General features: G+C 38.3%; 1 protein-coding gene across 1 annotated transcript; it reads left to right on the top strand.

The window, feature by feature from the left end:
- The first annotated feature begins 26,258 nt into the window (after nucleotides 1-26,258).
- Nucleotides 26,259-54,549, top strand: LOC110196976 (putative dimethylaniline monooxygenase [N-oxide-forming] 6). The gene is given in 10 exon segments (XM_020970494.2): nucleotides 26,259-26,345; nucleotides 26,516-26,653; nucleotides 29,820-29,929; nucleotides 29,931-30,006; nucleotides 33,859-34,021; nucleotides 40,868-41,010; nucleotides 43,204-43,403; nucleotides 46,868-47,223; nucleotides 49,812-49,884; nucleotides 53,116-54,549. Coding segments are annotated over 9 exon segments (1,596 nt in total). The 5' UTR covers nucleotides 26,259-26,345; nucleotides 26,516-26,521; the 3' UTR covers nucleotides 53,459-54,549.
- The last annotated feature ends 9,655 nt before the right edge of the window (nucleotides 54,550-64,204 follow it).

Below are 64,204 nucleotides of genomic sequence, written 5' to 3'. Positions count from 1 at the left end.
TATTCAGACATCATACAGAGTTTATATTGCTAATCTGCAGCCATCTTACCTGTGACATCTTTTTAAAAGTTTTATCTTTCCTATTTTTTTTATTTCTCTATAACATTAATTTTGAAATTCCTCTCTCCTTCTTCCCCTACCCAGCTGTTGTACCGAGAAATCAGTGAGCAAGACCCAGACGTAATTTAAAATGTGGATTTATTAGCGCTCGGCTGTAAGGGGTATGCACACCCAAATCAAGTAGCCCCGACCAGGGGTCAAGCTAGGGTTTATATGGAAAAGAGCACGAGAAAGAAATGCCAGGAACACTGATGAGGTAATCCAAAGGTGCAAGTGTCTTTGGGGGCTATGGGTGGGAAAGTACAGGGAGTATACTGGACAGGGAGGGAAATGGATCTTTGGAGTCTGGCAGGAGGAAGAGTCCTTGGGCTGGCCAAGGACACCCCTCTTCCTCAGTCTTGATGAGAGAATGCTCTGCAACAAGGGAAAGCTTTCTCACAAGACAGGAACTTACTAAGGAATTTGGAGGCTTCCAGAGACATGATCTGAGGGCTGGGGCCTGAGCAGCCCAGCTCTGTGTAGCTGTACCAGGGAGAGAGATAAGGGTCATGCTGAGGCCCATGCATGAATAACTGCTAGGCACAGTGTCCTTGGTCTGGGGAGTGGTTGTCAGAGACAGTGTTTCTGAGACTAGGGAGAAATTGGGGCACAAGTACAAGCACAAGCACCCGAGCACCCCATCATTACAGGTCAGAGATCACACAAACCAGATCAGGACACCTGGTCTCTGGTATAAACATAATTATCTAAAGCAATTATATTGCAAGCTTTCTTACCCATTTGCATTGGAGGTACGGGCTGTGCAGAGCTATGCAAGAGTACATTTCACTATTGTTTAGATTTAGGAGGAAAGAGGTCTGGGGCAAGATTAAGCAGTAATTTCTGCTTTCCATGGCTTAAAGGGCCTTACTACCTAAATGGTAAAATAATGTTCTGCATTACACAGCCAGCCATCCCTTGTAACAATGATTTGAAAAGAGAGGGAAGAAAAGCACCCAGTAAAACTAGCCAACACATCAACCGTATCCAACCACATAAAGTTTATCTGCAGAGTTTGTTTTAGGTTTGTTTCTTTAGGGGATGTATGAGATTATGACTCTGTTTGACTAAGTTTATTCAACTTTTATGACATTAAAGGAAGTGTGGGACCATGGATCTATCTTCTCTTTAACTTTTATGGCCTAAGCGAAATGTACAAGACTACAATATGTAACGAATTATTTCTCTGTCATTCGGACAATTTTGTCTATAAGAAGCCTTGTCAGAATATTACTAGGGGTTCAGGTTTCCTCTGAAGCCTGAATCTATATTTGAGCATAAAATAATAAAACTTAAATTTTTACCTCTGTAATCTCTGCATTGTGGTAAATGTATTTTGCAAGCAATTATCTACTAGGCGAAATTATCCACCTCCAAATCAGGGAAGAGAGAAGGGTATATTCCCTCAAATCTCCACAGACATATTTAGCCAGCACAATTATACTGCCTTCAAATCTTGTTGTTTTCACTTTTCGATTTACATTATTATAGCGACTGGATGAGAGCTTGGAGCAGATACACCCATGACACAGCTTAACTGTGTGACCCTGGACAAGTCCCCCAACCTATTAGGGCTGCAGTGTTACTCTTTAAATTGCTGACCAGGTGCTGATCTGTATCAGTAAAGAGAATTACATACAGGGAGCTATACACTGATGAAATAATAGGTTTGTTCCAAAATCAATGTTATTGTATAGATTGTTTTTCTGGCTGTGTTCACATTCACACTGCATTAACCTAGGTAAGGCTTATTATGCATCTCTGAATTCTTTATATTTATCATTTCTTTCTGGGCAGCAATATCTCATTACAGTCATGTACCACAATTAGTTTATCCATCCCCCTATTGATGGGCATTTATTTTGTCTCTGGTCCCTTGCTATCACAAATAGTGTTCCTATTAATATGTTTGTATATATTGACTATTCTTTCTATTTTTGACAACCTTGGGGCATATACTTAAGCAGAGATATCCAGGTCAAAAATCTATGACTTTCTTCACTTGATTCCAAATTGCTTTCCAGAATGATTAGATCAATTCAGAATTCCACTAGCAGTATATTAGCTTGTCTTTCTATAACCCATCAAGTATTAACTATTTCCATTTTTTGTCATCTTTGCCAATTTGTTGGGTATAAGGTAAAACCTCAAATTTGCTTTGATTTTGAATTCTCCTATTATTAGTGATTTGGAGTAAACTTTATTTGATTGTTAATAGTTCACAATTATTTTTTCTCTCTCTAGTATGCATTGGCAAAAAAAAATAAGCTTATGGCATACAAGAAAAAAATTATTTTTGAAAATACTGTGAAGGATAAGACCTATTCAGACCTCATGGAGTTTATATTGCTAACCTGTACCCATCTTATCTTTGACATTTTTTAAAAAGTTTTATCTTTACTGATGGGTTGGGTTTTTAGTTTGTTTGTGGGTTTTTTTTTTTTGGTATAACATCAATTTTGAAATTCATCCCTCCTTCCTTTACTCAGCAAGTCATTCCTTGTAATAAAGATTTTAAAAGAGAGGGAAGACAACTTTTGACAATTTTTTGTTTGTATCCTTTGACCACTTACTAGTGGAAAAATAGAAATTGTGCTAATTCCCTATATATCTTGGATATCAAATTCTTAGAGATATTCAATGCAATTTTCCCCCCCAAATCCACTGTTTGTCTTATTTTTGTAACATTGATTTTGTTCCTGGCAAACATTATCTTTAGTGATCTCTATCCCAGGTTTACTAAAGAATTCTCTCCCTAGCTAAAATTGTGAAAGTCATTTATTTTATTGTTTTAATGATGTGATCTTTTATATTCATGTTGGCATTGAACCTTGAAGTGGGTAGCTGCTTTGGGAAGAAACTTCCCCCTTGGGAAGAAAGTATCTTTTCTATTAATGGCCTGGAGCAAAATTTCACTTGATCCTATGGTAGTTAGAACTCAGCACACAATAATGGGTCCATTCTCAAAACCTTCTCAGAGAATCCAAAGTCACCCCTTTACTACCCAGCAGACTTTATTGGAGAATCATTAGTAAACTTTGTTCCCTCAAGTGATTCTCTTCATAGTCTCATTTTTATCCCCAGAAAATCTGCATGAAATTCTGAGGAAATCTATACCCCCATTGTACAGAGTCCCCAAGAGATTAAACAATCTTCCCAAGATTACACAAGCAAGTTTATGGCTAAACCAAAATTAAAGCCAAGGTCCCACAATCCCAGACAAGTGTTCTTCCTGGTCTTATAATTGGTCATAATGCATGTTACAATTGATGCTGTGATGATTAATATAGCTCATGAAATGATAGCGCTAGAGTGGGAAAAGATCTCAGGCTATCCAGCCCAACTCTGCCCCCATTTTAGAGAAGAGGAAACTGATGCCCAAGGGACTTAAGAACCTGCCCACTATCGTGAGTTTGTTGTTATTGTTGAGTCATTTCAGTCAGTTGTTGTTCAGTCGGTTTTTTAGTCATGTTTTACTCTTTGTGACCCCATTTGGGGTTTTCTTGGCAGAGATACTGGACTGATTTGCCATTTCCTTCTTCCCCTCATTTTATAGATAAGGAAACTGAGGCAAACAAGGTTAAGTGACTTGCCAGGATCACATCACACAGGAGTAAATGTCTGAGGCTAGATTTGAACTCTGGTCTTCCCTACTCTAGGCCTGGTGCTCTATCCACTCTGCTACCTAGCTGGCCTGCAAAGTCATTGCATTAAAAGGCAGAATTTGAAGTTGGCTCACTCAATTGTCTTTCTCCATTATGGTACACTACCTCTCATCATATCAAATGATCCAGTTAGTTCCCTGATTGGTAATTATTCCTCAGTTCAAGTATCCTCATTTGACAAAAGAGGTGATAGCTATTCCAGTAATAGGGTAATGATATGCAAATTGCAGAGGCACTAAATACTCTCTATACACCTAGTCTTTGCCGGTGCTCTAGGTATAAGCCTTTCAAGGGATCATTCACCAGATTTAATAGTGGCTGATACCTTGACAATGAAGGTGAATGCCTCAGGTGGACAATATGATTGCATATCTCCTGTCACCAAGAAGACTAAGCTATTACATGATACCCCAGATGAAAATACTTGGGATCTTACTTTTATTGTTCAATTATAAAGTGAGTTTCTGATGACTATGCAGACCTGCATTCTGACTGCTCTGAGATCAGATAACCAGATTGTAGAAAGCTTAAGGCTGATCCTCGATCTAGGCAAATTCAATGAAGTGGGTTTTGGGGGCCCTCAAATTCCCCTTTTTATCCCTTCCTCATTAGGAATCCTCTCCATGGAATGTGGGAAAATTGGGACACTAAAGTACTGTTGATGGAGTTGTGAACTGATCCAACCATTCTGGAGAGCAATTTGATACTATGCCCAAAGGGTTATAAAACTGTGCATACTCTTTGATCCAGCAATACCACTACTAGGTCTGTGTCCCAAAGAGATTTAAAAAAAAAAAGGGGGTGTGGGGGGAGGGCCTATTTGTATAAAAATATTAATAGCAGCTCTTTTTGTGGTGGCAAAGAATTGGAAGTTGTGGTATATGATTCTAATGGAACACTATTGTGCTGTAAGAAATTATAAGCAGGCAGACTGCAGAAAAAAAAAACCCTGGAAAGACTTAAATGTAGTGAATATTGCAGTCTAGGGATGCTAGGAATCCCAAAATTCAAAGGCAAAAGGTGCAGGTCTGTTTCAAAGGAATTCAATCACCCAAGCCTTCTTTCAGTCAGAGACAAGGTTTATTGTATTGCCGATAGAAGGGGATTTTTAAAATCTGTGCATTGTGACACCAATACAAGCAAGCCAGATTTTAAGAATCTGAGCTATTTAAGGGGGACAAGATGGACACTTTTGCACAGAGAGACTGTGGGAAGATCTGGAAGTGATCAAGGAGTGGCCAATAACTTGGGGTGACCCAGAGGTAACCAAGAAGGCATGATTGGGCAGGGTCAGAGATAAGAGAGAATGAAGGGTTGGGTGCCTCCTCCCCAAACACAAAGAAAGGAGAGTTGAAAGGATTATTGACTGGGATGGGTTAGGTGCCTCAGGCAAACACCAGAGATCTGGTTCAAGGGCTGGGTTGTATGGGAAAGTTTCTGGGGCTTTTAGGGATCCAGGTCCCATCCACATCAGTGAACAGAACCACAATGACAGCAATATTGTATGATCATCAACTGTGAATGACTTAGCTCTTCTCAGCAATCCAAGACAATTCCAAAGGCCTCATGATGCAAAATGCTATCCGCATCCAGAAAAAGAACTGATAGGGTCTGAATGCAAATTGAAGCATGCTCTTTTTCACTTCAATTTTTCATGGTTTTTTTTCCCTTTTGGTCTATGTCTTTCACAACATGACTAATATGAAAATGTGGTTTGCATGATTTAACAAGTATAACTTATATCAAATTACTTACTGCCTCAGGGAAAGGGGAGGTAAAGGAGAGAGAAAATTTAGAACTCAAAATTAAAAAAAAAAGAATGCTAAAAATTTGCCCACATTGGAGGTCTTAAAACAGGAGTTTTAAACCTTTTTAATTAAAAAAAAAACCTGTGGCAGTCTGGTGAAGCTAGACTTCTAAGAATCATGTTTTTAAATGCATCAAAAACACAGAAGTACAAAGAAAACAAATTATAATGAAATGAAGCTATCAAGTGTTTAAAAAAAAAAGAAGAATCCTCTCTACCTCAGATATCTATCAAATATCCCTCATACTCTCAGGAAAGAACCTGAAGTTGATTTACAGTAAGGTATAATGGTGACAACTTTAAACTAGAACTTCTTGTAGGGGGTAGGCTTTTTTATTTTTCATAACATTTTATTTTTTCCCCAATTACATGTAAAAACCTTTTTTAACAGTGGGCAAGTATTTTTAAAAGGGAAAAAGTTAAGCTAAAAGCAATGAGGCTGTAACAGTGCAACTTTCAGAAAGAGGTAGGCAATAACCCTTCTTGAATTCCTTGAAAACATAACAATAATAATAGCTGATATTTATATAGTGCCTATTATGTTCTAGGTATCATGCTAAGCACTTTACATATCATTTGGTTTTTACAACAACCATGGATTGTGGTTGTTGTTCAGTTGTTTCAATCATGGCTGATTCTTCATGACCCCATTTGGGATTTTCTTGGCAAAGACACGGGAGTGGTTTGCCATTTCCTTCTACAGCTCATTTTATGGATGAGAACACTGAGGCAAACAGGGTTAAGTGACTTGCCTAGAATCACATAGCTAGTAAGTGTGTGAGATCAGATTTGAATTCAGAAATATGAGTCTTCCTGACTCCAGGCCCAGTAGTTTATCCACTGTGCTAATTATCTCGATTTTAAAATATTGCTGGACTGAAAGAAATTATAAGGGATATTGTTTCAGAGAAACCTAGCAAGGCTAGTAGGAACTGATGCAAAGTGAAGTGAGCAGAAGTAGGAAAACAATTTACAAAATTATGACAATATTATAAAAACAAACTATTCTTAAAAATTCAGAAACTCAGAACATAATAATCAGCCATAATTTCAGAGAACTCATGATGAAACAAGGTGCCCACGGCCAGATAGAGAGGTGATAGACTCAGAATACTGACTGAAACATTTATTTTGGAACATGGCCAATGTGGGAATTTGTTTTGCTTGACTATACATGCTTATAACAGAGGATTTTTTTTTCTTTCTTTCTCAGTGGGATCCAGAGGAGAAAGAAAATTTTCATGGATTGGGGGAAAAAAATAAAATTTAATAAATAAATTGCAACTGACTTGAAACTTTACTAAAATCAAAGTATTTTAAGTGGACATCCTCTGGAACCTGAAGAAACTATACTCCTCCTTCTTCTTGCAACCCTCTTTTATCTTTTGTAATGAGAGTCACAGTTTCAGGAGATCCAAACAAGCTCCCTTAAAGTTAGCCCTTGGAGTTGTCCCACATTTACTTCTCATTTGTCAGCTGTATTGACAGAGGTCCTGCTATGTCGTGGCTTCAATGGAAAATCCATGGGAAAATTTAAAGTCAGATAAATTCCCATCTGATAAAGCCTTTGGCTTGAAAAAGCTTTGTCTGTAATAGTGAGGCAAATTCTCTTCTACTAATTCAGTTTGGCAGTAGCTGGGTTGTGCAAGGCACTGAGGGAATACAAAGATGAAAAAGGCATCGGCCCTGCTCTTAGTAAGCTTGCACAGTCTGGCAAAGAGGATAAGCCAAGGGCACAAATAACAATTACAAGGCAAGACAAAATGTTATAACTTCCATACAAGAGATAAAAAGTCGTGTGCAGCAATGATGCAGCTGGTAAGCAATAGCTAATAAAATAGAAGATATGAGATACTTTGTCCTCCACTAAAGGCCTCCTTGAAGTCTCAGCTTGGCACAAAGGTGATTCTGGATTCTTGCAAAATCTGAGCTGGAAGGGACCTCAGAGGCCATCTAGAAACAAGCTGAACCCAAGGAAGAGTTTCCTCTACAATTTACTCCAAAAGAGCCTGAGGAACCTTTGCTTGAAGGACTCTAACAAGTAACATCTACAAGGTCTACCTTTGGGTAGATCTTGTGGTTTAAAAATTTCATTTCTGTATTTTTTTCCCTTAAATTAAGCAGAAATGGAAGTCATGAATGAAAATTGCAGCGAGAAGGATTTCTGCTTGATTGGTTGAATGAACTAAAAGTGGTAAACCTGAAGAAGAGAAACCTGGGGTACAAGTGTGGGGAGGAGGCTAGAATATGTTGTCTGTCTTTAAGTATTTAAAGGACAGTCATGTGATAGACAAAGTAAATTTGTTCTGCTTGGTACCACTAACCCACCCAGTCTTCCTGTGGCATAACTTCAGGATCATCCACCATCCTGGTCTTTTTTCTCTGGCTGCTCTTCCATTTATCTACATTCCTTTTAAAAATGTAGTGCTGAGATACAAAGAAAATAGGCTAAGTGTGGTCTTACCAAAGCAAAGATTATCACCTCCCTAGTCTTAGACCCTCAAATACTCAAATGGCTTTGGGGTCACACCAATTTGGATATTCTCTTCTGTGATACAGATTGCAACTCATCCATAGTTGCCCATTTTGTGCAGTTCTTGTCCATTGCCTCCACAAATTTGTTACAAGGGGTCCAGCAGACATGCTAGAAGCCTTCCTCACTTTTGGCTGACATCACCAAGATAGCAGCAGATCACTTGGACGGTCTCCTTATTATCCCTTGAAGAGGGATAATAAACAATATTGTCATGTGTTTTGCTAAAATCTGAGAAACTTTTCCTGATCTAAAATTCAGGTTACCCTGTTCAGAAAAAGCAAGAGAAAGAAGAAGAAGAAGAAGAAGAAGAAGAAGAAGAAGAAGAAGAAGAAGAAGAAGAAGAAGAAGAAGAAGAAGAAGAAGAAGAAGAAGAAGAAGAAGAAGAAAGTGGAGGAGGAAGAGGAAGTGGAGAAACTGGCCATGATAAACTCATCACCAGATAAATTCATCAACCAAGAAATTCATCATCACTGAAGGAAGGAAGACAGAAATTCACCTCAGCTAGAGGTTATCTTATCTGATCCTCACCACTCAGCACTATACTTGCCATTTAGGTGCTTAATAAATGTTTGTTGGATCCTATCATATGATTAGACTGTACCTCTCTCCACATATTCTATAATCCAGCCCTTGTCTCCTTTCTGTTCCTCGAACACTTAGCTCTAGTTCCAAATTCTGTGTCTTCTTACTGCCTTCCATACCTACAATGCTCTCCCTCCTCATCTCTCCCTCCTGGCTTCCTTAACTTCCTTCATGACATAGTTCAAATTCCACCTTTGGCAAGAGTCCTTTCCTGTCTCTACCATCAACATCACTACCCAACCCCTACTCCCAGTCCCTTCCTTCTGAAATTAACTCTAATTGACCCTGTCCATCTCTTGTATGTACATAATTGTTTACAAGTTGTTTCCACAGCATGAAGGCAGGCATTGTTTTTTATCTTTTTTTATATCCCCAGCATGCATCTAAGTGGCACAAAGGATAGAGTGCCAGGCCTGGAGTCAGGAAGACTCATTTTCATGAGTTCAAACCTGGACTCAGACCCTTACTAGCTGTGTGACCCTGAGCAAATCACTTAACCTCTGGCTGGTTCTTCCTAAACTCACGGAACCTTCCTTCTTGTTTATGGTTTTGTTCCATGCTATGGTACCAGTGGCTCTGGGCATGTTTTCAACTCAAAAGAGGCCATGATCTTCGTGTCTGCAAAAGATTCCAATTAGAGTGCTACTCCCTAGGCAAGTAATTTAACCCTGTTTGCCTCAGTTCCTCATCTGTAAAATGAACTGGAGAAGGAAATGGCAAACCACTCCAATATCTTTGCCAAGAAAACCCCAAATGGGGTCACAAAGAGTCTGATATGATTGGAACAACTGAACAACGAAGCCTAAGCATGTATAATCAGAATAATAGAGCAATTTGAGTAGAAGGGATCTTAAGAGACCTTTTGGTCCAGCCCTTTACAATCTAGCAGGTTTAGGACTAAACTTTTCAGGGCAGGTGGATGCCTACACCTTTTAACTCCCAATATGTGTTTACCACTGGGACTATACTGTTTCATTAGCCCAAAACTTTTTTGGTTAGTTTCCCAGACCATGTATTAGTAGTCTGAGGTCAGTCATTCTCTGTCCACAAACATAAACTTGATTCTAGCATATAACTATTTGAATTCAGCATAACATGGCCACACCAAATGTTCTCTAGATCTCAGCAACCTTCTTTGTTCAGGCAAATTGAACCTGGCAATAGTTATGTGTGAAAATGACATCAATAATCTCTTAGTAATAAGATATGTTTTTGAGTTACTTTTCCAGTAGTTTGTATAGGTCAATTCAATCAGTATTGCTGAATTCAAAACATTATGTTAGAGGCTGAAAATAGGAAGATATTGGATCATAGGTCCAGACCTTGCTTTCAACGAGTTTGCATTCTAAAGGGGGAAAGGAACTCAAATATTCGATGATCTTTAATCCCACCAATGTGGTTGTTTCCTTTCAGAGATGAAGATAACAACTCATCCATGACTTTCCACCTCTGAGATTCTTGTCTTTGCACTGCAATAAATTCACCACCCAGAGGCCATCCAACATGGTGGGAGCATTGCTCACTTCTTCTTGAAATGGTGGTGGAGTACATAATCTATTCTAGAAGCTACATTACTCACTCTAGCCACACGACTAGCCCATCATGGCCTGGAGGTGATCAACACAAACTCTGGTAGAATCTACAATGTTGGAAAGCCTTTGACTTCAGTCCAGTAACAGAATGAGTCTGCTTTCCCAAGACCAAACTAAGTATTGACTGGCTTATCATCGGCCAGACAGGTCACTTGGTGGTGGATTCTTTGAATATGGAAACTCATGAAACAAAGAAAAATATAGAGCAGCCTTCAGTCCTATGTAGCCATGGGGGCAATGTGGTAGAAAAATTAAAATTGTATTTGACAGGAGCCCTCTTTACATTCAATTAGTAAGAGACAGATACAGGTGGTACACAAAGGGAATGCAAATCCAGCCTTGTTTCACGGAATTTGTGAAGAGGTTTGTGTTTGTATGAATTACAACACAATAAACTATTTACCAAGTAGGAGGTGACAAGGTAAAAGCAATTATTTAGGAAAATTAATCATCTGGAAGACTCTTGAGACCCATGGTCCCAGCATCAGGAGAAGGACACTTGAGGAAAGGTGGCAATTTTAACACCTTTAAAAACATCAATTTATTCTCCCCAGGAAAATCATTACTGAACACAAATTTCTAATAATTATTGTCTGTTATTTTACACTTACTATTTCATTTATTCTTTTGATTTTATTTATCATATACATGTATATATGTGTATTTATGTGTCTATATATGTATGTGTATGTATGTGTCAATGTGTATCTCTGTCTATATGTGTATGTGTATATATACATATACACACACACACACACACACACACACACACACACATGTAATATAAATAATTTTGGCCAAACTGCCTTAGATGCCTTAGAATATGCATTCACTGTCCCTGCTACTCAAAATATTTTAGAAAGCAATATGGTAATATTCAATGAGTCACAAAACTGATTATACCTTTTAATCTACTCATTGTATCCTTTGGACTTTATTCTTAAAATATCATAAAAGGGGAAAAAAGAACCAATCTATACAAAAACATTCATAGGTATTCTAGATGTCATAGCAAAAAATTGAAAACAACCTCATAGGTACAATAATTGGAGAATAGGTAATAGAAATGGAAGGAAGGAAGGAAGGAAGGAAGGAAGGAAGGAAGGAAGGAAGGAAGGAGGAAGGGAAGGAAGGAAGGAAGGAAGGAAGGAAGGAGGAAGGAAGGAAGGAAGGAGGAAGGAAGGAAAGGAAGGAAGGAGGAGGAAGGAAGGAAGGAAGGAAGGAAGGAAGGAGGAAGGAAGGAAGGAAGGGAGGAAGGAAGGAAATTAAGCAAGAGAGAAAAATATCTCAAATAGATCTCAAATCATATTTTTATTTGTTTGTTGTTAGTTAATTCCTTGGGTTCTACCTCAGCATACTTTCAGGCTCAGCTCAAATTCTATTTCCTTCAACAGGCTTTTCCTGATTACCCTATTTGTTAATTCTTTCCCCACCCCCAAAACAAAATCCCAATATACATACAATATAATACACAATAACATGTATCTCCCATATACTTACCTGTAAATATGCCATATTCCCCCAGTTAAAAAGGTAGGAGCACACTACTCACTTTTGTATTTTTATCTCCAGGGCTTAACCCAGTGCCAGGCATATGGTAGGCTTTTAATAAGTGCTTGTTGATTGATTCACTGATTAAATACTAAGGGTTTCATGTAGGACTTTGTTTCTTTTTTGGTATGGCTTTGATTACATGCTTATGGTTAATGAAAAAATTTTAATAATTTATTTGTCAGCTCATGAATCTTAAAATAATTTAGTGATTGCTTGCTCAGATCAAGCCAAAAGCCATTTTGAGGAATGAAGATTTCTAAACGACAGGACCTAGGCCAAGATTGTGAATTTTTAGTTGTACCTAGAATAAACATCATGTATAATTAGTTGCTTAATATCATGAATGCTTTTCATTGCTAGTGGTGATGATGAGACAGACAACATGATGTGGTAGGTTGTGTGCTACACTTGGATTCAAGAAAACCTAAATTCATATCCTCCCAATAGAATTTTCTAGCTGTGTCAATCTGGACAAGGCACTGACTATCTCTATGCCTCAGTCTTCCCATCTATAAAAAAGAGATGATACCCATAGCACCATTTCTTGTTGTGAGGTTCAAATGAAATAATGTATGTAAAATGCTCTAAAAGAGAAATGTCAGTGATGGTCAATTGAAACTTTCTTCTGAGAGAAATCAGATTATATTTTAGACTGAAATTTTCTTACCTCCTTAGCATGACTCAATCTACCCATTTACTCTTATTTCATATTACACTTCAGGCTATGGTTACATCACTAATACCTTACCTACCTGAAGGTACTTTCCCTCCAAGTTGTATGATCCTATCTTCTTTGAAAGGTAATGCTTAGCAAGGGACTAAAGCATTTCTTAAAAAGCTTAGGGTTAAGACCCAAAAAATTTTAGTTATAAGACAAAGAAAATAGGGAATTGTAGGAAATGAGAAAGGAAAAGGAAAGAATACATCCTTCTTGACATCTCAGCTTTCTAGTGTCTCTGCATAACTAGAAGCTGCCCCTCACTGCCCTCAGAGGTTACAAGACTATGGCAGTCTAGAAGCATATCCTGTTTTTGATAGATTCTCCCAAGAAGGAAATTAGGGGGATCCCCCTCCCACAAAGAGGAGTGAGCCAGCTCTGCATTGGCCAAGATATGGAAATAAGCAAATGGTGAGTGGTAGAGTCCAGGAAGGACATGGGGGATTTGAACAAATACCCAGTGCTGGAAGACTGATAAATCAAGGTCTAAAAATGTTAGGAAATGGGTCATCCTAAGCCCTCTTGCCTCCAGCAGAATGATATGAAGCATGTTAGGTATGTTCTCATTTCATCCTCAAGACCTTCAATCGAGATAGTTGCAAAACTGTCCTAGAAAATAACTGGTGGAGAATTCTGCCTCCACATAAGCTCTCCTGACTCTAGGAGAGGGTGAGCAGACTGTTTGATAACAGTGCTCTAGGAGAGGCCCTAGATTTTCTCTCGAATAACCTAAACTTTGTCATGTCAGCTTATTTGCAACTTAGTTTGCTGACCACCAAAGCTACATCATTAGCCACATACTGTACCAAAAAGTTTCCAAGATCATATGATCTATAGCTGGAATAGTGTTCGTCTCTCCTTTTTATAGAAGAGGCAATGGAGTCCCAGAGAAACTGGGCGGCTTTGCATAAAACCACATAGGTCCTCTGACTCTCAATCCAGAGGACGAATCAGTACACATCCTCTTCCCATTCTAACCCAAGCATTGGATTGGGAGTCATAAAGTCCAATTCTTTTCATGGCCCTCTTCTCTCACTGTGTATCTTGACTCTCCCAAATGGAAACCATTTCTCCTTTTTTTTCATTTCATACCACTACATACTCCTCTCATGCATTCCTTAAAAGGATGCCCATTGCCACCTTTTTGATTGGGTTTCAGTCACTAGGGCTGGTTCCTAATATTTGACTAACTGGGATAAAAAAGGCCAGACTCTCCTTGGAAAAATCTCCCCTCTTTCATGATATATAGCAAGCTCAGCTTTTTCATGTGTTCTCTCTTCCTAGGATTTCCAAAGGGCAGAGGGGATTTTTCTCTTTCACCTCTTCCACAAGAGCAGTTAATGGTGGCTTGTGGCACATACACTTGGCTAGCTACCTGTGCTGACCAGGTCATCCGTTAGGATGTCAGGTTCCTGGTCACCTTCGTCTTTCCTCTTTCCTTTTCTGTTCACAGACTGGAGATTAGAGTCGACTTTCCACACTCAAGATGTGTCAGTAACCAGGGCATTTATGGAGTTCATACAAAGTCATATGGCAATAGTGGACACATGTTTATATGTGGTCTAAGAAGAAAGTCTCAGATGGACTTCCTCAGTCTTGGGAGCTGCCTCATGGGTGAACCCTCATTTAAAAGTTCACAGCATCAGAGTTTGGATGCTGGGCTGCTAGAGGTCATATAGACAACAAGAATTTATGACTGTGTTAGGCACTGTGCTAAGTGCTAGGGTTACAAAGAAATGCAAAAATCATGTCACCGACCTCAAGGAATTTGCTTTCTAATGGGGGGAGGAATATCTAGGTACTTACAAAATAGATACAAAGTAGGATGAAGGCATTCTGAGACAGGAAGGCATTGTTGGATTAGAAAAGGCCTCCTGCAATAGAAGGGATTTGCCCTTAGTCTTGAAGAAAGTTAGGGAAACAAAGAGGCAGAAATAAGGAGGTACTGCACTGTTGGCAGGGGCTATAGCCAATGCAAAGGAATGGAGATTGGAAGAGAAGTATTGTGTTCCAGGAAATGCAAGTAGGTCAGTGTAGTCGGACCTTCTGAGAAGAATCAAGCGTAAGATGATTAGAAAGGTTAGGCGAGTAGCAAAGTGCTTGAAATGCCACTCCCATCCCTCCCAAAAAATGAAGGAGTTTATAAAGTTGGAGTTGGAATTTTCTCAGCAGTGTGTTTTTTGGATAAGGAAGAAGATTGTTAAGAGGGGATTACCCTGCAGCTGAAAGCCACACCATAAGGGGATCTGGAACTGGCCAGCCCTACTATTGACGTGATTTATTCATGCAGTAAAGATTCATGAATCAATCAATCAATCAACAATCATTTATTAAGCACTTACTAAGTTCTAGGCACTGAGATGAGCAATGAGACTACAAAGGGAAAAAAAATAACAGTTACTGTTCTCAAGGAGCTCATAATCTAACGTGGCGAAAACATGTGAAAATGTGAAATGAATGTGTCAAAGCCTTAAGACAGAATGGATACCTTACTGGACATCAGAAAATTCATATTGGAAAGAAACTCTATAAATGTAAAGCCTTCAACTCCAATTCAAGCTTTACTGTACATCAATGAAGCCATACTGGATTAAAACCATATATGTGTATTGAATGTGGGAAAACCTTCAGCCAGAAAGAAAACCTTATGAAATATTTTTTAAAAAAATCATACAGGAGAGAAATCCTATAAATGTAATGAATGTGGAAAAGCCTTCAGCCATAGGGGAAATTTAATAAACATCACAAAATTTGTACTGGAGAGAAATCCTATAAATTTTATGAATATAAGTGAGCCTTCAGAAAGACTGGACACCTTGCTGTACATCAGAGAATCCATAGTAGATAAAGTCATTTTAATACAATGAATATTGAGAGACCAGCCAGAACTCATTCTTTATTTGTCATAACAGTTCATGCAAGAGAGAAACTTTCAATGTAGGGTATTGCAGAGTTTTCACCTAAAGTGGAAAAATTACTAAATGCTTAATCATAGAATTAGAAGGTTTAGAGTTGGAAGTGACTTTTGAAATCACCTGTTCTAGTGCCTTGATTGAACAGGAAGCACACTGAATTCCTCAATATTGCACAGGCAGTGTAGTAGGTCTAGATTTGGAACTAATATCTGAGCTAAATCCAGTTTTCTTTCCATTACACCATGTTGCCTTCAGAATTCACATTTGAGAGAAAACATTTAAATGAAGAGTATGGGTTTGTCTTCAGTGGCAACTCATATTTAGTCAACATCAATGAATTTCAGAATTGAAAATGGCCTTAGTAGCCATTTAATGTAACCCATACTTTAAAAGGAATTTAAGTACTTACTACACACGCCATGAAGTGATCATTCAGATTTTACTCGAAGATGTTTCTTAAGGGGTAAACTACTCTTTCCTGAGGGAGCCCCTTCTTCTTTGGAATAACTTAGGAATGTGAGTGGGGAGGCATCAAAATGAGATATTCTGGAAAACAAAAAGCAACAGACACATATGCAATATATGTAAAATACTCTTTATGTATTTTTTCTTTTAAAAATGGTACTTACAACTAACACGATCTTCTAGATGTAGTCTTAATACTCCAGAATTTAATGGAACTATCACCTCCTTTTTCATGGAAGCCATGAAATAGTATTAGCTGTTTTGGTTGTCATATCAAACAGTTGGTCAATTTAGCTTGCAGAGCATTAAGACCCCCAGATCCTTTACTGACAAACCTGGTGTGTTTTTTTGTTTGTTTTCTTTGGAAGCAATGGGGTTAAGTGACTTGCCCAGGGTCACACAGCTAGTAAGTATCTGAGACAGGATTTGAACTCAGGTCTTCTTGTTGCCTCAGGGATTAGTACTCTATCTATTACCACCTAGCTGTTCCTCCCCCCTTTTTTTTTTTCAAATCTGATCCTAAACATGCCCCCCTGGTCTTTTCATTATGAAGCTGATTTTTTTCACTCCTATGCATAAAATGTATATATGTGTATATGTGTCTGTGTATACACACACACGTACACATTTTGTTGTTGTTAAGTCATTTCAGTTATGTCCAACTCTGTGTGACTTCAGTTGGAGTTTTTTTTTTTTTAATTTTATTGATTTATTTTGATTTATCAGAAATCACTTCCATATGCTTATGAGTTTAAAATTTTCCTCCCCCTTCCTCCCCACCACCCTCCCCAAGGTGGTGCACAATCTGATATAGGCTATACATTTACATTCCTATTAAACATATTTTCACATTAGTGTTGTAAGTAAAAATTAAAACAATAGGAGGAACCATCAGAAAGAGGAAACAAAACTCAACAGAAGAGAAAAATGGCAATTCATTCCATAGTTCTTTCTTTGGACGTGGATAGCATTTTCCATCACGAGGCCTCTGGAGATGTCTTAGATCCTTGTATTTCTGGGAAGGGTTAAGTTTATCAATATTAGTCATCTCACAACGTGGCTGTTATTGTGTACAAAGTTCTCTTGGTTCTGCTCACTTCACTCAGCATCAGACCATATAAGTCTTTCCAGGTTTTTCTGAAGTCAGCCTGTTCATCATTTCTTATAGCACAATAGTATTCCATTACATTCATATACCACAACTTGCTCAGCCATTCCCCAATTGATGGGCATCCTCTCAATTTCCAATTCTTTGCCACCACAAAAAGAGCTGCTATGAATATTTTTGTACATGTGGTCCTTTTCCCATTTGTATGATCTCTTTGGGATATAGCCCTAGAAGTGCTATTGCTGGGTCAAAGGGTATGCACATTTTTATAGCCCTTTGGGCATAGTTCCAAATTGTTCTCCAAAATGGTTGGATCATTTCACAACTCCACCAACAGTGCATTAGTGTTCCAATTTTCCCACATCTTCTCCAACATTTATCATTTTCCTGTTTTGTCATGTTGGCCAATCTGATAGGTGTGATGTGGTACCTCAGAGTTGTTTTGATTTGCATTTCTCTAATCAATAATGATTTAGAGCATTTTTTCATATGACTATAGATGGCTTTAATTTCTTCATCTGAGAACTGTCTGTTCATATCCTTTGACCATTTATCAATTGGGGAATGGCTTGTGTTCTTATAAATTTGTCTTAATTCTCTATATATTTTAGAAATGAGGCCCTTATCAGAGAGACTGGTTGTAAAAATTCTTTCCCAATTTTCTACCTTCTTCTAATCTTAGTTGCATTGGTTTTGTTTGTGCAAAAACTTTTCAATTTAATGTAATCAAAATTATCCATTTTGCTTTTCATAATGTTCTCTATCTCTTTGTTTGGTCATGAATTCTTCTGTTCTCCATGGATCTGATAGGTAAACTATTCCTTGCTCTCCCAGTTTGCTTATAGTATCAACCTTTATATCTAAATCATGAACCCATTTTAACTTTATTTTGGTGTATGGTGTGAGATTTTGGTCTATGCCTAGTTTCTGCCATATTCTTTTCCAGTTTTCCCAGCAGTTTTTTTCGAAGAGTGGGTTCTTATCCCAGAAGCTGGGGTCTTTGGGTTTATCAAATAATAGATTACTATAGTCATTGACTACTGTGTCTTGCATATTTAACCTATTCCACTGATCCACCACTTTATTTCTTAGCCAGTACCAAGTAGTTTTGATGATTGCTGCTTTATACTACAATTTAAGATCTGGAATGGCTAGGCCACCTTCCCCTGCATTTCTTTTCGTTAGTTTCTTTGATATTCTTAAGGCTTTAATGACAACCAAAACAGCTAATACTATTGTATGCTGCAGTGAGACAGACCTGGCTTCCATGAAAAAGGAGATGATAGTTCCATTAAATTCTGGAGTATTAAGACTACATCTAGAAGATCGTGTTAGTTGTAAGTACCATTTTTAAAAGAAAAAATACATAAAGAGTATTTTACATATATTGCATATATGTCTGTTGCTTTTTGTTTTCCAGAATATCTCATTTTGATGCCTCCCCACTCACATTCCTAAGTTATTCCAAAGAAGAATGGGCTCCCTCAGGAAGTAGTAGTTTACCCCTTAAGAAACATCTTCGAGTAAAATCTGAATGATCACTTCATGGCGTGTGTAGTAAGTACTTAAATTCCTTTTAAAGTATGGGTTACATTATATTATATATTATATTTTTTGTTCTTCCAAATGAATCTTGTTATTATTTTTCTAATTCTATAAAATAATTTTTGGCAGTTCATTTGGAGTTTTCTTGGCAATGGTACTGAATATCACTGATATGGCACAGAAAAAGAAGAAAATTACTCAGAGCCCATCTTTCTTTCTCTCTCACTTAAGTGCTCACACATACTAGCTCACTCACTCATAAGCAAACACACACAGGAATTCAAGTCAAATTTGGACTTTGTTCAATGTCAGAAGACAAAGTTAGATAAAGCCTACTAAGAAAAACAGTTGGTTTAATTTGGAGAAACATTTTCCTTGGCAGATCCTCAATCCCTTCTGTTTTCCGACTACGTAGAATTATTCTTGGAACTACGAAAGAATTACAAAGAAAAAAAATAAAGTTTAACTAGCTATCTTTCATTTGATAGCAGAATTGCTCCAAGACCTCTTTCAAACCCTGACTCAGGAGTCACTTTCCCTAAGAAACATTCCTTTAGTTCTCCATCATCTCTCTCTCCCCTTATAAGGCCTGCTCAAGTGCCCAACGTACTGGGTATGGGGAATCTTGGGGACAGAGAGAGAGAGAGTGGTTATCCTAATCTCTACTAAAGCATCATCTCAACTTCAGAACCTTTCAAGACAGAGAGGTAGACCCCTAAAACTCTCTGGATCTAAGATGCCTAGACATAGGAGATTCCAATAAACATGAACACTTCTCCTCCCAAGCCTCCCCTCCCCCCAATAAATTTCATACATATACAAGCTTCTTTGGATTTTGAAAAAAAATAGAAAATATGGAATTTGTAAAACATAAAGGAATAAATAGCACATCTTAAATATTTTTGGAACATATTAGCAGAATACAAAAACAAATCTGCCAAAATGGCCTATGTGGAGGGGGAATCTACTTTTTAATATTAAATACTAAAAATCCAGCCAAGAAGAATGGGAATGAATTTAAAAGAAGGAAAAAAAAAACAGAGATCAATTAAGTGAATACAAGACCCAGCACTTAGCATCTTTGAGACCTCAAACCATAAGACTAAAAGAAAAAAAAGAAAAGAACAGAAAAATCAAAAAATTGAAAAACTGACACAAAATAATAGAGCATAGGTAGAGGAAAGGCATATGAGACTTGAGAAAGAGTAAGGAATAACTCAAATGGAGAGAGAAGGATCAGAAATATTTGTACTTCTAACTTAAACGATGGCATGTTGGGTAGGGTATTGGATGCAATTAGAAAGACATGAGTTCAAGTCCTCCCTCAGACACTTATGCTCTCTGTGACCTACACAAGTCACTTAACTTTCATCTGCCCCCACTTCCTCATCTGCAAAATGGGAACAATAATACCACCTACCTCACCATATTGTCACAAGGATAATATATGTAAAACACTTTGCAGATCTTAAAAGGCTACGTAAATGTTAGCTGTTGCTGCAGTATGTTTCTTTTTCTTAAACCTTCCTGTTTTATTTTTTTTTCTACCCCTTTCCATCTGGCTACCAATCTCATGTAAGGGATCCTAACAAAACCCACCGTCCCTATTACCAATTTCTGGGCTCAGTATTTCTTGGAAGGAACATATTTCAAGGAATATACTTAATCATTTTCTAACTTGTGTGATATTTATGTATGTGCATTCCAAGTTCTCTTGATATCAGTGAGTATAAATTTAAATTTGTTTCTTTAAATTCCTGGGACCTAGCACAGTGCTTTACTTATAGTAGTGACCTAAAAATTCTTTGCTGATAATTGCATGTATATAACCTATATCAAATTGCTTACCATCTTAGGGAGGAGGAAGTTGAGGGACAGAGGGTGAGAGAAAATTTGGAACTCAAAATTTTTTCAAAATAAGAATGTTAAAAATTATCTTTAGACTTATAATGAAAAATGTTATCCACCTCCAGAGAAAGAATTGATGGTATCTAAATACAGATTGAAGCACACTTTTTTTTTGGGGGGGGGCTAGGCAATGGGGTTAAGTGATTTGCCCGGAGTCACGCAGCTAATAAGTGTCTGAGGCCAGATTTGAACTCAGGTCCTCCTGACTCCAGGGCCAGTGCTCTATCCACTGCACCACCTAGCAGCCCCCATACATTTTTTTACTTTACTTTTCTTGAGGTTTTGTTAAGGTTTGAGATGGGGTTCTTTTTGGTCTGTTTTCTTAACATGACTATTATGGAAATGTTTTGCATGACTACACATGTATAACCTATATCAAATTGCTTGCCTTCTCAATGAGGAGGGTCAGGAGAGAGAAAGGAAGAAAATTTGGAACTCAACATTTTAAAAATAAATGTTAAAAATAAATTTTAAAAATTTAAAAACAAATGACTATGAATTGAGGGTAAAAAAATGTATTTAGACAAAAATAAAATACTATTAAAATAAAATAAAATGCTTCCTATTTAAAAGGATTTGTTCAATTGAACAGAATGACTACTCTCTGTGACCTCATCCCCAAAGGCTTCTCATGGTAAGGTTGGAAAACCATGCCCTTCACATTCTGAGGTCTGCACCAAGTCATTCGTTGGGTCTTGACTATACAAAGGCCAGAAAACTCTCCTTTCTATCCAATCATCCTCTCAGTGATGTCCCTTGGCCAAGCCTTTTTGCTCTGGTAGAGATTCATGGGTAAGGAGATAGGTCCTTTCATGACCCCTATGTCCTTTCCAATCAACTAAATATAAAGGGTGCCAATGGTTAATTGCACTATTGCCACATTTACCTATAAGTGAGCAGCCTTAGAGGATAAAGAGCCAGTCACTAGTGCAGAGCACTTGGATTCAAGTCCCATTTCTAGCATATGCTGGCTATGTGCTCCAGTGTAAATCATGTCACCTTTCAGTGCCTCAGATGACTCTCCAAGGCTGTGAGTGGCAGTTTGATCATCAACTCATTAGGAATTCCTTATTTTGAAGAAATCCCAGATTGCATCCAATAGAACCCATATGCAGGTAGCCTTCCAACAGCTCAGCCAATAATGACATCTCCCCACTTAGAAATTCCTTAACCTTTTTCTACTCTCTCTTATGAGATTCTAATTTTCAATTATGAAGCAATAAGCAAGCATTTATTAAGTGTGTTCTACTAAATTTGCCAGGCACTATATATAAAGCAAAAGTGAGATAACTCCTGCCCTCAAGTAGCTTTCATTCTACTAGTAGGATATAGCATGTTAATATAAGAATAAATATAGGATACGTACAAAATACAAAGACATCGGAAGGTGGCATTAGCAACTTGAGGGAATCAGGAAAGGTCACTAGAAGGAGGTGGGATTTGAGTTGAGCCTTAAAGAATGCTAAGATATCGAGGAGTTGGAGATGAGGAGGGAAGACATTCCATGTATGATGGGACAGCCTATAGAAAAGGCTGGTCAGAAAGTCATGTATGAGGAATACTAAGTAGGTCATTTTTGCTGATATATATATGTCGCATCTCCCTTATAATACTTTAAACTTTGAGAAAGTAGTTGAAGGGCACAGTAGACTACATCTTATTCATTTTTGTAGCTTTCTCAAAGCCTTGCATTTAGTAGGTATTCAAAAAATGTTTCTGTTGAAGAGCATTGGATCTAGAGTTGGAGTACCTGGGTATCAATATTGTCTCTGCCACCTACTAACTGTGACTAAGTAAGTCATTTTACATCTCTAGGCTCCTCAAAGTTGTTGGAGCAGATGACTTCTAAGTCCTTTCACTTCTAAGTATATGATTCCATGAGGCAGTACTATAGAACTAGTCCACGAAAATCAAACTAGTTTTAAGCCAAAAGTAGGCCCACATAGCCTGAATTTCATGGTACTGGAAAACACTATCTCCCCAAAACACACAGGCATGCTACACTTCAAATACATCAAGAACCATCATTGTGTGTACTCTTTCCGCTGATCTAGCTCTGTAATCACTATCTAAGCTTTAATAGATGTTCTTGATAAGTTTCAAAGACCAAAAAAGTCTGTCCCCAGGTGATTAACCTTCTGGAGATGAGCTTTTCCAAACTTACCTAGGCTGGACATTGGACAGTAATCACAGCGTATCATTGCTTCAAAGGAAACAGTGCTTGTACTTTGCTGGCAGCCTTCATACCATAATGAGGCACCAGAGGAACATTCATCAAACACACTCAAATGGAATTTTCCTCTGCTTCTAATCTGATTTATTAGTGTCTGAAATTCTATCACTTCTTATTAATTCTCCTGGTTTGACATTGTTACTTTTAAATGTTCAAATTCCCTTGTGAGAGGAAATAACATTAAGATACTATTGTTCAAATACGTTATCAATACTTCTTGTGGTAGTAAAGAAATGGAAACAAAGTAGACGCCCATCAATTGGGAAATAGCTAAACAAAGTGTGGCATGTGAACATAACATTACTGTGCTGTAAGAAACTGAGCATGATGAACACAGAGAAGCATAAGAAGACATATAAACTGATGCAAAGTAAAGTAAGCAGAACCAGTAGGAAAATCTACATAATGACTCCAACAATGTAAATGCAGACATGAAAACAATGAAATGAAGTAATTGAAACTGAATGCTGCAAAATTTTACCAATCATGATCTCAAAGAAGAGATATAGAAGACACCCACTCACCACCCACCCAATGTTGCTTTGTTGTTAGGTCATTGCTAACTCTTCATGACCTGATTTTGGCTTTTCTTGGCAGAGTTACTGGAGCAGTTTGTCATTTCCTTCTCCAGCTCATTTTAAAGATGAGGAAACTGAGGCAAACAGAGTTAAGCAACTTGTTTAAGTTCAGCAAGTATCTGAGGCCAGATTTGAACTCAGGAATATGAGTCTTCCTGATTCCAGGTGCAGGGCACTCTACTTCCTCTACCACCTAACTACCCACACCTCTACCTACTTCTTTGCAAAAGTAGGAAACTGTGGGTATGGAACATTGCATATAATGCCAGACTTTTTAAAAAAATTAGTTTTGAAGAACTTTTTGAAAAATGCCTCTTTTTTATTCTTTAGTATAATAGGTAGCTTTCTGGGAGGGGTAGGAGGGAGGATACAATGGTAAATGTAATTTAAATTTTTGAATGTCAATGAAATGTGTATTTAAAAAGATATTATTGTTCATAAATATTTTTGCATGAATTAGTGTTCCAGAGCCTTTCCAGAATCATAGTTAATTGAAAGCAATAGAAGGGAGAGTAGAAAGAAAGGTCCAAAAAACAGGGTTCTTCCCAGGGAAGATCTACTTGGGTAAAAAAAACCAGGTAGGAGCCAGTGTGAGAGATGGCCTAAAGTGCAGTCCCCTCAAGCCTAATAAGGCCATTGTTGAGTTTCACCTTTCTCAGAAATCCACATCAGCGCAGGAAGTTCCTGGTCACTCCGCTTCCTGGTACACGCATACATCTAGTTCCCAAATATGGGTATGTTTGCTTCTATTGGGTATTAGTTGCTGCATTTAGATTGTATGCCTAGAGTACCCAGCCAATGGGGACAAGAGGTAAGAGAGTGGGAGGGGGCATGCTTTGGGGCTATAAAAGCTTGCTTCTCACAGCCTGCGTGCACACTCCCTGGCTGCCGCTGCTAGAGAGCTATGAGGGATGTGCCCTTTCTCATGAGAAAGAATAAAGACCTTTTCTGATCTCTGATTCAGACTCCAAACTCTTGATTTTGGTGGTCACTGTCCCACGCACCAGGGAGTTATATTAGGCCATCTTGGGGAGCTAAGAAGGGCAGTTCAAGAAAGGAGACACAATTCTGTAAAGAGCATCTCTGGCCTCTATGGCCCACCATGAAAATGATGTTAAAAATAGGATCCCAAAAGTCTAGTAATGGAGGAAAGACGTCTCTTCTTATGACACTGAATCTCAGGACTTCTCTTATCTAGCACCCACAAAATGCCACTGGGGAATTTATTCTCTACCTAAATTGTTACCTGAAATATTCCAATTCTCATACTGAAGGAGCTGTGGAAATCATTCCAAATAGGAGTAAGGAAAAACAAATTGCTTCTTAGCCAGGGCTAGCCCTAGCCTGGAACTAAAGTTTGTCTTCATCAATTCAAAGAGATTGTGCACACAACAGTGTCATGAGAAATATTAAAATATTGGAGAAATACAAAATAGCAGAGAAACAAACAAGCAAAAAAAAATTACAGGGTCCTCATCCTACCCGAATTTTTCATTCAGTGGAAAACAAAAACCCTATCTCATACTATTTGAAGCTCCCAAGGACTACCAGTGCTTTGAAAAGAATAAGTGCTTGATAAATACTTGTTGAATGAATAAACATTTGATAATGGATAGATTCACAAACCATCTAAACCAAAATGGTGGTAAACATGTCTGTTTTTATTGAAGATGGTTCAAGTGAAATGCAGACCCTACTGCGGACTGGCAATAGGGCAAGTGAAAGCCAGGTGACATTGGGTCAGAGATTAACATTCAGTAGGGACAGAGAGGACTTGCCCTGCAAGAATGAGAGGCACCTGATGGGCAAAAGGAAAGGAAGAGAGGCCCTAAACTTAGGGGGAAAAGTGCTAGTGGAAGGCTGCCCCAAGTCAAACTTGGCTCACTTTATAATTTTGCCCAGGATTGGCCCTGGTCATGCCTTCTGGGTTATTGCTTTTACTAACCTATCACTGACACAGGTTACTTTTGCCTACTCCAGGCATCCCTGACACAAAGCAAACAAAACATCTTTTCATTCCACTGTACAATGAGATCCAGGTGCAGCACCTGTGTTTGTATACTTCATTGTTCCAAAGCATTAATTGACAAAAGAATGGCTGTTCCCTTAATCTCCCACATATCTCAATTTACAGTCCTGGTGTTGCTGGGAAGTGACTACATGTATTCTCTCCAAATATAATCAATGGGTATTTTTTAAGCCCACTATTATACCCAGAGTCTTATTCCTCAACCACAGGTTTTGCTAGGACTTGCTTTGTATAACACAGAAGGTGAAAGGACAGTTCTCTTTAAGAGTAACTCCTCCCCATCAATTTTTACATCAAAACCCATTAAAATCACATTTTTTTCCTCCCACCTTTCTAGACCTGCCCATGATCTGTGAGAAGGAAGGCTGACTGATCCAAAGGTAAGAACACAGAAGTCCAAAGAGAAAAGAGAATGTGTCTCTTGGACAAGCCAGGGACACACCTATCTTAGGCAGAATAGCAGCATCCAAGGAATCAGCTGACAAATTACCAGCATCTACAATTCTGGTCAGTATTTAGAATCTTAATATATTCAAGCCTGAAAGATCTTCTCAAATCACGTAGTATCATAAGAAATCAGAGAATCATAGATCTTAGGGACTTCCAGCAATTATCTGGTCCATGCTTCTGCCTTTAGAGAGACAAAGCATTATCTTCACTTTATAGATGAAACAATTGATCAATTTTCTTCATTTCTCAGAGTAGAACACCTAGACCTAGATGAAGTCCCTAGATAGGACCAAAATCAGACCTGTGATGAACTGTGAAAAAACAAAAAACCCCCAGCAAACCCCATGTTCAGAATAAGAGAATAATAGGGTTAAAAATCCTGGCTCTGCTATTTACTGTGCCTGTGCCCTTAGGCAAATTTTGTCATCTATAAAATGAGAAAGCTTAAGGAAATGATTTCTGAGCTCCTCTCCAGCTCCTTGACTTTCGATTCTGAGTTGAGTGTTCAGTCCACTCTACCTCCAGTCCACTATCTCTGTCTCTTTCATTGACCCAGGAGAGGTAAGGATGAATAGAATTGGGCCTGTTAGTATATGACTATGTGTATATGCTAGTATGTAAGGGGATGCAGATGAGCCATGTCTTAGAGTATAAACCAATCCTGTCCTTTCCTACTAAGCCTTAAGTGATAATGCTGCTGAACAAACTTTGCTTGGATCTGTTTCACACAGGAGACCATGAGGAAGACAGTGGCAGTCATTGGAGCTGGGGTCAGCGGCCTGGCTTCCATCAGGGCCTGTTTGGAAGAAGGACTTGAGCCCACCTGCTTTGAGAAGAGTGATGATGTTGGGGGCCTGTGGAAATACGCAGTGAGTTGAATTTCATGACTCCACACTGGGGACTTGAAGAAGGGTTTCTATGGCAAAACAAACTAAATGTAAACTTTGTGTTTGAGAAATGACAAAAGCTTCAGAAAAGCAAAGGGAAACCTGTTCTTTCTCATTGGGCTTGAAATATACTAATCCAAGTCAGTGGCATCCCATCTTCCACCTGAAAATAGCACCTAAGACATACTCCGCATTTTGATGAGAACTCAGTATAGATGGCAGACTAATGAAGAGTAGTTGATGGTGGCATTATTTGTAGAGTACTGGATGTGGAGTTAGGAAGACCTGAGATCATATCTTACCTCAAACACTTACTAGCTGCGTGACCCTAAACAAATGACTTTGCTTCTCTCATTTTCAGTTTTCTCCCCTATAAGATGGGGGTTATCATAGCACCTACTTTAATAGGGTTGTTGTGAGGATTAAATGAGATGATATATGGAATGTACATAAATGATAGATATTATTATAGCTACTAATGAACTAGAGTTGGTTTTTTTTTTTGGAAATGACCCAAATCTATTCCTTCAAATGAAGAGAGGATGGTGAATCTAAAGCCAGAAGAGACTTCAAAAGCCATCAAGCTCAACTGCCTCGTTTTGGAGGTTCAGAAAAGATAAATGAATTGTCTGTCTCATACAGAGAGTAATCATTAGAGGCAGGATTTGAACCCAGATCTTCTGACTGCAGAGCCAGTGCTTTTTCTTTTATACCAAATTGTCTCCTTAATTGCACCCATAGACACCAATTGAAACCCTCTTCAACTCTTTAGTAAATAGTCTTTGTGACTTGCTGTTGGAAAAAAAAATCGTTGTCTCTTGGCCAACCTTTTCGTAATAAGAACCTCCAAACTAAATAAGGCTCATCCTCAGATTAGATACACACTGTCTGCAACTAAGCCTCTAAGTGAGGCCTTTCAAACTTGCTAGGCTTTGCACTTTGCTGGCAAGGTGGATCTAGGCCCCTAACACAAGGCTTTTTGTAAGGTTGAAGGGCTGACCCATGATAAATTAAATTGAAAGCCAGAAGCTTTAGGTATCAACTTTGGAGAAGACAAAATTGATTTTCTGCTGTGGAAGTTTGTATTCTTGCCCAGGAAAAAGACCCATTTACTTCAGCAGGCAGATAAAAATCAGGGGGATGTGGGGGGAAACTTCAGTGACTTTGGGGGAGATCACAGCATATTTTGACGAATGCCAACAAAGTAAGCTTACTAATGGGGAATCCTGTGAGGCTGATAAATGTTGGCATGATGGATTTAGGCCTCCAAGCCAGGAGAGAGATAGTCCCTTTATCATTCATTGCTGCCAAACTCAAACCTGCCTCCTTTACTGAGGGAAAAACCCAAGAGTCATGGGCAAAAAGGGGCTTTGGAAAATAGCATCAAAATGGCCACAGCAAGAACTGAAGAGATTCTTCTGAAGAGATTCAATTCCAGGCAAGACATTAACACCTAAGACACTTTATATTACTTATAAATTCAGTAATCAAGTATCTACTAAGCACCTAATGTATGCCAGGCACTGTTGATTTATAGAAAGATAAAAGACAGTCCCTGCTCAAGATGCTCACAGTCTAATGGGGGAGATAGCATGGGAAAAACTATGAACAAAAAAGTACATACAAGATTAACTAGAGATAATCAACAGGTTCAGTTCTCTGGATCCTCAGTGCCTTTGTCTCCAAGCATTTGCAGATAAGTGGGGAAAACATACTTGGATCCACTCTGAATTCACCTGAGTTTCCTCCATGACACAATGGTCTTTTAGGCTTTGGGTGAGGCAAATTCACCAACTATGTTAATTTGTTAATAGATGAATTAGTGAGACATCCCACAGGTTGATTTTCAATCTTTTCCTTCCAAATGAGAGAAAATGTTTATTTTCAGGTCTGCTACCCTGAACCCACATCTTCCCCATGCGGAGTCTTTCCTCACTTTTTGCCAACATGAAAATGGTTCCAGTGGAGCACTCTGACTGTCCACTTGTCATATGGCACTCTTGCCACTTCATCAGCCCATCTCTCTTCCTATCATAGATCTCCTTGATGTTATCTTATACTCCTGTTCTTCAGCATTCCACAATTGGCTATATGTTAACATAACCAATACAAAGCAGGTATAACTGGGACAAATAATGCAGAAGAACAAGAAGCTTGGTTCAGAGTTAAATGTTGTTTAGTCATTTCAGCTGTGTCTGGCTCTTTGTGACCCCATTTGGGGTTTTCTTGACAAAGATACTGGAGTGGTTTGCCATTTCCTTCTCCAGCTCATTTGACAGATGAGGAGACTGAGGCAAACAAGGCTAAGTGACTTACCCAGAGTCACACAGCTAGTAAGGATCTGAGGCCAAATTTGAACTCAGGAAGATGAGTCTTCCTGACTCCAGACCCAGCACTTTATCCACTGTGCCGCCTAGCTGAACATTCAGAGTTGAATAGGAGAAGGATAAAAAGTCAGATTATTTTCTAGAAATCATGCTTTCTTGCCAGCCTCAAGTTTCTCATGAAAGCAAAGACCATCTTTTAGAAACAAACATTTTACTTGTGTTACTATATGGAAGGAAGACACAGACCAGTGAGTATTACAAAAAGGGACAGCTAGATGGCACAATGGATAGTGAGCCAGGTCTGGAGTTAGGAAGACAGCTTCCTGAGATCAAATCTGGCCTCAGACACTGTCTAGCTGTGTGACCCTGGGCAAGGCACTGAACCTCTTTGCCTCAGTTTCCTCATCTGTAAAATGAACTGGAGAAGGTAATGGCAAACCACTCCAGTATCTTTGCCAAGAAAACTCCAAATTGAGTCACAGAGTAGAACATGACTGAAAACAACTGAATAACAACAACAAAACAGAGAGCTAATAGAAAGATAGATGATGAATATGAGCTGGCTTTTCTTCAGAGTTCCACATTAGATATAACCAATGAACAATCACTGGAACTGAAGTGAGAAGAACTGGACTTGAACTCTAGATCCCCACCTGTGTAACCTTAAGCAATTTATTTACTTCCTTTGCACCTCAGTTCCCTCATCTGATAAACAAGGGGATTAGATTAGATAATATATAAAATTCTTTCCAGCTTTAATGTTTAATGACTCCATAAAGTTTTTTGCTGATTTATTCTTTAAACTTTATTTTTCTTCCTAGGATCATGCAGAGGAAGGAAGGGCCAGTATTTACCAATCTGTATTCACCAACTCTTGCAAAGAAATGATGTGTTTCCCAGACTTCCCTTATCCTGATGACTATCCTAACTACACATAACACTGAGGTCCAAAAATACATAAAGATGTTTGCTCAAAAGAAGAATCTTTTAAAATATATACAATTTGAGGTAAGGCTTCTGTTATCTGCTTTTTTCTTAATATTAAGATGTATACTATGAGGAGAGCACATTCGTACAAACAACACCCCATTATAGAAATAGAGGCCAAATATTCATACCCTTTGCAGATCGAATGTGAATTTGGACTGTCACCTACAGAATTATTCATGTGATAATTCTTTAGGGGAACATTCCCCTCCACCCTGGAATCAAAGTATACTGACAAACAATAGAAAAATGCCATCAAGAGATACACAGATACAAGTTACCATCATATCTGTGTGCTCTGATATTCCAAGAACAACCCAAGAGCTCTTGAGTAGTGGTTTAGATTGCTGTAGAGCCGCTCTGGACTCCCTTCTAACAGGTGTTGGTTCAAAAGAATATGGCACCTAATGGGGATTGTGTCATTAAATGCAGAAAAATTTAGACAAATGCTGAATCTACCTGCTTCCTTTATCTTGTGCTAAATTAGTGAATTTCACCCTCACACAGAGCCAGAGAAGTAAAATATATGAATTATTTCAAGAAATGAGAATAACTTTTGATATGTTCTTGGAACTCTTTACCTATTTTTTATAAAAAGCAGTGTGGGGGAAAATTTTATGAGTCATATATTGGGTTTGTGCTTATACTTTTTTTGTGAAGAGTAATCCTGCTACTTGGTCTATTAACCAACATAGCACTAAAGCCTAGTATGCCAGTATCTATCACAGATTAAACTGACTTTACTGATTTTAATTAAATTCAGATTATAAGGAAACTTCGCCCCATAAAGCCACTCATTGAGTGAGTAGAAGATAAAAGTTCTTTGTCCACAACCAACAATACAATCTCACCCCAAGCATAAGAGCTATGAATGCCACAGTGTGTAGGCAGTTTACCGGTCGATCAAAAACCATTTATGAAGCAGTTACTATGTGCCAGGCACTGAGACAAGCATTAGGGATACAGAGAAAAATAAGCATAGTCTTTGTCTTCCAGGAGTTCACATTCTAATAGAGAACAACGCATGTAATTAATTATGTACATGCAAAATTTACACAAAGGAGAAGAAGGTCATCTTAGAATTGCTGATCTTATTAGTAGTTGAAGGAATTGGAAAAGTCCCCCTGAAGAAGATAGAGAGAGGGAGGTGAGGAAGGAAAACATTTTAGGCGTGGGGGACAGTGAGGGCTTGGCTCCTATTACGACTGGTTTCTGAATTTGTGGTACACCTTGAGCCATGTTGATCCACTTGTGAGATGATATTAAAGTTATCTGGGACAAAAACTATTTAGATGACTCAATTGACCACTGTCTTCTCTTTTAATCCAGTCTCAGAGGAAGAGGTGACGCTCCTTCTAGCAGATACCAGCCTGTCTACTTGTACTGTGATCCTATCTCTCCTGCATCCTCTAAAAGCTGATGCCTGGCTCATCCCATCTTTCCCTAATTTTTCATTTTTTCTTATAACAATGACTCCTTCCCTATTGCTTACACATATGCCTTGATCTTCACCGACCTTAAACAAGCCTTCACTAAACCCTACCAACTGCTCAAGCTATCATTTTATATTTCTCCTTCCTTTCATAGCCAAGTTCAAAGAAAAAGCTGTCTTTACTCACCTCCATACTCTCCCTGAGCATTCACTTCTGTGTCTCTTACAATCTGGATTGCAACCCACTTATTCAGATGAAACTACCCTCTGTAGGGTCACCAATAGTCTATTAATTGCCAAATCCAATGTTCTTTTCTCAGTACTAATTCCTCTTGATCTCTATAAAGCATTTGACACTGTTGACTACTCCTCTTCTGGATTTTTATACACTATTTTCTCCTCTCAAGATTTTTATTAAACTTCTCTATCCTGATTCTTCACCTACCTGTCTGGCCATTTATTACTAGTGTCTCCTACAGAATTATCATTGTTGACCCCATTCCCCCAAGCATGGGTATCCCCTAGGGCTATGTCATGGGCCCTCTTCTTCCTACATACTCTTTCAGTAATCACATCAGCTCTGGTAATTTCAACCATTACCTCTATGCTAACAACTCCCATAATCATATATCAAGGCCTAGCCTCTATCCCTAAATTCCAATGACATATCACCAACCAGTGATGCATGTCAAAATCAACATGTTCAAAACAGAACTCACTATCTTGTCTCTCCCCCATCTTATTCCCTCTCCCATTCAAGCCCACAACTTTTCCAATGATCCTTATTTCAGTTGAGGGCACCACCACCTTTCTAGTCACCTATATTCACAATCTCAGAATCACCATCTACTCTTCCTTCTCCCTCATTCATCCCATCTACTCAGAAGTTAAGTCATATCAATCCTACCTCCACCTCTCATACCAAGGTTATCCCGTATCTTTTATATATATATGTATATATAGTTACATGTTATCTCTCCCATTAGAATGGAAGTTACTTGAGGACAAGGACTGTTTGACTTTTTCCTTTTTACCCCCAGGGCCTAGCACAATGCCTGATACATCATAGACACTTAAAAGACATCTATTGATTGATTGGCTCTTCCAAGAGTATGTAGAAAGTGATATTTGAGCTTGAAGGAAGATATGTATTCTGTACGGTAGAGGAGAGTGTACATTATAAGGATGAGGGATGGCTGGTACGAAGGCACAGGAGGAGAGAAATGGTGCCTTGTGTAAAGAATGTCAAGAAGGTCAGTTTAGACAGATTGTAGGGTCCTGGAAGGGGAGTGATGTGTAATTAGGCTGGAAAGCCAGGATGGGTCCAAGTTGTAAAAGGATTTAAAAGATTTTTGCTTGTTTGTTTTAAGGAAGAGACTTGGAAATGTTTGAAGGCGGGGGGAAGAGTAGATTGGGAGAAGTTGGAGATTACAGAGAGAAGAGATGATCTATGGGACAATTTGCTGGAAGAGACAAAAGACATAAGATCAAGAGCAATATCAAAAGATAGATCTTGATAAGGAGAAAGACATTATCAGAGCCCAGAAAAAAGGAAGAGAGATTGAGAGAAGATGACACCAAGAGGTTTTGAAATGAAGAGAATTTGAGAAGAGAAAGCTCAGGAAGAATGGTTTCAATATTCTCAGTAGAGTAAGAGTGGAGATCCTCAACTGAGAGAATGGGGAAAGGGAGGTGTGGGAGGCTTGAGGAGAGAAGCAAAGTTTTGGAATAGCTTTGGTGTGGAATGAGATAGGGAGTCAATTGGGGAGGAATAAAAGGCTCACCTTGATGTCCTGAGGACCCTGTTGGAGTAGGATAACAAATTTACAGTGTACCCAGAGAGCATGGCAGTATATGAGTTCCTCCAGGTTCATCCAACAGCATATGAGAAGGAGTAAAGGAGGTAGATAATGGGAGTAATAAATAATTAGAGTTTGGTAGGGGATGAGCAGCTATAGGATAAAGAGCTGAAAGATTTAAGAGTGAGGATGGTATGGAGGGCAATGGGTTAACTATAGGATTGAGATTAGGAAGGGAGAAAAGTGAAGTCAGAGCAGGTGTGATGGTTTGATAAAATATTGAGAGGGAAAAAGATTAGAAGTCATGATCAAGGTAAAGGAAAGGGGGAGGAAGGGTAAGAGGTTAGGGTCAGACAGGAAGAACTAAGGCTATCTTTCAGTAAGGGATTTATTTTCAGAGGATTTTAAGGCATTTTAGCCACAGTAATTTCTATTTTAAATATGTAGATTGTTTAATGATTATTTAATCATGTAATCCATCTCCCAATGTTCAGGACAAAGCACAAAAATTATTTCATTTACCTGCAGAAACACTCCAAAGATCATAGAATTACATATTTCTGTGTATATATATGTATGTGCACCCATACATCCATGTGTATGTATTTATATGGGATTCTTTTTTCTCTGGGTTCCTTTAAGACAGTGGTCACTAGCGTAAAGAAACATGCCAATTTCTCAGTCACTGGCCAGTGGGATATTGTTACTGAAAAAGATAGAAATCAAGAATCATCTGTATTTAATGCTGTGCTGATTTGTTCAGGACACCACGTATATCCCAATATGCCAGTTGATTGCTTTCCTGGTAAGTATGGAAGATACATAGTTTTCCATGTAACTTCCATAACACCCAGCAATTTCTGCACGGGTAACAAATATGTACAAGATGGACAAAGCTAGCATACTCTTTTAAAAATTAAGTTTTATTAATATTTTCTGTATTTACAATTCAAACATTTACATTTCTGTTAAAAATACTAGAAAACATAGGAATGAATGGACCTTTCCTTAAAGTTATAGTGTGTGTGTGTGTATATATATATATATATATGTGTGTGTGTGTGTGTGTGTGTATGCATGTATTTATATGTAGATATGTATTATGTATGTACGGGCATATGTATGTGTATCACTTTGGTTGTTGTCCTTCATTCTCAAACAGAACCAAAACGACATCACTATGTTGGGGTCAGTTGATGCTCAGTCATTTCAGGTGTATCTGACTCTTCATGACCCCACTTGGGATTTTCTTGGAAAAGATACTGGAGTGGTTTGCCATTTCTTTTTCAATCTCATTTTACTGATGATGACACTGAGGCAAACAGGGTTAAATAACTTGCCCAGAGTCACACAGATAATAAGTTTCTAAGGACAGATTTGAATTCAGACCCAGTTCTCTATCTACTGTGCCTTGTAGGTGATATACTGATATATATGTATAATGAGAGATATACACACACATACATATATATATATGCATACATATATATACACATATATGCACATATACATACATACACACATATAAGTACAATCCATATTTTTGTGCATATATATATGCATATATATATGCTTCCATTATTTATAATAGAGATAAGTCAGAATTTTTTCTAATAAATTAAGTAGTGAAATAAGGGTGCTCATTATCACCACTTCCGTTTGACATAGTTCTAGAAATGCTGGCTATAGAAATAAGACAAGAAAAAGAAGTTGAGGGAATAAACATAGGTAAAGAAGACACAAAATTATCACTTTTTGCAAATGTTATGATGAGATACTTAAAGAACCCAAAAGAGGCAATTTAAAAATTAATTGAAACAATTAATAACTTTAGTAAAACTTACGGGACATAGAATAAATCCAGAAAAATCATTATCATAGGAAGAGGTAGAAAGAGATATCCCATTTAAAATGACTATGGAATTCTACCACTTGGGAATCTATCTTACAAGAAACACATGAGACCTATATTAAATACAACTACAACAACTGTTAATAGAAATAAAGACAGACCTAAGTAATCAGAAAAATATTAATTACTTATAGGTAAGATGAACTCATGTAATAAAAATGACAAAACTCCTTATATTAATTTACTTATTCCAACCAACAAAAAGATTACTTGACAGAACTAGAGAAAATAATAAAATTCACATGAAAGGAAAAAAGTCAAGAACCAAAAGAGAAACAGTGAAAAGAAATGGGAATAAAAGGGGTCTAGCAGTGCCAGACCTCAAACTATACTTCAAAGCAGTAATGATAAAAAATAGAGTACTGGTTAAAAAAATAAAAATAAAGAGCTCAATCACTGAAACAAATTAGGTATACAACATACAGAAGCAAATGCTTCTAATACCATAGTCTCCAACTAACACAAAGACCCCAGGCACCGTAATCCACAGGTAACATGAAGACCTAGGTACTGGAATAAGTTCTCACTATTTGATAAAAAACTTCTGGGAATATTGGATAGCACTAAGGAAGGAAATAGATTTAGACCAACACCCCACACCTTATACAAAGATAAGATCCAAATACATATGTGACCTAGATATAAAAGGATACATCATAAACAAATTAGAGAAACATGGAAAAAATTGCCTATCAGAACTATGGATAGAAGAAAAGTTCACGACTAAGCATGGGATATAGAGGATCATAGAAGTAAGCATAATTAAAATAAAAGGTTTTTTTACCAGATTATTTCACTGATATTGAGAACTGTAGGTAAAGGAATTACCTCTAGCAGTATGTATCAATAAGTATCTGCAACTTACAGTCTGGGAAAGTTACCTGGGTCACTAAAAGGTTAAGTGACTTACCCAGGGTCACAAAGCCAGTGTGTGTCAAGGTAGTATTTGAACTCAGGCTTCCCTGACTCCAAAGCCAGCTCTCTAACTATTACAGGGTTCCATACTGCCTTTTAATGTGTAATCATTACAACAAAAACCTTTATAATTACCCAGATATGGAAATAGACATTTTTCCTCACCTGGAATGAAAACAGTTCAGTTAGGTGCCACGGTAGACGCACCGTTCTTCCCCTCTGTGTAGATGGGAGGGAATGGAGGGCCCTGGGGTACAGGCACCACCACAATTTTGGGGAGGGGGTGTTGCAGCCTGCATTTCAAATTCACTGGGCCAAGAAGGAAGAAGCCTACTTACCCTTTGTTGATTCCCTAAGGCAACTCCTCCAAATCCCCCATTACTAATGGTTCTATATTTATGCAGAGGAGGATTTGAAAAGTCAAATCAACAAAGAGAGGATCAGAAAGTCTGGTGAGAATCCCAGAGAGAAAAGTGTCATGAAAACCTGAAGAAAAGGGAGTGTCAAGGAGAAGTTGATTGACAGTGTCAAAGGCTGCGGAGGTCAAGAGATGTGTGAGGATTGTGAAAAGGCCATCAGATTTGGCAACAGAGAGCACTGATAACTTTGGAAATGGAAGTCTCAGTTAAAGGATGAAGTTACAAGACAGACTTTGGAGAGTTAAGACAAGAGTGATAGGGAAAAAAAGTGGAGACAGCTATAGTCGACAGCCTTCTCAAGTAGTTTAGCCACAAAAGGGAAGAAAGGTATAGGATTATAACTAGTGGGGATGGATATATCTATTGAGGGTTTTTTGAGGATAGGGAAGACATGGGCATGTTTATAGGCAGTAGGCAAGCAACTGGTAGACAAGAACAGATTGAATATTAGTGAAAGTAGGGATGAGAGAGGTCTTGATCTGCTGGAGAAGAAGGGATGGAATAGGATCACTTCAGTATTTAGAGGGGTTTGACTTGGCAAGAAGAACCATCTTGCCATGTAAGAAAGGGACAAAGGAAGAGATAATATAGGAAAATACTCAGTGATATGAGATGAGGAAGAGGGAAGAAGTGGGAGAACAAAAATGTCTATTCCCTACTGCGTTCTTGCCTTATTCCTCTGGGTCTGTTTATTCAGGAGTTAGAGAACAATGAGGCTAAGGTCAAGTCTAAAGTCCATCATAAACAGTTAGCTTGACTCTAGATTGTGCCCCTAACCTTATCCAGCCATAGTACAAAAGTAGGTATTGGAGTCACTGGGAACACATATAAGAAAATATATGTCTATGGGTCAGCCAAAGTTCTACAGGAAAAATAATTCAAAAGAAATGTCTACAATGGGTCAGAAATATCACCAGAGAACCACACATTAACTCAAGAGCACAAGTGAGTATAACAGGCGTTCCCAGAGCTATATTACAAGGTGAAGAAGGCCACAATAACTTTGGAGCATTCCCAAGGAAGGCGTAGTAAGTTTTCAGTCTCCTCTCTGACATTTCTTGTCTCTATTTGCAAAGTTAAGTAGAAAAACAACCTAGTCAGTTTCTCTTATAAGTCCATTAGCTAAAGGGAGAGGCAAACCCCAAATAAACCATATTATGGCAGGTTTTCACAATATTGTGGTACAATTGCCTACCATACATTACTGTTGCTGAAAAAGAGAAGTGGACAGATATTATGTAGGGTCAGTCTATATAAAAATGGGTATAGGAGAGGTAAGGGAATCCAGAGCACACAGTGAAATTTGGCAAGGGTACATGTTTTGTGTCCAACCTTGGTTTGACCAGGGTCTTGAGTATGACCATAGGCCTTGTATCTCCTCATAGATCATCTTATCTATTTTTTATCCTCCCAACTGCTAGTGTCTACCCACATTGAAGGTGATTGAGTGAAAAAAAAATGACCTTTCATTTTGTATATACATATATATTTGCACATTGTCTCACCTGACAAAATATAAGCTACCTGAAGGCAGATACTGTTTCATTTTTGTCTTTGGATCCCTAGCACCAGCACAGGGCCTGGCACAGAGTAGGTGCTCAATAAATGCTTACTGATTAACTATAAATTTTTATAGTACGTAATTTAGTGAAGAAAGTCAGCCCATAAAGTCATAGAGGGCTTCTAGTCTCTTAGATATGGACTAGGAATCCATATGATACACAAAATGAAACTTGGACTGGCCAACTTAATCAAAACAGTCTGTTATCATCAGTCTTTATGGTCATTCTGTGTCATTACAATTACATCAGTCGTGTGACAATTAATCCCTAGAAATGAAGCAAACTGATCCTTGTGACTAATACCCTCATCCATGTTTCTATCTGCAATGCCCAGGTATGACCAGTGATAGTAGAGGCAGGTAGGTGGTAGAGTGGTCAGAATTCTGGACCTGGAGTCAAGATTAACTGAATTCAAACTTGGTCTCAGAAATGTACTAGCTGTGTGACCATGACAATTCACTTTACCTCTGTCTGCCTCAGTTTCCTCATCTGTAAAATGGAGATAATATTAACATCCACCTCCCAGAGTTTTTGTGAGGATCAAATGAGATAATATTTATAAAATGCTTTGTAAAACTTGAAGCGTTATATAAATACTAATTATTATTTTTAGTTACTCTTTATTAATATTAATATCATCATGGAATCAGATTTTAGAGCTAGAATGAAACTTAAAATTCATCTCATCCAACCTTTTCACTTTACTGAAGAAGAATCTGAGGCCCAGAGCAGTTAAGTGATTTGCTCTTGGAATTTGTTTCCTTCAAAATTCAGTTCAAGAGCTATCTTTTACATGAAGCTTTTCTTGATTCCTACCTCCTCCAAAACTGCTCCTGTCCTTTCTCCAAAAATTATCATGTAATTATTTTGTATGTATCCTGTATATACTTCTACAACCAGCATGTGTTGCTGTGGAGCAAAGTTGTCTGTGTAGTTGTTCCTTTTCGACATTGCCCTCCCTATAGGAAAAAGGTGGGGCTGAATTCTCCTAAGCCACACCTCTTTCCTCCTACTGAAAATCCTTAGTAGATTATCTGACCTATTTAAATTCTGTGTATTTCCATTTAGCTACTAGCTTCTCCATTTCCAAATTACTCATGATGGAATGATAGATAGATAGATAGATAGATAGATAGATAGATAGATCATTATATTGATAGAGAGATGTATAGTGCTACATAGATGTATAGAGAGATGGTAGATGATGGATGGTTGGATAGATACAAGATAGATGGATGGGTAGTTAGATAGATAGATAGATAGATAGATAGATAGATAGATAGATAGATAATGTGCCAAGCACTGTGCTAAATGCTGGAGATACAAATACACAAAAAAAGATGGTCTTTACTCTCAAAGGAGCTTATATTCTAACAAGACATAACGAAACACAGAGGAGAGTTGGAAAGCAGAGGGGAAGGAGAAGGTATTCTGAAGAGTGGGTTGGGCCAGGAGTGAAGTGAGGGGCATGGCTGGGGCTCCTGAAGAAATGGTGATTCAGGACAGGGATTTGCCAGTCGTGATTGACCATAGTTTTATGTGAAGCAAAATTTCTGGATAAAGAAACAACTTAAAGGAATGGTGAGAAAATCATATGAGCAGCAGACATGAGGAGGGGGAAGAATTAAAGAGTGAAAACTCTTTGGATAGTTGCCTTAGTTCATAAAGGGACAGTCACCAGAGAGGCTCAGTTGGGGTTCTTTATTCCATAAAGCTGAGGTTTGGCTCTGAGCTTAACCTACCATCCTCAGTTCTAAGTGCCCAGACACATCTTGCAAGATTTCTGTAGGGAGACCCGATGGTCATCTCTGCTGCTGCTGTACCTGCTGCCCCCTCAGCTTTGTCCAGACTAGCACAAAACTTCTAGGTGGGTAGATCTCCTCTCCTCAAATGCAAATCACAGTCAATTTCTCTCAGGGCTAGGAGGGAATTCTGTCCCCGTAAACTACAAGTACCAAGATTCATTTAAGCTTCAGAATCCCTATCTACAGAGGATTCTCAGTCTGTCTGATTATCCTGCAACATTCACAAATGTACCTACTATCCCCTCTGATAGACTGTAAGCTCCTTAAGGCAGGGACTGTTTCAGTTTTGTCTTTGTATCTCCTAACACAGTGCTTGGAACCCAGTAGTAATATACATTAAGAAATGTTTGTTGATTGGTTAATTGGCTGACTGTTTAAGGTAATACAGGTAGTAAGTAGGGGTTCAAACCCACGACTTCTGACTCAGATCCAGGGCTCTTTCCCCTATGCCTGGTTAAATGACTCACGTGACAAAAAAAAAAGATAAAAAGATTATTTTCAGATTCTATCTAGAATATTAAAATCATGAAAGCACCTGAATGGAATAATATGTAATTTCTAGTGACCATTTGACAAACATCCCTTTGACTTCTCTGTCAAAAACCACAAGCTGAAAAGGCATCTTGGGGTGTGTGTGTGTGTGTGTGTGTGTGTGTGTGTGTGTGTGTGTGTTTTAATTATTAGGGCAACTAGAATTTAAAGGCAAATATACAACCAAAAATAGTTTGATTTCTCCATAATGCCTTCAGTAAATGAATGAATAAAAAAATCATTTATTAAGTACTTTCTATGAGCCAGGTGTTGTGCTAAGCATTGGAGATACAAATACAAGCAAAGGAAGCCAATTCCTGCCCTCAAAAATCTTACAAGAAAGACAACCCATCAAAGATGGGCAGGGAAGGGAGGAAGGGAAGGACATATGCAAAATTTGGAAACAGGAAGTGAGGCCTGGATCCAAGAGCAGGAAGTTGAGGAGACAGCCAGGAACCTGGTTTGGAAATGTCTAGGAATTAAATTTGTTTCCCATGCCTCTCACAGGACTAGAAAAGTTTCAAGGCAGCTATATTCACAGCCGGGACTACAAGGGTCCAGAAGCCTTCAAGGGGAAGAGAGTGCTTGTAATTGGCCTAGGGAATTCTGGATCAGATATTGCTGTTGAGTTAAGTCACGTGGCTTCACAGGTATGGAAACAAAGAACTTTCAGAAAAGAACTTAGACCCTTTCTAATCTAACTGACACATTGCTAGAGATGAGTGATGGGGCATACTTATCACCCAGAAAGAACTCCATTCACTTTTCTGACCTTTTACAACCTACTCAGTTTTCCACAGGAAAGTTAAGTCAGGTGATACACACCACTAAGTAAGTAGATTCTGTAGGTATTTTCATGAGGATTCACATATCTGAAAGCCTCACATGCTGTTGAAATTGAAGGTCTAGGTCAAAGGACACCTTTTTTTCACAGAGTCTTCCCTTCTCTCATCATTAAGTTGTTTTACAGTCATGTCCAACTTTCTGTGACCCTATTTGGGATTTGGTTGGCAGAGATACTAGAGTGGTTTGCCGTTTTCTTTTCCAGCTCATTTTACAGATGAAGAACTGAGGAAAATAGGGTTAAGTGACTTGCCCAAGGTCATATAGCTGAAAAGTATCTGAGACTGGATTTAAACTCACAAAGATAAGTCTTCCTGACTCCAAGCCCAGTGCTTTATCCACTGCACCACCTAGCTGTTCACTTTCTCTATTCCAACCTCAATTTCCCCCAGATCTCAATCCTTTACAAATTATCATTACCACTTGTTCTAAATATTCTATGTTGTATTATTTCTGTATAACATGACACCTCAATTAGTTTGTAAACTACCTGATAGTAGACTATAGCCTATTTTTCTTTGTGTCTCCTTTAAAATGCAGAGAATGCCTGAATGAGTTCATGTATAAATAGATCAAACTGACCATCATTTTTTTAGGTGAAAGGAACACTTAAGTGATAAGAACTGTATTATTAACTTATATTTAGTAAGCACCTACCGCTACATGCTAGGCACCATGCTAAGTCTTAGGTATTCATCATTTGTACACTACTTTCAGATTCTCAAAGCATTGTGCATGCTCTTCTTCATTTGATCCTTATAAAAATTCTGAGAGAAGCAAATTTCAAGGGCATTATTACCCCCATTTTACAGGGGAGTAAGTGTCAGAGGAAAGACTTGAACCTAGTTTTCTCCTGGCTTCATGCCCAATACTCTACTATACCACACTGCTTTGCAGGGATTTAAGGTCCCTTAGTCGTTAATACATATGTAATGAACAGTGCTTACAACTAGATCCTGTAAAAAAAAATATATAAAGACATACAAATCATGATTCCTGTCCTCAGGGAATTTCCAATGAGATAGAGGAATGGGTGAGAGAAGAGAAGCTTCAAAACAAGATCAGCATATGTATGTGAAAAAAAAGGGCTTAACTTTGGGGGATATGTGATTTCTCAAGTTAGGTTTCTCTGGGCCCTTCATCTTAAGGATATTAGTAAGATGGAGCACTGATCCCAAAATCAGGAGGAACTGAGTTTAAATCCAGCCTGAGACACTTATTAGCTGTGTGACCCTAGGCAAATCACTTAACACTGCTTGCCTCAGTTTCCTCATCTGTCAAATGAGCTGGAAGAGCAAATGGCCAACCATTCCAGTGTCTTTGCCAAGAAAACCCCAGATGGGGTCACAGAGAGTCAGACATGACTGAAAGGACTCAACAACAACCACAAAAGCTAGAAAATCACCTAATTTGTAGCTAAGTTGATTTTGTTTATGAAAAAATGATTTTGTGTAATCAAAATTGTGCATTTTGCCTCCTGCGAACCTTTAGATCATTTGTTTGCTCATGAATTCCTCCCTAATTTATAGATCCAACAGGGAATCTCTTCCATGTTTCTCTAATTTCTTTATTATGTCACCATGTATATCTAAATCACATACCCACTTGGACTCAGTTTTCTCACCTGTAAAATGGATAAAATAACTACTTCATCCCACACCTCATGTGGTTGTTGTGGAGATTTGAAAGAGATTATGTATACAAAACACTTTGCAAACATTAAAGCACTATCTAAATGTGAAAAAAAAATATTGCCGTTAACTGCTCCAGCTCTGCCATATTGGTTAGAACCTTGGATAGGTCACACAAACTCTCCATGATTGTTTCTTCATACCTAAAATGAGAATGAGAGGCAATCATGGTGTAGTAGATAGAGAGATAGGAAGAACTGGGTTTAAAACCTGCCTCTACATGCAAAGCTGTAAGGTTCCCTTTCTATTCTTCATAGATTAATTGTTGAAACTTACATTGCCTTTCTTTTTGCTTTTTTCTCTTTCTAGGTCTTTATTAGCACAAGAAGCGGTTCTTGGGTAATGAGTCGGGTTTGGGATGATGGCTACCCTTGGGATATGGTGTATATAACTCGTTTCAAAACCTTTCTCTGGAATCTCCTCCCTAACTTTGTCTCAGACTGGTTTTATGTTAAGATGATGAACTCACGATTTAAACATAAGAACTATGGCCTGATGCCATCCAATGGGTATGTAATATAGTTTAAAAAGTGAGGTGATAGCTTATGACTACAACTCTCTATTTACTCATATACCTGATTCGAGCTAGTGAGATCCATTTGAGGATTAGATGGGTAATATGGTACATACCCAGGGTCATATGTATCCTATACCAACCATTCCCCAATTTGTGGGTACTAAATTTGTTTCCAGTTCTTTACTACCACAAAGAATGGTATTATCCATTTTTTGGTGTGTATTGGACCTTTGTTTCTGTCTTTGACTTTCTTGAGACCAATTCATAGTTCACTAAGGAAGTTTTAGTTTTCCTGCAAACGTGACTCTTCCTATTTTTGAGGAGGGGAGGGGGAAATCAATTTTGCCAATTTTCAAAATATAAGATAAAAATTCAAGAATGTTTTCATTTGCATTCTCTTATTATTAGTGACTTGGAACATGCTTTTAAGTGGTCATTTACAGTTTGTAGTTATTTTGAAAATTATTCACATTCTTTGACCACATATCTATTGAGGAAGAAAGCTTTTAATTTTTCAGAGAAAAAAAATCATTGCATTCCTTCTTTAAAATAAGAAAGTATGACACTCTTACACAGTGCCTTTTTCCAACTTTAAACAGGTTATTCTGTCTTTGAGCCAATACCTATTTTATTTCTTATTACTTTATCATTTTGTTTTTTATTTCATGAGACAGTAGTGGCATAGAGTGTTAGGCTTGGAAAGGGAGGGGCCCTGTCCCTTCTTCCTGTAATTCTTTCTTTCCTCATCTCTGCCCTCTGCCTTCCCTGGCTTTCTTCAACTCTCAGCTAATGCTCCACTTTCTGCAAGAAACCTTTCCTCAGTTCTCCTTAATCTTGGTATCTTCCCTCAACATTATCTCCAATTTGTCAGATAGATATATAGTTAGATGGAGATAGATAGATAGATAGATGGATGGATGGATAGGTGGATGGATGGGTGGATGGATGTTATTTGCTTGTAGTTGCTTGCCTTTTATCTCCCTTATTAGAATGTGAGCTCCTTAAGAGTATGGAGCTTGTTTTTTGCTTTTCTTTGCAGTCCCAGCATTTAGCATAGTTCCTGGCACATATAAATGCCTTTTGACTTTTGTTGATCTAGATTCAAAACTATTGCTTCTGACATTTCCTAACTGTGTGATCTTAGGAAAGTTATTTAGCCTCTCTCTGATTTAGGCAGTTCCCCAGGACATATCAACACAACACCTGGAATATAGAAAATGTTTTTAAAATGCTAATTAACTTATCTTCTTAAGTCATATAGTTAGCAATCAAACTCAGGGAGGGCATTCTGCCAAGGGAGTTCCTCAAGCTAATAAAATCACAGATCATATACCATTTCACTTCATTTTATTATATTTTTCTCCAAATAGAGCTTAAATAATCTGGGATTTGCCCAGATGGTTAAGCTCTGGAGACCTGGTACAGTTTTTGTACCCAAGCACAATTAAAACAAAACAAAACAAAAAAAACTACCTCTTTGCACAGATTTGTGGGCAATAAATTCTGCTTTTGAAATTCAGCGCTAAAAAGTCCTACATTTTTCCCTTCTCATTGAAGTAGGAACTCAGCCAGTGATTTCATTGGTACAAAGACCTCCCCGTACCAAAACAGATCAGTGCATTCTCTGCAAGTTAGAGCAGTAAAGTCACTTAGAGTATTGAAGGTTCAGGTGACTTAGTCTGAAGGGTCACACGGTCAGAATGTGCCAGAGCAGGATTGAACACAGACCTGGCTCCACAACAGCCAGCTCACCATCCACTATACCATATCATCACAATTTTCACAAATTACTTTTCAATATCTTCTCGCACTTCCTTGCCTCCACCATGAAAAAGGTGAAAGATATCACAAGCTTTGCTTATTACCTTCTAAAGTATGAGAAATGGGTTTTCAGAGTAAAAGAAATTTATATTTCTAAATTGTGAAAGTAAGGAGGGAAGGAAAAGAGAACAACATTTATTAAGCAAGTACTATGTGCCAGACACTGTGCTAAATGATTTACAAATATTATCTCATTCGATTCTCATAACCACAATGGAAGGCATGTGCTGCTATTATCCCCATTTTACAGTCAAGGAAACTGAGGCAAGCCAAGTTTAAGTGATTTATCCAGGGCCACATGGCTAGGAAGTATCTGAGGTTGGATTTGATCTCAGATCTTCCTGAGTTCTAATACAGGACTCTATCCATTGTGCCACCTAGCTGTTGACGTACACAGAGAAATCCCATGGTTTGTAAAGTTTTACTTGACTTGGGGCTCTGAAGCAGAAGGAGGAAAACATTTAACTCTCCTGAGAAAGCAAGCTAAATTGGAGTGTTGAAGGGGCTAAGGGTGTAGTGGACTTGGGATCAGGAAGTTCAAATCTAGCCTCAGACACTTACTAGCTTTGTGACCTTGGGCAAGTCACTTAATCGCTGTCTGCCTCAGTTTCCTCACTTGTAAAATAGAGATAATAATAACTCCTACCTCTCAGGGTTGTTGTGAAGATCAAATGAGGCAATAATTGTAAAGTACTTAACACAGTATCTGACACATACTAAACGCTATGTAAATATCACTGTTTTATTGTTATTGTCCATAGGCAAGTTACTTAGCCACAGTCTGCCCCAGACGGTGTTGTTCTAAGGATAAAATGAGATCATATTTAAAGTGTTTTGCAAACTTTAAATCACCATACAAATGCTAGGTATTATTCTTATCATTGTTGCTCGTCATGCAGATTTCAGCATGTGAAATTGCAACATCAAAAATCATGATAGCTGATTGTACATGTATAACCTGTATCAGATTGCTTACTGTCTCAAGACAGGGAGGAGGGAAGAAGGGAGTAAAAGAATTTAGAACTCAAAATTTTTTTAAAAATGAATGTCAAAAATTCTTTTTACGTGTAAGTGGGGAAAAAATAAAATACTGTTTTAAAACCTGGAGAAAGTAAGTCAAAAGTCGCCATATGCTTACTCACTCTCTTCACGTCAGTGAGGATGAGGGCAAAGGTAAGGGCGATCAATGATGATGATGCTGAAGCTACCTTATAATTGACTTGGGGCTCCGAGGCAGAAGGAGGAAAACAAAACTACAATTTAGGGTTCAAGGCACTTTCATAGCTGCAATCCCTCTTTATTCTCATCCATTTGGTAAATAGCTAGGCAAATACTCTACATAAGCAGCACAGAGAGTAGAATTATGGGTATTGTGGATAATAAAAGCAGAATCATCACAAAAGAACATAATTTTGTGGGGACCAAATGAAATAAAAACGGAAGTGCTTAGTGCACCGCTTGGCACATACTAAGTGCCTTATCAAGGTTTGTCATCATCATCATCATTATTATTATAACCCTAAATGTCCATTTTTGCCTTCTAAAATTTAGCTCCATAGTCTATAGAATTTTATAAGGTCCCTGAGTAAAGGAGGATTATCATTCCTGTGACATTTGTTTATCTTTTCTATGCAGAACTTTGAGAAAAGAGCCTGTATTCAATGATGAGCTGCCAGCCCGCATCATCTGTGGGGCAGTATCCATCAAGCCCAACATAAAGGAATTTAGAGAGACATCTGCGGTGTTTCAGGATGGGACGGAGTTTGGGCCCATTGACTCTGTCATCTTTGCAACTGGCTATGGTTATGCCTACCCTTTCCTTGATGACTCAGTCATCAAAAACAGAGACAATGAAGTGACACTCTATAAAGGCATCTTCCCTCCTCCTCTTGAGAAGCCAACCCTGGCTGTGATTGGCCTCGTCCAGTCCCTCGGTGCTGCCATCCCCACAACTGACCTACAAGCCCGTTGGGCTACTAAAGTCCTTACAGGTAGACAGGGCCATAACTTCCATATCACCATTGGAGGCAGACCAAAGGAGCACACATACATACATAATACATACATACATACATACATACATACATACATACATACATACATACATACATACATACATATACACACATATACCTACATAGATACATACATGTGTATATACATGTGTATACATGTGTGCATATATACATATGTATGTATATGAATTCTGAAAGAAAAGTCAAGATGTGTCAGAAAAAGTTTGCCCTTACACACTATCTCGTTTTCAACCTCACCCCTACCTCTGTCAGTAACCTATTTCCTCCTTCAGAAGCCACATACTGTCCCTATGAGGGTAAACAAAGAAAATAAGAGCTGGATGAGGGAAGGCAATGTCTTAAATAAATTGACTTCTGTTGCTCTGAGAATATTAATAACATTCTATAATTCAATAATTAATAATATCCTATAATCTTATAATTAATAATGTTAAAATAAGTCTATATTCTATAATGTTTTATGATTAATAATATTAATAATCAAGTCTAAAGTATCATTTTATTCAAGAACTCAAAGGACTTGGATAATCTCAGTATATCTCACTTTCTGTGATAGAATCATAAAATGTTTGAGCTGAAAAGAAAGATCTTAAGCCTGGGGTGTATAAGTAAATGTTTAACAAGCTTCCCGCCCAAAGAAATAAACCCATGGCACACTTTTAAGTTAAATCTTCATTATTAAGATTTTCTTTGTCACTTTATTAAGTATAGACAATCAACAAAACAATAACTGAACCCTGATTTGTAATGTTTGCCAATTTCTGAGGTGTAACTGCTCATACCGAAAATTTTGAATTGGCTCTCAAGAGCCTGTACAAACCTGCTCCACCATGCCCTTGCCCTCAGATATCATCTATAGAGGTCATCTCTTTTATTTTAGAGATGAGGAAATTGACAGTGCAGATTGACTTATCTTCCGTTCATTTCTTTATTTAGCCCTTATTTTCCTAACTTTGTAAAGTCCATGAGAATTTAGATGAGTAAAGAGATACATTTGAACAGAGGGTTGGCCCTACAATGAGGAATAAAGGATGAATGAATGATAAAGTGTTTACTGTTTACTATGTTCCAGGTACTTTGATAAGATCTGGTGATACAAATACAAGCAAGCAAATCAATCCTATCATCAAGGAATTTATATTTGAAAGGGGAAAGACAGCACATAAGTGGAAACTAAAAATTAGTATGGAGTACACATTTTCTACAGTAGAGTTCGGGAATGGCCAGGAAGTAAAGTATAGGTCTAGTTCTAGGCAATTTAAGGCAAAGGCTCATCTATCAGAGTCCAGGATCTCAGGGGCAGAGTCCAAGTTCCAATGGAAAAGGAATGAGAAGAAAGAAGATGGCCAGAGCATGGTATGGAAATTTGGAAATGGCTGAGAAATGATGAGGTTCAGATCCTGCTCTGAGATAGATTAGATAGATAGAGGGAGAGAGGGAGAAAGGGAGAAAGGGAGAGAGAGAGAGAGAGAGAGAGAGAGAGAGAGAGAGAGAGAGAGAGAGAATCAGTTATAGATATGACTTCTAGACTTAAGATATTGATGAAGAAAATGTTAATAATGAAGATTTAATTTAAAAGTATATCATGGGTTATTCTTTTTTTCAGAGTTTGTTAATATAAACATATAAATATCTTAATATCTTGATATGTATGTCTATACACATATGTTTGCATGTATATATAAATAGATATAGTAGCATAGATAAATATGTGCATATAAATATATATAATGTATAAACATATCCATATACATATTTTTGTATATGCTGTGTGACCATGTCACACCTCTTGATGCTTCAGTCAATTATCTAATATTAGAGATAAGTTACAGCAAGTTGCTGAGCTGCATTAGCAAAAGAAATTTCTACAGAGGGGGATCCTTATAAGGAAGAAATCATAATTACAAACCAAATTTTTAAAATAACATATGAGATATAGATATAGATAGATAGATAGATAGATAGATAGATAGATAGATAGATAGATAGATAGATAGATAGATACAGAAGTCACTATTTGAAAAAATTCTGCAATGAATAGTTTGGGAGCATGAACAATCTTTTGCCATGTATTTAATTACCTTTAATTCATCTGTTCTGTAAGTTCACAATTTGAAATTCTAGATTTTCTCAAAGTAGAGCCAGAGCAGTCCTAAGTGTTTGGGGACACAGATTACTGATGGAAGGGAGGACATGAAACATATATGTAGTATATGACTACCTATAGCTTCTGAAACACAGAGTATTGTGGCAAGAAGTTTGACTATGATACATCCTGTGGTTACGGAGAGCAGTAGTGAATTTACACAGACAAATATGATAATGATTTTCATGCATTGTTTCAAAAGCAAACAGATTGCTGTTGGCTACCATTTGCTTTCATCACCAGGGTAGGACAGGGCAGGGCAGGCCTTATCCATAGATTTAATAGGCCATAGTCTAAGTGCTGAAAAGGAAGACCACAAGTTTAACCAGAGGCTCTTATCTAGTTCTCATTTTGGGGGATACCACTTATGAGCATTTCTTTCTCTATTTCCATCTAGGTTCTTGCACTCTGCCTCCTTTCAGTGCCATGATGGATGACATTGATGAGAAAATGGGAAAAAAGCTCAAGCGGTAGGTGGATGCATATGTTAAGGAAATAATTCCTAAAGTTATTCTTTGTCTACATATGAGAACACAGCAATATGCACCTAGGCATTATGAGGCCTGATAGCTGTCCCATTTCCATAGGGTATGTCCTACAGGAAGATTTTATGTCCAAAATCATAGCATCAGAGATGTAGAATTGGAAGGGCCCTTCAAGGTCTTCTAGTCTAACCCCTTTATTTCACAGATGAGAAATAGAGCCAGACATGTTGAGTGACTTCTCTGCTATTAGTTGGCTAGTAAATAGCAGAGCCAGGCTTCAAACTAGGTCATCTGAGTCCAAATCCAGAATGTTTTCCACCATGCTACCTTGTTCCGTATAATCCTACAAATCTGCATTCTGATAGCAATGACTCAGGTTTGTATAGGAATCACTAGGAACCAGTTTTATGATTTGATACTGCACATTCAAATGATTTTTTTTAATATTGATACTCCTATAAAGGGAGTGACCTTCCAAAATGATATTTTAGAAAGGTTTGAAAGAATAATAAAGTAATAGATCAAACCTGGATGAGTAAGCCAGGTTGGAGGTAGGTCTTAAGTACCTTAGGAAGTACCTTGACTCTTTCAGACCTTTAGTGAGACAGGAAATTAGTGCCCCAAAGAAGACAGGGCCTGACTCAGAGATGAAGGGAAGGCCTTGCCTATAGTCACATGGCTGGCAAATTGAGGAGTTAGCATTTGAATCCAGATTTCCTGATTCCAAAGCTAATACTCTTCCATACCACCCACTCACCAAAGGTTGGGACAAACTTGGATCAGTCGTTCACTTATATTACTAGTGCATTATCACCTCCTGATTATCAAGATACACTTCATGAATTTGTTAACAACTAAAGCCAAGCTGAGCTACTAGGAAAGTGAAAATAAAATTATTTGGGAGCTGGTACCTTATATGGTCAAGTCCCTGGTTAACTTAAAAAGCAAACACAATAACAAATGACCTTAAAAAACGAACTCTTCCTCTGAAGAATGTCTTTATAAAAGGAAAAAGCAAGCTCCAGATTATTCAGGGTAATGATTTTAATTGTTAGCATTTATATAGTGCTTTAAGGATTGCAAAGCACTTTGCATTTCATCTCATTTGAGCCTTACAATCACCCATAATGTAGTTACTATCATTATCTGTATTTTACAGATGAAGAAACTGAGGCTGATAGCAGTTAAATGACTTGGTAAGGGTCACATAGCTAGTGAGCATCTGAGGCAAGATATGAACTCATAGCTTCCTGCCTCCACAGTGCCGCAAATGCAAGAGGCCAGATTCTAGAAACCAGAGCGCATCCAAACTGGAATCAGATGCTGCTGACTTTATCCTCCTCTTTGATCTTTCTGGTGCTTCCCTTTGGCACAGGCCATGCTACTGACTAATCCGTCCACCAAAGGAATCCTGAGTCCATCAAAGGGAGATTTTGAAGGATTTTTAATTCCAGGACTTTATCTTGGAGGAAGTAAAAGAATCCCAGAATTGTAGAGTTGGGAATAATCTTACAGATCATCTGATCCAAGTCATTCATTTCACAAATGCGCTTTGCAGTTCACAAGGCATCTCCCTCACAAGGTAGAGAGTCAGAACAGAGAACAGAACACTGGACTTAGAGTCCTAGGACACGGGTTCAAATCCCAGCTCAGCTGTGTACTAGCTGAGTAACCTCAAGCAAGTCACAATCTCTCAGGGTTCCAGTTTCCTCATCTGCAAAATAAGAGCCTTGATTTGATGACATCTGAGGTCTTTTCTAGGTCCCGATCTATGATCCTATGATTAATTTTCTGAGGAAGTACTCGTATTCTTATGCCTTTTTTGTAGATGAAGATTATTGGGTTCAGATGAGTGCATGAGAAAAGGGAAAAGAGGGAAGTAGCAAAAGCTTCATAGAAGAAGTGACACCTCAACTTGCTTTGAGAAGACGGGAGGAACTTCTACACACAAAGGCCATGGGTAGTGCATTCCAAGTGTTAAGATGGAACGAGCAGAGGCCTGAAGACAGGAAAGGATGGGATGTAGCTGGAAAATAACAACAACACACCTTGCTATAATACCCTAGGTTTTCAAATAGCTTTCTTCCCAAGGCTGTGAGGCGAAGAACACAAGTGCTCTGGTTAGACCGGAGCCTCAAGTTCACAGAGAAGTAATGCAAAGGGAATGAACCAAAAAGGAAGCTTAGAGCCAGATAGCTGAGAGCATGTAACACCTGAAGGCGGACTTGAGACCTAACTCAGGAGACAACAAAGAGCCAGGAATGGCTTTAGAATGGAGGAGTGCTGGAGTCTGAGCTGTGCATGTAGGCAATTACTCTGCCAGCAACATGCCAGGGAGAGGGTGGGGGAGAGAAGGCAGAGGAGCCATTCCTTCATTGTATTTATTAATCACCTAGGTATTATATTTATTAATCACGAAAGGCCATCCTTTGCCTCATTTCTTACCTAACCTTAGTCACTGAATGGGTGTTGCCTCAGTCAAACTGAGACCTGGGAAAGACCTTAACTTAAAAGGGCCAAGGTCTCCCACTGCATCCAGGACCATGTCCAGTAGTACTGATCTATATCTTACCACTGGATCCAGGATGAGGCTGGTGACTTTATACAGCCCTCCCTCACTTAAATCCAATTCACAGCCAGAAGGAGTGCTAGGAATTCAAGGCCAGCACTCTATGTAGTAGACCATGCTTAAGTGGGTAGAAAGAAAGAATTAAGCATAAACTTTTCTGGAGAAGAGGCTGGTGGTGTTGAGATTATTTGTGGAATTTAATTATCTATGTTATCTCTTTGATTCAGTCACTTAATCAATCACTGTCCTGAGTGTAGGCTTTTCTTAGTTTCTCAACCTGTGTTACAGTGATTGTAGGGGAAGGGAAGGGAATAAACATTTATTAAGTGCAGTGCCTACTCTTGTGCCAGGCACTCTAATAAGTACTTTATAAGTATTATCTCATTTGATCCTCATAACAACCCTGTGAGGTCAGTATTATTGTGATACCCATTTACAGCTGAGGAAACTGAGGCAGATCGTGGTCCAATGACTTGCCCAGGGTCACACAGCTAATATCTAAGGCTGGATTTGCTCAAATCTTCCTGATTCCAGGCCTAGTGCTCTGTTCACTGTTCCACCTAGCTGCCTCACCTAGTTGGTAGATGCTAAGTTGTATTTCTGGGTACTATCCTGAAGTTTATTCCAATGTTCTTTTCTCTTTCAAGGTTTGGCCAGAGTCAGACTTTACAGACTGATTACATCACATATATGGATGAACTCGCTTCCTTTATAGGAACAAAGCCCAATGCATTGTGGCTTTTTCTGACAGACCCCAAACTGGCAGTGGAAGTTTACTTTGGCCCCTGCAGTCCTTACCAGTTTCATCTGACTGGGCCGGGGAAGTGGGATGGAGCCAGAAATGCCATCTTGACCCAGTGGGACCGGACAGTCAAGCCAACCAGGTCAAGGATTGTCAGTGGTGCCCAGAGACCACAACCTTTTTTCCATTTGCTTAAAATACTCTCCCTCTCTATGCTCCTTCTAGCTGTTCTGTTTGCATATCATTAATAGCCAATCACTTCCAAGGCTTATAGAGCATTCTCAAAGGTTAACATCACCATCTCTGCAAAGAATAATCCAAACATTTTGCAATATGCTAGCACTCCTTCTGGTTGAGAAGATACTACTGGGGTAGCCGTCACAACTATTACCCCTAGTTCAATCAATCAATCAATCAACATGTATTAGGTGCGTGGGACAAAGAGCTCATACTCAGATTTCCAGCCTTTTTTTCCTTTGATTCCTTTCTTATAGATTTAGCAGCTATGCCAAGAACCTAAAAGAAATCAAGCGGAGACTAGTAAAAAGTGGATTCATAAGAAATTTATTGTACCCTGCCTCTTGTCTTCACTTCTTTTTTTGTTTGGTTTGATGGGGACTGTGTTTGGAAATAGTAATGAGGGTATCTACCCCAAAGTTCGGTCCTGTTTTGCAGGCTTGTCATACAGCCTGATGGCATGGGTGGTCACTCCAGTGTGGTCAGGATCACAAAATCATAGGTTTATGATTAAGAACCTTAAAGGCCATCTTGTCCAGACCTCTCATTTTACAGAAGAAGAAACTACAGTCCAGATCCAAACACAAGTCCCCTAATTCCAAATCCAGCATACTTTCTCAGAGGAAAAGAGGGGAAATGTTAAACGATGGCAAGCACTGTGCTGAGGTCTTCATCTTTCTTTTTATTTTATTTTTTGGTTTTGATTTATCAACAATCACTTCCATATGCTTTTGAGTGTAAAATTTTTTGCCCCCTTCCTCCCACCACCCTCCCCAAGATGGCGCACAATCTCATATAGGCTATACATTTACATTCCTATTAAACATATTTTCACATTAGTGAAGTTGTAAGTAAAAATTAAAACCAATAGGAGGAACCATTCGAAAGAGGAAATAAAACTCAACAGAAGAGACAAAAAAAAATGATAGTGATTCAACTTCCATAGTTCTTTCTTTGGATGTGGATAGCATTCTCCATCACAAGGCCTGTGGAGATGTCTTAAATCCTTGTATTGCTGAGAAGGGTTAAGTTTATCAATATTAGTCATCGCACAACGTGACTGTTATTGTGTATAATGTTCTCTTGGTTCTGCTCACTTCACTCAGCATCAGTCCATACAAGTCTTTCCAGATTTTTCTGAAGTCAGCCTGTTCATCATTTCTTATAGCACAATAGTATTCCATTACATTCATATAACACAACTTGTTCAGCCATTCCCCAATTGATGGGTAGGTAAGATTGTCATTTTTATTATATTAGCTTGGCCTACCCATGAGCAGCTGATGTTTTTCCAATTATTTAGATCTGATTTTATTTGTGTGAAAAGTGTTTTGTAATTGTGTTCATAGAGTTCCTGGGTTTGTTTCGGGAGGTAGACTCCTAAATATTTTATAATGTCTACAGTAATTTTAAATGGACTTTCTCTTTCTATCTCTTGCTGTTGGGCTTTGTTGGTAATATATAGAAGTGTCGATAATTTATGTGGGTTTATTTTAGAGCCTGCAACTTTGCTAAAGTTGTTTATTATTTCAAGTAGTTTTTTACTTGATTCTCTAGGATTCTCTAAGTATATCATCATGTCATCTGCAAAGAGTGATAGCTTTGTTTCTTCTTGCCTATTCTAATACCTTCAATTTCTTTTTCTTCTCTTATTGCTAAAGCTAACGTTTCCAGTACAATATTGAATAACAGTGGTAATAATGGACATCCTTGTTTCACCCCGATCTTATTGGAAATGCTTCTAGCTTGTCCCCATTACATATAATGCTTGCTGAAGGTTTTAGACAGATGCTATTTATTATTTTAAGGAAGACTCCATTTATACCTATGCTTTCTAGTGTTTTTAATAGGAATGGGTGTTGTATTTTATCAAAAGCTTTTTCTGCATCTATTGAGATGATCATGTGGTTTCTGTTGGTTTTGTTGTTGATATGCTCAATGATGCTGATAGTTTTCCTAATATTGAACCAACCCTGCATTCCTGGTATAAATCCTACCTGGTCATAGTGTATTATTCTTGTGATAAGTTGCTGTAATCTATTTGCTAGTATTTTGTTTAAAATTTTTGCACATCTATATTCATTAGAGAAATTGGTCTATAATTTTCTTTCTCTGTTTTGACTCTTCCTGGTTTGGGTATCAGCACCATATTTGTATCATAAAAAGAATTTAAGACTCCTTCTTCACCTATTTTCCCAAATAGTCTATATAGTATTGGAATTAATTGTTCTTTAAATGTTTGATAGAATTCACATGTAAATCCATCTGGACCTGGAGATTTTTTCCTAGGGAGTTCATCAATGGCTTGTTCAATTTCTTTTTCTTTTGTTTTTTTTTCTTTTGAGATGGGGTTATTTAAGTATTTTACTTCCTCTTCTGGGTCTTCATCTTTCTAAAGGCTATTTGGCCAAGTGTTTTGATAAGCTGTGGAATGATGCTTTCCAACACACCTTCTCCTGAGTATTTTTACCAAATTGATTTTTGATAAGCCCCATTTTCTGAAAGCAGAAAAAGTTGGTCCCCATAAATATAACACACAAGCGAACCCAATAGATTGGAAAAATTAGTGTTGGGTTTCTGGTTGGGTTTGCTCTGAATTCAGCTGTTTGAAGAGCAAGCCTCTTCACAAGGTACGATGAATGCGGGCTTTACCCTGAATCATGTCACTTCTGGGTTCCAGTAAAATAGCTTTAGAGAATGGTAGTTCAATTCAATTCAACAAACACTTATCAAGTATCTTCTAGGTACACTTTTGTGACCGTGTACACTGTCCTGGGGACTAGGGATATAAAGACAAAAATGAAATGAAATAGTCCCCAACCCTCAAGGGCCTTTCATTCTATTGGGTGTGGTGGTGATAGGGTCTTGAAAGTGTCCTCAGAGAAGTAAATACAATGACACAAATTACTTTAAGAAGGGACAGAGTATTAGATCAGCTGCCACTGAGGAGGAAGCCTTCACAGTGAATAAGGATTGAGACGACTAAGGAATGGAAGAATACATTCCAAGTGGGATGGACAGTTTCTTTGGAGGTAGGAAATACAATGCCAAGTTCAAAGAACAATTAGTAGTCCAATTGAGCAGCAACAAAGAACATATGGAAGGGAAGAACATAAACTGAGACTGGAAAGGTAGGTTGAAGCCAGTTTGTGGAGGGTTTCAAATATCAGAATGAGAAGTTTATGCTAGAAGCAATGGAAAGCCACTGCAGTTTGTCCTTGCTGCTGCTAATGCTGCTGCTGCTACTGCTAATACTGCTGCTGATGTTGCTGTTGTTGTTATCACTTCAGGCAGTGGAGTGACTTGCTCAGAGCTACTCCACATACAATTATTTTGGCAGCTGTATGGAAGATGAGTTGGTGATGGAAGAAACTAGAAGCAGAGAAACTAATTAGACTAATTATACTAATTAAAGACTAATTGTTACAATAATACACGAGTTTGACATGGGGTTATGGTCACACAGGTGGAGAAAAAGGTGTGGATGGGGAGCATATTGAAAAATTAAATGAATAAGACTTGGCAATTGGCTGTATGTGGAGTGTGAGGAAGTGTGTGAGGAAGATGCTAGGGTGCCTTCTAGTCTATACACCTGACTCAGGAAATGGTGAGGCCCTCCAAAGGAATGATGCTCCCTCTCATCTCAGTGTTTTCTACCCAATACTCATTTGTGTATTTGTTTTATACCCCTATAGAACATTCCTAGAAGATAGGACCTATTCGTTTTTATCCTCGTATAGTGACTAGCATGGTGCTTTACACATAGTACGTGCTGAATAAACATTAATTCAATTGAATTGAATTGGAAGAAAGGAAGATTTAGAGGGAAGGTGATGAGCTCCACTTTGGACAAGATGCATTTGAGATGCCAATAGAGAATGCAGATAGAGCCCTCCAGTAGGTAGTGTATGTGGAAATAGTATGAAGAAGAAAAGTGGGGGGCTGGATATATAGAGTCATTTGAACATTGTTACCAACCATTTAATTTATTTCTTGAGCAATCTGCTCAATGGTGATAAAATTGGGTTCTGTGACACTTTGGTGAGGTTTAGTTATAATTTGTCAAAATGTCATAAAGCAACATTATTAAGGACATGAAAGTCATGCCTGAAATGATGGATGTGGAGAATATCAGTTTATTTTAATTTACAATTGAAAAACCTAAAGTACATGATGTTTCTCTGGATTTTTTGAAGTTAAAATACTCATAAGAAATGCAACTCATCTTTTTTTTTTGGCTCAATCCAAAACATCAAATGCTTGCTTAGTGAAAATCAAAGGATTTTTTTTTCAAAAAGGTAAATAGGAAATAACATTTGCTCTCAAAGAGCTTATGGTCTAGTAAGACCATATCACATTAAAAAAAAATGCTATACAGAGTAAATTGCAAAATTGCCTAAGAGAAATGTCAATGACATGCTATGAGAACCCAAAGAAGCACCAGATTGCCTGACTAATTTACTAAAATTCTTTCTCTGCTCATGTCACTCCCCTCTTTTTAAGCCCTCATTGCCCAGCAATGAAATTTAGACTCCTGAATACTCAGACTTTTGCACCAAATGACACTGAAGGCTCAGATGGCACTGAAGTATTATGTGGAAGATCCTCCATAATCTGACCTCAGTCTACCTCTTGAACCTTATCTCCCACCATCACTCAACATGCATGACTAGAACTCCATCTACTACTATCTGCAATCACACACCAAGGGCCTTCCTGACTAGGCATCTGTACACATGCTGCTTCCATTTCCAAGAATGCTTTTTCTCATCTCCACCTGTTAAAAACCTATTCAGCCTTCAAAATACAACTGGAATACCTCTCCTCCATGAAAGCTGGAAATAACCTTGCCCTTCTCTGAACTCTCCCTAACACTCTTTGTACCTACGGCTCTTATGATACTTATTACCACATCACATACTAGGTGTTCAGTCTTTTTTAATTGTGGTTGTACAAATGCCAAATGTATGTTTGCCTAAAAGACTATTTTACAGAGAATTCAAGGCAAGCACTCACATGGAGGTCAGAAGAAGTAATACAAGGACACTCTCAAGGTCTCTGTGAAGAATTTTGGAATCAATTATGAGACATGGGAGACACTGGCACAGAACTGCTCAGCATGGCATGCCTGCATCAAAGAAGGCACTGTGCTCTATGAGCAAAGCAGAATTGCAGTAGCTCAAAGGAGATGGGAAATGTACAAATTTGAGACATCTTTACTACAAATGTCTGCATAGACTCTTCCTGACCTGTGGTAGAGTGTTCCAAGCTCACATTGGTCTGATCAGCCACAGTTGGACACACCATACTTTGACCCCAACATAGTGATGTCATTTTGGTCCTCTTTAGGAAAGAAGGACAAAAACCAATTATGGTTGTTGGTTCAGTTTTTATTGTTGTTGCTTTATGAGTAAATGAATGATTTTTGAAGAACCATTCTGAAAAGCTAAATCCTCAATGACTAAAAGCAGCTAAAGTCATTAGTAACTGCCTTACTAAGTTAATTTTCTTGAGGAAGAAGGGAAATAATGAATTGGAGAGTTGTTGGTGTTTATTGGATAAGGAAAGAATACTTAGTGACCTATATCTGCCTGTACCATTACAATTATTGGTTAAGCTGGCATCCCTCTGGGGGATGGGGCCTTAACCTTTTTTATGGCATGGAGCCCTTTGGCCTCTTTCATTCATCTGGTCATCCAAGAGTTCTTAAACCTTTTTCGTGTGTCATGGACTCCATTGTCAATCTGGTGAAGACTATGAACCCCTTCTCAGAATAATTTTCAAATGCATAAAATAAATAGGGAAGGAGAAAGGAATAAGCATTTAAATGCCTACACTGTGCTAAGCACTTTGCAAATATTATCTCATTTGATCCTTAGTGTGACTCTAGGAGGTAGGTACTATTATGATTCCCATATTATAGTTGAGAAAACTAAGTCAAGCAGAAGTTAACCAACTTGTCCAGGGTCACATAACTAGTAAGTGTCTAAGGACAAATTTGAACTCAGCTCTTCCCGATTTCAGGCCCAGCACACTATCTATTGTACTCCTTAGGTGCTGCTAATACATAGGATTGTGTAGAAAACCAATCATACAACTGTCAAATTATTTTTTAAAAGTTCACGGACTCTATTTACCTTTTTGAAAAAAAAATCCTTTGATTTTCACTAAGCAAGCATTTGATGTTTTGGATTGAGCCAAAAAAAAATGAGTTGCATTTCTTATGAGTTTTGTAACTTCAAAAAATCCAGAGAAACATCATGTACTTTAGGTTTTTCAATTGTAAATTAAAATAAACTGATATACTCCACATCCATCATTCAGGCCATAGGTGAAACCTGTGGCCTCTTTCTCAAACCAGTGTTTTTAAATGCATAAAATAAGATACATGGACTTATAAAGAAAGCCAATTATATTGAAATAAAGTATTTTTTTCCATCCAAGTTCACAGGTATGTTGAAATCTATCCATGGACCCCTTGCAGATCCATGAGCCCCAGGTTAAGAACTTCTTTAGAAATAAAGAACTAATTCTAATACCTAACAACTATCTGGGGATTAGAGAAATTGGGAGAGGGCGTCTAAGGGTAACAAGCCACCTATAAGCTACATATGTGCAATAAGGTGCACCCACAGCACCTACATCTCGTGGATAGTACCTGCATGCCTCCAGAAGTCTAATCTCCTTAACTAAAAACAAGGAAAGAAATATAATCCAAGGGCACCTTTCTGCAATTATTTCCTGATTCAAGAGAGACATGCCCATGTATTTCATAACAACTTTAAACAAAATGAAATCTAGGGCAGGATATTTGATAGCCTTTAATGCATCCAAGTTCAATGTGTCCTAACTCTTCAGAGGAAGGAATTAAATCTTGTTAGATACTTTCCTGTGCTTATAAGGAATAGAGTTAACAAATAATTGTGTTAATATCTTTCACTAAAGAAATACCTACAGACCTTTGCTTCGTGAATTTGCTCGTTGTTATTTCTCTACTGTGGAAAATAGCTAGAATTCTTTCTTTTTACTGCAAAGTCAGGGTGTGGGTGTGTGTGTGGGTGTGTGTGGGTGTGTGTGGGTGGGTGTTTGTGTGGGTGATATACCTCTGAGCTCCCTTCCAGCTTTATATGTATGGTCCAATGACTGACTCAGGCATTTATAGCACATACACAGCCCCAACCTTAAGGTTTTTAAAATACTATTGCTACTACAGGGAAGGCCTGGCCCTATCAAGGTGTCACAGCCTGCTAAGTCCCTTAATTGGCTTCTCCCTTTGTCAGGGAAACTGAGGCCTGGGAAGACTTTAATTTAGAAAGGCCAAGATCATCCACTACATCTCAGTCATCTTAACTTTTTTCTTGCCACTGGACTTCGATGATTCTGGAGAAGGGAGAGTGAGGCTGACAACTTCACAGCTCTGTCTCACTTAAATCCAACTGATGAGCAAGTCAAGACATCCCCCTTGTGATATCATTGATCTTCTTTGAGAATGACAATGACAGGGCAGACCAAGAGTACAGTGGACCCTTTTCAGGGCTCCTGAATCCCACAATCAGAACCACCATTATCCTCACGTGGTGAGCACACTTTTGCATCCTGCATATAAACAATACATCCGAAGCAAAACCTAGAATGTTTACTTAGGACTGGCAATCATTGTGTAGTATTGTAATCATATAGGAAAAGAGGAATTAGTTAATGAAAGATGAATTTGTTAATGAAAGACTCAGGTACAGCAGAAAGAGTGTCAACTTTATTGTTGGAGCACTTGGGTTCAAATACTACTCCTGTAATTTATTTCTTGTGTGACTGTAGGCTTAACCTCTCTTGGCCTCGATTTCTTCAAGTGTAAAATAAGGAGATCAGACTTAGTAGTTCTTAGCCTGGAGTCCATGAACTTTTTAAAAATAATTTGATTGTATGATTGGTTTTCTACACAATCCTATGTATTAGCAGCACCTAAGGAGTACAATAGATAGTGTGCTGGGCCTGAAATCAGGAAGAGCTGAGTTCAAATTTGACCTTAGACACTTACTAGTTATGTGACCCTGACAAGTTGGTTAACTTCTGCTTGACTTAGTTTTCTCAACTATAACATGGGAATCATAATAGTACCTACCTATTAAGGATCAAATGAGATAATATTTACAAAGTGCTTAGCACAGTGTAGGCATTTAAATGCTTATTCCTTTCTTCTTCCCTATTTATTTTATGCATTTGAAGATTATTCTGAGAAGGGGTTCATAGTCTTCACCAGATTGACAATGGAGTCCATGACACACGAAAAAGGTTTAAGAACTCTTGGATGACCAGATGAATGAATGAATGAATGAATGAATGAATGAATGATAATTATGATAGATATTATAGACAATGATAGAATGAATGATTTGTTAATTACTTGTTATGTGCCAGGCACTAGACTAAGCAATAGGGATACAAATACAAAAAAGCAAGCTTTCTAATTTCCCTTCTAGCTCTAAAACTATGATCCTCTGATCACTCAGAAAACTCAAACTTAATTTTTTTTTTGTGAGGGAGAAGGTTGTTCTAAACTTGTGATTCTGTTATGATAAAGAAGTCCCAGTGTAGGAAGATCTCACCCCCCAACAAACACAGCTAAGCAGCATCCCTGTGGTTTTGGGGAGGTGCATGGGGACACTGAGAAGTCTTCACTTGCCCAGCAGTCGCACAGTGGGTATACGTCAGTTTCCACCTACTCAAATTCTTAATGGATAGATTTCCAAGCCAAACTGAAGTTTCAGTTACAGAACTGAGTTCAAAAGAGGAATGATTCAGCCATGAAAGAATATAATGAGCTCCTGTGATCAGTGAACTTCAGATGAGAAGGGTCCAATGACCTGCCTACAATAGCTCACACTTAGACAAAACTTTACACTTGACAAAATATTGCCATCACAAGATTGGCCTCCCCATTTCCTGGATGGGAATGTTGAGACTCAGAGGAATTTGCCCACTTAACTGAGGTTAAATAACTTGTCAAAGGATGCATGTATCACAAGAGATAAAGCCAGAACTGTGACCCAACATTTTTAAGTCCAGGAACCTAGATCCTTTGACTTCAGGTCCAGTGTATTTATGTAAATACTTTCTGATCAAGTCTAGCATATGGAGTCCAGGCTTAACTTTAAATCATTTTTCCTGCTCTTCTGTGTAGCTATACTGGCTTGTTAGACTAGGGCCTCATATTACTATTCTCTCTTTATGGCTGACTGACTCCTGGAAGTTACATAACAAATTTTCGTTGTGTTATCCCAGAAGAGAATCATAGCTTTTGTGGGATTGATTGGACCCCGCCTTGACAGAGCAAGCTACTTCAAATGTGTAACCAAGCATAAAAAGCTTGGCAAGACTAGGCAAAATGGGAGGCAGAAATGGGAGGGATGAGTAAACAGCCAAGCAATTACAGAACTACAAGCCCACGGTAGCGAGACAGCAAAACTTAAGGTTAAGAATGATGGGAATTGTACCATCAATCCATTAGCTCCCTGCACTGGTCTCTGTGGCTAAGCTGCCTAACACTCTGAGAGGACTCCACTCTAACCAACTTGAATTCATTCATCAACGATTAACAAACTCCCACCCTACCAAAGTCTTCCCATCCCATAGGCTGTCATTCAAATCTGTTCTCCATCCCCCACTACCTTCTCTCTTATTCTCATCTCCCTCAACCGATTTCCATAGCCCACCTAGTATCATGCTCTAAGGCGAGCCACCTCTTCCACTGTGCTCTCTGTAATGCTTACTCCATAGGTAACAAAGTGCTTTCATATGAAACATTTACCTTTCCCACTCCTTTCATCTTCTGGTCTTCTTGAAATCTTAATTCCTTTCTGATGACACAGCCTCCCTGGTCATCTTTGTGTATTTCCTGAGTCAGTCATCAAGGTGGGGGAAATTCGCTCATTCCCCATCTACCATCCAATCCAAATTCTGGTAGCTATTGTCTACCGAACTCTGGGACGCCCTCGTTTCCTCAATGAATCCCATACCTAGCTCACAGTCATTCTCTCCTCAACACCTGCATTCATATTAGGCAACTTTAACACCACATGCTGATATTCCCTCAAACACCCTTATCTCTCTTACCACTCTTACCTCAACTTGCTCATTTCCCATGACTTCCTCCTTTAGCCCACTTCAGTCACTCACAGAGATGGTCATGCTCTTGATCTTTCCATAACTCATAAACGTCCCTCTTCCACCTTTATGAACTCTGATCACTGTTGTCATTCCATCTCTCCCTCTGCCTTACAACTCTGAACCTTCTTTTATCTTCATTGTGACTTCCAATTCCTCAGCTCCTTAGTTCTTTCCTGGGGCATCACCCCTACTAGCTACATTCCCCTAGGTGGCACAGTGGATAGAGCACTGGGCCTGGAGTCAGGAAGACTCTCTTCTTGAGTCCAAATCAGACCTCAGACACTTACTAGCTGAGTGACTCTGGGCAAGTCACTTCACTCTGTTTGCCTCAGTTTCCTCATCTGCAAAATGACCTGGAGAAGGTAATGGCAAAGCAGTAAAACCTCAAATAGGATCATGAAGAGTTGGACAAGACCGAGAACAACTGAGCAGCAACAGCTAAGCCTACTTTATTCATATTGAGCTAAAGCAATGTTTATAGAGCAATACATCAGTGTGTTTAACCACCATCCATCTCCAGAAAAACAAATGCACACACACGTTTAAGTTTAAATCTGTATTATTAATACATTCTGAAGTCTATACAATCAATA

This window comes from Phascolarctos cinereus, unplaced genomic scaffold (assembly GCF_003287225.1).
Source record: "Phascolarctos cinereus isolate Bilbo 61053 unplaced genomic scaffold, phaCin_HiC Scaffold_5;HRSCAF=322, whole genome shotgun sequence".
Lineage (NCBI taxonomy): Eukaryota > Metazoa > Chordata > Mammalia > Diprotodontia > Phascolarctidae > Phascolarctos > Phascolarctos cinereus.
The sequence above is the reverse complement of the archived record's forward strand: the minus strand, read 5'-3'. Positions and strand labels throughout refer to the sequence as shown.